General features: G+C 33.4%; 5 protein-coding genes, 2 long non-coding RNA genes and 1 pseudogene across 13 annotated transcripts; 4 read left to right on the top strand and 4 right to left on the bottom strand.

The window, feature by feature from the left end:
- Positions 1 to 1,618: 1,618 nt before the first annotated feature.
- On the bottom strand, positions 1,619 to 4,395 carry LOC142539013 (uncharacterized). 2 transcript variants are annotated; one of them, XR_012818775.1, is made up of 3 exons: positions 4,254 to 4,395; positions 1,943 to 2,014; positions 1,619 to 1,818 (listed from the first exon to the last, which is right to left on the bottom strand). It is a non-coding gene; the product is annotated as an uncharacterized LOC142539013 (long non-coding RNA). The 2 variants fall into 2 exon arrangements; XR_012818774.1 differs by lacking the exon at positions 4,254 to 4,395 and having other exon boundaries at positions 1,943 to 3,846.
- A 2,667-nt stretch (positions 4,396 to 7,062) lies between these two features.
- Positions 7,063 to 15,610, bottom strand: LOC142540701 (putative bifunctional methylthioribulose-1-phosphate dehydratase/enolase-phosphatase E1 1). Its single transcript, XM_075647044.1, has 12 exons — positions 15,291 to 15,610; positions 15,007 to 15,143; positions 14,402 to 14,497; positions 14,191 to 14,310; positions 12,228 to 12,317; positions 11,678 to 11,860; positions 11,438 to 11,593; positions 9,789 to 9,935; positions 9,572 to 9,673; positions 8,060 to 8,169; positions 7,849 to 7,967; positions 7,063 to 7,326 (listed from the first exon to the last, which is right to left on the bottom strand). The coding sequence occupies exons 1-12, from the start codon at positions 15,526 to 15,528 to the stop codon at positions 7,235 to 7,237; spliced, it is 1,590 nt and encodes a 529-aa protein (XP_075503159.1). The 5' UTR covers positions 15,529 to 15,610; the 3' UTR covers positions 7,063 to 7,234.
- Positions 15,611 to 17,700: 2,090 nt separating this feature from the next.
- Positions 17,701 to 23,260, top strand: LOC142540699 (putative alpha,alpha-trehalose-phosphate synthase [UDP-forming] 7). Of its 4 annotated transcripts, none has more exons than XR_012819143.1 (4): positions 17,701 to 17,872; positions 18,160 to 20,260; positions 20,655 to 20,817; positions 21,052 to 21,255. XR_012819143.1 is itself a non-coding variant. In XM_075647043.1 (4 exons), the coding sequence occupies exons 2-4, from the start codon at positions 18,273 to 18,275 to the stop codon at positions 22,317 to 22,319; spliced, it is 2,601 nt and encodes an 866-aa protein (XP_075503158.1). In that variant the 5' UTR covers positions 17,702 to 17,848; positions 18,160 to 18,272; the 3' UTR covers positions 22,320 to 23,260. The 4 variants fall into 4 exon arrangements, 2 of the variants coding, with proteins under 2 accessions (XP_075503158.1, XP_075503157.1); XR_012819144.1 differs by lacking the exon at positions 21,052 to 21,255 and adding an exon at positions 20,875 to 21,039; XM_075647043.1 differs by lacking the exon at positions 20,655 to 20,817 and adding an exon at positions 21,981 to 23,260 and having other exon boundaries at positions 17,702 to 17,848; positions 21,052 to 21,325.
- Positions 23,261 to 25,861: 2,601 nt separating this feature from the next.
- LOC142540698 (nifU-like protein 3, chloroplastic) lies at positions 25,862 to 28,171 on the top strand. Its single transcript, XM_075647041.1, has 4 exons — positions 25,862 to 26,143; positions 26,235 to 26,352; positions 27,048 to 27,346; positions 27,902 to 28,171. Exons 1-4 carry the CDS (start codon positions 26,081 to 26,083, stop codon positions 28,091 to 28,093), a joined length of 672 nt encoding a protein of 223 aa, XP_075503156.1. The 5' UTR covers positions 25,862 to 26,080; the 3' UTR covers positions 28,094 to 28,171.
- A 7,113-nt stretch (positions 28,172 to 35,284) lies between these two features.
- On the top strand, positions 35,285 to 35,869 carry LOC142538474 (uncharacterized). The gene has a single exon (XM_075643790.1). It carries the CDS (start codon positions 35,285 to 35,287, stop codon positions 35,867 to 35,869), a length of 585 nt encoding a protein of 194 aa, XP_075499905.1.
- A 437-nt stretch (positions 35,870 to 36,306) lies between these two features.
- Positions 36,307 to 37,794, top strand: LOC142540697 (uncharacterized). Its single transcript, XR_012819142.1, has 2 exons — positions 36,307 to 37,054; positions 37,453 to 37,794. It is a non-coding gene; the product is annotated as an uncharacterized LOC142540697 (long non-coding RNA).
- LOC142540696 (cytochrome P450 CYP72A219-like) lies at positions 37,289 to 42,001 on the bottom strand (annotated as a pseudogene).
- Positions 42,002 to 49,573: 7,572 nt separating this feature from the next.
- On the bottom strand, positions 49,574 to 52,322 carry LOC142540695 (cytochrome P450 CYP72A219-like). 3 transcript variants are annotated; one of them, XR_012819141.1, is made up of 6 exons: positions 51,977 to 52,322; positions 51,441 to 51,661; positions 50,989 to 51,233; positions 50,384 to 50,768; positions 49,725 to 50,284; positions 49,574 to 49,611 (listed from the first exon to the last, which is right to left on the bottom strand). XR_012819141.1 is itself a non-coding variant. In XM_075647039.1 (5 exons), the coding sequence occupies exons 1-5, from the start codon at positions 52,245 to 52,247 to the stop codon at positions 49,850 to 49,852; spliced, it is 1,557 nt and encodes a 518-aa protein (XP_075503154.1). In that variant the 5' UTR covers positions 52,248 to 52,322; the 3' UTR covers positions 49,678 to 49,849. The 3 variants fall into 3 exon arrangements, 2 of the variants coding, with proteins under 2 accessions (XP_075503154.1, XP_075503155.1); XM_075647039.1 differs by lacking the exon at positions 49,574 to 49,611 and having other exon boundaries at positions 49,678 to 50,284; XM_075647040.1 differs by lacking the exon at positions 49,574 to 49,611 and having other exon boundaries at positions 49,678 to 50,284; positions 51,441 to 51,677; positions 51,977 to 52,271.
- Positions 52,323 to 54,097: the final 1,775 nt, after the last annotated feature.

The following is a 54,097-nucleotide window of genomic DNA, read 5'->3' as shown; positions in this document are numbered from 1 at the left end:
TTGTAAAATTTTGGGAATATAAAATTTTTCTAGTTAAATAACTCAGGGAATGAAGAATAAACTCATTATTATGATAATAATATTAAATATTCTAAATTTGGGGCTTGAAAATGAAAACTTTACTGACTTTCTTATAAAAAATAAATATTACTGATTTTTTGTATATCATTGTAAAGTTATTTCATAATCACCATTATTTAATCACATTAAATTCCACGTTGAATTCAATGTTTTGAATTTAATTATCTTACACAATGAAGCAGGGTAAATTGGTTGAGCTGAGTGAGCAATTTTCAAGTCGGGTCGTATTGCTACTGGGCAAAGGATCTCGGGCTGAGTGATTTGCGTACTTGGAAATAAAAAACGTTAGCGGGATGCTGGAAGGGTTTCTAGCGCAACCACTCCGACGTTCAAGTCAGTCGAGTATTCACAAAAAAAAATAAAAAATAAGAGTGTTATATATGGAATATGCAGTGAGTGTTCGTGAAATGTCAAATGAATGTCTGATGCGATCAAGGAAGACCAAACTCCAAGGAAGGCGTGGAAGGCATGTGACCCTTTAGAGTTGCCCGAGGGTCCAATCACAAGGGGGCGAATGAAGAGATTCAAGGAATCATTGCATGGACTCATGAGCAATCGAAAAGAACTTGAAAGCAAGATTCCAAGCCTCGAGGGAGTCGTGATGTATGAGAGTGATTTTGTAAACAATATTTGGACGAATTTTGCACTCTTGTTCTTTAGTTTTCTCTCAAACAACAAAAAAGCTTCTTGCTTTGTATCAAAAATCAAACTTATCAAAGTTTATGCTTTGTGGCGATTGTCGATCGTTCTTATGTGGATTGTCAAAGGCAAGTTCTTTGAAGGTTCGTTCGAGTGTCGATTGTTTTCTTGTGATTATTTGTTGCTAAGATTTTCGTAGTTTAGAGGTGAATATCACGCAATAGTTTGTTAAAAGGTCGGGACAACACAACACGGATCCTTTAAATGTTATTGAATTGAGGACGAGATTCCAATTAATCGTGTTTGCATTTCTTTCGTACAAGGATTCATATCAATGTCTCAAATGATCAAACAAACCTGATTATTTATAGGGAGAAATATAATGCATTTTTTTCAGTGTCCGACTACTCCTCATTATCAAACACCTGCCCATGCTCTGCCCACCAGATACTGTCACTATTGACAACTCATACTGCTTACAGTTTTGTTACATCGTTCCTACGTACGCTGATTAACATACTAATGATTTCGAGAGATTGTGTCTCATGCATGTGGGTTCATAGTCGATAACTACCCCGGAAGCTCGACCACTGGTTATGATGAGAACACAAGGGGGACTCGACCCCTGGACTTAGGGGTGGGCGTCGGGTCGGGTTTCACGGGTTCGGGTAATTCGGGTCGGGTACCCGAAATTTTCGGGTAATTTATTCCGAACCCGAATTTTAAAAGGTGCTACCCGACGGTTCGGGTACCCGAAAATTTCAACTGTAGTCGGGTACCCGATTTCGGATACCCGAAATTTTTGACAAAAAATTTATCGTCTTTCTCAATGTATATGTAAATACCTACTCTACACAAAATAGCACAACAATAAAAAATTGTAGGAAACCCATCAATCTAAATAAAACATATGTCAATCAAAGGCAAAACCACTTGAATTCACCATAGACAAAAAATCCATCACATAGTAACCAATCCAATCATCTTGGAAAGTAAAACATCAACTTCTTCAAATCATCAACAATAGATTAAAAAAAGTGGTAAATCATCTTCCAACTTCCAAGCTAAATCATCATCTGTCCAATCAAATCAAAGTACCTGAAATGTTATAATTCTATTAGTTATATAAGACAATCATTATTAAAGTAGATAAATATAAAGAATTTAAAATTTAAAAATTTACAGTCATCGAATATAATGAATTTAAACTTTAAAAACTTACAATAATCGATTGTTGATGTTTTTCATAATTATATATCAATTATGGTTGAATCATTCCCCGAGTTTGTTAATTCTATGCCAAAAATAAAAAAAAAAACAAATAGATTAGTCATTAGAGAATAAAACATAACCATTAAGAATAAATATAGAAAAGTAAAGAGACAAAAAATATGTCTTTCTCAAGTATTTCAATTTCAGCCAAATCTTCCTCCACGCATATAGGCTTAGAATCCAATCTTAGCCAATCTTGGGTACATACCAAAGCTTGAACTATTCTAGGAGACAATGAACTTCTAAACGCATCCAAAACACGACCACCTGTACTAAATGCTGCTTCCGAAGCAACAATGGAGACAGGAATAGCTAAGATATCACGTGCCAATCGAGAAAGAATAGGAAATCTGTGAGAATTGACTTTCCACCACTGAAGGATGTCAAAATTTTCATCATAATCCTCAGGATCCTCACTTAGATATTTCTCCAATCATATTCCGACGGAATCCCATCATACGGGGGTTTCAAGAGATCATTCACGTAGGCAAGATCTATATCGGCATATGAATCAAATCCTCTTTTCAAAGATATTGCTGACTCTAACATTAGATATGTTGAGTTCCATCTTGTTGGTACATCAAGGCTTAACAATTCTTTGTATCTATCTTTTCGATCTCAACACATTCACAAAATCTTTTATACCTTGCTGGGGAGTTTCGGACATACCTCACTGCTCCTCTAATTCGAGAGATAGCTAAATGTTCGTCTTTCCCTTTCAGACCATCCTGCACAATAAGGTTGACAATATGTGCAATACATCGCATATGTAAATATTTCCCCCCTAAAATATTTGTTTTCCAATTGTCAAACCTTTTTTGCAAATATGTTATTGCACCATCATTTGATGAGGCATTATCAACTGTGATGGTAAAGATTTTATCAACTCTCCAATCAAGTAAACATTTTTCAACTGCTTTACCCACATCTTCACTCTTATGTCTAGAAATCGGACAAAAATTCAAAATTCTCTTTTGCAAAGTCCATTCATCATCGATGAAATGAGCAGTTAGACACATATAATTCACTTTTTGTATTGATGTCCATGTGTCTGTAGTTATAGAAATTCTTGGACCATGTTGTTTCATAAAAGACATCAACTGCACTTTTTCATTCATGTACAAATTATAAACATCCTTGGTTGTTGTCCTTCGAGATGGAATGCTAAACATTGGACATGCAATTGACATGAAGTGTCTAAAACCTTTGTTCTCAACTGTTTTGAAAGGAAGTTCATCCACAATCAACCAATAAGTTAGTGCCTCTCTTAATTTGTTCTGATCAAATTTCCAAGTACCAATTTGCGCTTCTTTCGGATCATCTTTTGATGGTTGAAAAGAAATCCGGGCTTGACTAGTTGCAACTTCATGAGGTTTTTTTTTACAAGAAGCGAAGTGATTCTGTAAAGGTCAAGTCCCATGTATTCTTGGATCTGCCTTAATCTCTCTACAACAATATTTGCACCTACCTTTTTGCACCTTGTCACTTTCACAATAGAATTTTTCTGAGTGTTCCCAATATTGTGATCTAGAGGTCATATCTTTCCTAGCTCTCTTTTTAGACTCGGGTTTCACTTCATCTTTATCACCATCATGATCTAAATTTTCCACACAATCAGCATCATTGTTCTTGTTCTCATCAGCATTATCAGCTTCTTCCATTAGATGATCTATTACACTCTCCATTTACACAATAAATTTCTGAAATCCAAAATATTCAATAAGGTAACCCGAATAATCACAAAACAAAATCTTGCACGTTGACAGTCCACTGGCTGAATAATCACAAAACAAAATCTTCTTGCACATTGACAGTGAAACACAATTTCGGCATTTTAAAGAGGAAACAAATCCAGTGAAACTAAACCATTCATCATTCATACAGTGAACAAAAGCCTAAGATTCATCTAGTGGGAACAAATCCAGTGATACCACCAGTGAACAAATTGTATACACACACATTAAAGAGGGAACAAATCCATTTATTTACTCAATGCACGATCACCTTCATCATTCATACAATCATAGCAGTGATCAATTCATACAATTCATAAATTTATTTTGTAATAGATATACCAGTGAACAATTCATACAATCGTGCACGAGCACCTTCATTATTCTTGCACGAGCACCTTTTCCAATTTGTATGAACAAATATTAAAAATCATTCTATTATTTATTTCCTCCAAGAAAAAGCCTAAGATTTACCGTAATGATATATTTTCAATAATGCAAGTTAAAAGAAAAATTACCAATTCATACCTGAGAAGAGGCGGCTGACTGGCTGAGGGCTGAGCCGCTTGGTGCAGAAAAAAGTCGGGAGCTTGGTGAAGAAGGAAGAGGCGAAGAGCGAACTCAGCGAAGAGCCGCAGCTGTGGCCTGTGAAGAGTCGAAGACAGTAGAGAATAAAGAATTAGGGATTTAGTTTTTTTTTTCTTTAACTTAAAATATATATATATATATATATAAAATATTTCGGGTACCCGTTTTTTTGATTCGGGTAGTAAATTACTACCCGACACCAACCCGACACCAACCCGAAATTTGTAAATTGGGTTCGGGTAGAAACCCGAACATGATTTTGTGATAAAAAACCGACTCGATCGGGTAATAACCGATCAGGTCGGGTCGAGTATCCGATAATCGAACGCAAACGCCCACCCCTACCTGGACTATCTGTTGACAGGGTCCTTGATCTATTATCTTGGTTTTCTTATGCTGCTCGGGTTAAGCAAGGAGCCCGACTTTCTATGAGCATACAGTAATCCAACCAGTTTCTCTGGTTATTGTATATCAATGGATGGTTTTTTTTCGGAACACTTCTCTCACCGAGACTAATGTTCACCTTGGTGTCTCCTGGCTTCCCAATCTCTCACCCTGCCCTAGTCCAAGGATGACACGCACTCTTTCCGGGGCATCAATATATATTCTTAATTATTCCCTTCATCCCATATATTTAAGATTATCTTTTTTCTTTCGTTCATTCCAAATATATAGTCAAGTTTTCATATCTATTATTGTTTTCTCTATTTTTTTTATCAATCTACTCCTATTTAATTTGCTTCTTTAATTACTAATTTTTTCATTTAATTACATAATACGTAAAATGATAAATTTCTTTGTAAAATTTTCTTTTCAATATCTTTCCACACACAATTCTAGTATATGAGATGCAAGGGCGGAGCCACCTTATGGCCCACCCGTGCTGTAGCTCGGACATATTTCTCTATTTTTAATTTTTATATATTGAGATTTTGGTCTAAACTTGTGTTTAGTATTGGGGCAAAAACTTGTGTGAGACGATCTCACGGATCGTATTTTGTGAGACGGATATCTTATTTGGTTCATCCATGAAAAAATATTACTTTTTATGTTAAGAATATTACTTTTTATTGTGAATATCGGTAGGGTTGACATGTCTCATAGATAAAAATTCGTGAGACCGTCTCACAAGAGACCTAATGTAATATGGGTAGCTCAAATACAAAAATAAAGATAGAAGATACAAAAATAAAGATAGAAAACAGAAAAATAAAAAAATTGTATTTAGCCCAGATAGTCCAAGCAAAAAAGAAAGACAATAATCCAATAAAATTAAGATTTTAGTCCAAAAAATATAATTGATATAAAGTTAATTAACATGTATTATTTTGTATTTTTTAAAATTAGCTCGAATAATATTGGATTCCTTGCCCCGCAACTAATTAAACGGATGGAGTATATTAATACAACTAATCTAGTTCTTATATTTCTCGATAGTGGGGGAACAACTAGAAATCAATCGATTTATCACTAAATAGTTTTGTATACCAATAATCTAATTAAATACAAATCCCAACTCCGAGATTCATTAATAAATCGTCGCTAATTAACGACAATGGATCTACTCATAACCGTCGCTAATTAGCGACGATTTTTGTTAAACCGTCGCAATATATTTGCGACGGTGACTTTAGCGACGTAATTATTTTCCGTGATTAAAACCGTCGCTAATCATAATTTTTTTTGTAGTGAAACGCAATCTACATTTATCCACACTCTTTTGGTAAGATTGTTTAATTTGATGAAATGATAAATAGAAATTGTTTTAAATATGATATTTTCACTTGATAAAACGTACATCGAAAAATAAATAAAAATGAAACAAGATATTTCAGTACCTTGTATATACTTTTAACATCAATGAAAATTCAGAACATAAATGCTTACAATATATGTTCTAACAACATGTATCCATTTGCATCTTGTATTTCAATATCTTATTTGAGATACATAACAAATGTTCTTCGATGCGCAAAGATTAAGTTTGTGTTTAGATTGAAGGATTTGAATTCGAGAAAATATTTGAAGAAAGAGTTTGAAATGATTCCACATATATCGAGATTAATTTGATATTAACATCGATTATTTAAAAAAAAAAAAAAACTGGTTCAAATTTGAAATCTATTGCTAAATTCGTGGATCCAAACGCTTGCATACCCGCACACACCATAGTCACATGTAATACCACCCGAGCACTTCCAGTTGCATTTTCCGCGATTGTTCGTGTTCATCATCACGTCGGTGCAAGCTCCACCGCTCCCACTGCTGGCATTTTCGGCCACATGCCCCACAAATATTCCAGTCCTTGATTTGACCCGAGTCTTTACTTGAGTCAAGATTTAATTGTAGTTAACGAACTATTTGAATAATTATATAAACCATTTTTATTTAGAGAATATAAAATTTGTCAACATAAACTTTTTTGTCGATATGTTGGAAAAATTTCGAGTTTTTCAGACACAAGATCGAGTAACTCAACATATACGAGTTGAGCTCTTGCTTAGACCTGATCACTTGATCGAGTACAACTCTACTAGTATAAAACTCGACTTGACTCATTTATATGCTACGTTAATCCAAATCTAGCCCAAAAAAATTCAATGGTCGACAATTATCAAGCTTAGGCTTGAAAAAGACTAATCAACAAGAATAACCAAGAACCATGGCGACGCTTCGAAAATTATTATAATATTTGTAACTTCTTGACGAAAATTCTACATAAGTTTGGCCAATTTGAGGCGCAGAAGGATAGAGAAAATGAGTGAACATCCATTTATATACTTCGACAATTAGATCACATGAAGAATTAAAGTGAAAACCAAAAATCCCAAGAAACCGATTTTTAAACTCTCTGGAAATATCTGAGCTTTATTTTCGTTTTATGATATGTTACAGGTCTACGTGACACACTATACTCTCTCTTATATTTCTGAAAATGACTGGATGGTCTTGAAACCATGATTCTCTGGTAAAGGTCCGTTTCCGGGTCGAACCGAAATGATCACTTCCAAACCTGCAAAACGAGTAAATCGAAAGATAAACTTGGATGAATATTGTATGTTCACAATATTCCAGTGAAAACAATATGATGGAGGGGGATCGAAAGAGAGGCTGTAGGGATTTTGGGAACCCGAGGACTATAAATCTTTCAAGGTCATAAAACGTGTTTGGATTTGGATTCTTATGGTTCATGAGGTTGTTTGAAGATCTTGTTTGACATTAAACATATAATCTAATAAAGAAAAAACAAACAAACAAACTTCCAATTGAACTTCATAGAAATATTATTTGAAATTTCAAATTTATCTGATTTCTGTCACATCCCAGGTCCACCCTGAACTCTGCTACCAATTATCATGTACAGACCCTCAATTTATAAAAATGATTGACCCAAATTGCTACAAAAATAAATTGGCTAATCTCATAAAATCATTCATAACTCTCACACAATCCCATGTAGTACGGGATATTACAATCTCAAGTTTGTAGTTTCACGGAAGATGCAAGGACATGGAAAGATACAGCGAAAGCGTACCTGCTGCATTTGCTGCGGTAGCTTCTTGATAGACATCAGTAATGAATAATATCTCTGATGGATTATCAACCCCCAAAGATTGAGTGATTTCAATATAGCTTTTAGTTTCTTTCTTGTTACTGCAAACAATACAGAGAAAAATTTCATTTATTAGAAAAGTGAAACACAAACATTTCCGGTAAAGAGCATTCTTTTCAAGTACGAAGCTCACCCCACTGTAGTATCGAAAAATCCAGACAAGTACTTTCTGAGATCACCAAAAGTTGTGTTACCAAACAGGAGCCTTTGTGCCAGTCTGCTTCCACTGGAATATATATATACCTAATGGACGAAAGAAAAAAAAAAGAGAAACAATAAAAATTTGTAGGTCAGAAATGCAAGCAAGCAGTCGTAAAGACAAGCAATAGTGAATAATCTGAAGTATGATCTGAGGTCAGAAGACTATTCAAATTGATAAAATGTGAGAAGACAATCGGAAACACGGAAGTTAGACCGAACTGAGAATCAAGGCATCTGGTACAAAGAAGAATATCGGCAAAGGCGTATAAAAGGACACGAGTGTCATGACCGACAAATGCACAAAACACAGGAATCAAATTCTTATCAGAAAAAAAATTCAGATTTAATGAGAATTATATTGATAACAAAATTCTTGGTTACAATAAATTCCATTACCTAACATAGAAGATTTTTATTCCAAAATGACATGGTACTCTGCGTCTATAAATAGAGGCAAGGATTACCAATATGATACAAAGTAAGCATGTGGTAATGGCATTCTATCTAAACCTGTGGCACAAACTTGTTTCCATCCCTATGGGCTATATGACATGTCCCCGGCTGAGAGAAAAATAAGCATACATGATTCGTAGTGAATGAGTCGAATTCGCTAATACACCATTACAGCACACATTATATCTATACCAGATTACAATAGTTGACTTGAGCCTATTAGAGTAACAACTTTCGGTATGATATGGGACACCAAATTTATTTCCAATTATAACCCAATATTAATTTTAAATTTAAATTTCATTCCATATTCTTATTATTAATTTTAGCATATTTCAAAAAAGAAAATTCAACATTTTTTTCTCAACTAACTCCTATAAACAAGACAAATAAAATTTCAATTTGTTTATCTATCATTCTAGATATAAAAATGCATAATTAAACTAATTATTTAAAAATAAAAATATATTATTCATAAAAAAATATTAATATATTGTAAACTTGCAACTTGTATACCTTAATGCTAGTTCTCTTTGTGTTTCACTTCATCAGATAAACAACTCAATAAAAGAATCAAGATAAATTATTTATGAAAGTATTGATAAATTTCAGACCATTTTCAAGCTCCTTCACAAAATTTCCCGTCAATTTATCACAAATATAAAGGGAAAGTATGCTGAGAAAATTTAGAAATTAGGTGTAAGCATTTTGGTACTTTTGCAGGAGAGAAGGCAGAAGTCAATGTTCTGTAGTTTTATTATACAATATTTTAAACCTCACATGGAAGCAAAACTACACATGATTTTTGGCTTGGCAATTTTTGTGTCATTTGGATATACCTCAGGTGAGCTAGATGTTATTTCCCAACATTTTATGTACATTCATACAAAAAGGTGTTCGATATATTTGTTGACTAGAAGAGGCAACATTCAGCTATTCTACTGAAAATAGAAATGCAATGCATTAGAAGTAGGCTGGAATGGAGAATAACCTTAATTCCAAGAGCATGCCATTTTTCCAGAGCCTCAGGTACATCATCAAAAACGATTCCCTCTATCTCATTATTTTGAAATCCAGTTTGCCATATATGACCCTTAACGAGGATAAATCAAACCATTGGTATCAAAAGACTCAACACCATTCTTTCTGAAAGACTTAGAGAAATGCCAATAAAAAAGATCATATGAAAGAGATCATATTTATCTTACTTGTAATTGTTTCAAGGAAGTTATTTTCCTGTCAGCTTTGATCATTGCCTCAACATTAGCAACCAAAGCCCCAATTACATCCTCTTTTTCACCATCTGATGGGATGGGAATTGCACCAAGCACACCATTTTCTAGATCTTCACTTACCTGATTGAAAAAATTCCATAAAAAAAGCAACATATCAGAATAAGAAAGAATTTCTCAAGGAATTATATTACTATACAAAAACTTCTAAATGCATTTCATTAGTCCTTGAGAACAAGCTCAGTCAGCAGTAAAAAAATTCATAGGTCAACTGAGAGTACGGACAGGAATCACCAACAGACATTCGCAAGGACTGGGATTTTAAGATGCACGTGCAATAACTTCTACTTATCATGGCTGTTCAGCCTCAAAAATATTTGGGCCAGAGTTGGCATCTGACACGACTAGCTGTTGATGAAAAACTTCATATTTCCTTCAAGCATATTTACCACACTTTTCTTGTATTTTTATATTTCGTGTGTTTTTCTGTTTCTTCTGTTTTTAATAAATGATAACAATAATATAGTGAATAGATATGAGACAAAACAATTATCGAGCGGTTCTATCATATAACCTACACCCGTGGGAAAATGACAAGACTCAAGAGGGCTAAACGATAGAAGAAATTATCCTGGACAAACATGGTGGGGGAGCTCTTTCCAACAATAACATAACAAAATCATTATCACATATTTGTTTCAATCTCAATCATATCTAATAAAATTCTACTTTTTTCGTCATAAATGTATCATAATCTCGACTCTACCAAATGTGATTTTATTTTTCTAATATGTAAATCCAATTATACGTATCATTACTCACAAAAGTAATGCACCAAAATACCATTAAGTTGAAAGAGTTGTGTTCCAAAATGTTTTATATTTCTCTTCTTGATTGACTAGGAAGTCAAAGCAAACTGTTTTTGTGGAATGGAAAAATTACTAGAAAACCCATTAAACTTTGTTCTAAAATTCGGCCTACCGCCTAGGTGCAAGACATCAGCCGACCGTAGGCGTCGATTAATTGGCCTATGCGTCCTAAGCGCTGGGGATGTCCTTCTTGCAAAAGATACTTCAAATGCACAAGGTTGAATTGGGGATGGAGGGAAAAAAGATGAAATTGAACCAGGTTCAAAGCTTACTTGGAAAATAGTTGATGAAGCAACTGGAGCAGATAAAAATCTACAACCTCGAAGAAACTCTAGAGTGAGATACCTTCATGAGTATATTTTGCATCCGAAGAAGAAAAAGAAGATCACAACGATGATATTGAATTTGTGGCTGATGAAGAACATGTTGAAAATTATGGAGAAGAAGAAGTGGAGTAAATTGGTGATAATATTTCTCATCGCAAAATCGAAGAAGCCATAGAGAGTATTCTATTAGTTGTGTAATTTTGAACTCATTTTAAACTTGAGGTTATTGTGTTGTATTTATAATATGTGATTTATTATATTGATACCGTGGAATCAGACTAGCCTAGTCTCCGCCTAGACGCTGGTTTGACGTCCGACTAGCACCTAGCGAATTTTAAAACCTCACCATTAAATATGTTACCATCAGACATCAAAAGCACAACCCAGTCAATATGCTTACACATAAAGACTCTCAAAATGGTTGACTTACTTGAGCTTGTAACAGCCTAATATCGTCTTGAGTTTCAGCAGTGTCGTATGTCAGTTCCAAATGCCTCCCCACATTATCACGAGCATATGGAAAGAGAACATCTGTGACGAATGATATGGGAGTAGTGGTTCCTTCTATGTCAAGTACAATGCAACGCTGCAAACAATTGAATTAAGCTGTTGAAACATATACAAAGCTAAAAACAAATTTTGGCACAATAAACGATGACTTTAAACTTACTCTTGACGGCTCAATCCCTTTATTTAAAGAAAGGGTACCAGCCTTTGCAGATATTTTTGCATTTGGATGGTTTCCCATGACTCCATTCAAATGGCGAATGGGGCCATGAGATGGAGTAGACCAGTCCAATCCTAACTGATGGAGTTTAATGGCAGCATCAAAGAGGTAATGGTAGCATTCAGCCTGGAAGATTAAGTTGCCAATTAAGAAGAAGACAGCAAAACTAACTTTCACGATATTAGTTTAAAACATTAATAGTCAAATCATGAAAATAACTACGATCACTAATCTCAGAGTATAGTGAAACAAAAGACACTATTAGCAGTTAAATCATGAAAATAATTATGATCACTTATCTCAGAGTATAGTGAAACAAAGAAAAACTAACTAGAAACAGAAATACAAGTATAGAACCTTTTCTTCTTGCGAGATGCAAGAACATAGAATGACCAATTGCCAGTCAAGAACCATATGTCATGTATTATTCCACATAACACATGGTGTAGCTTTCATTATTCTATGCACCATGTTTATTCAATTTAACACTCGCCTGTGTTTTAGCACTGATCCAAGAATCCCCCCATATGTATATTCCATGGTTCCGAACAAGCACAGCAGTGGTTTTTGGATATGCTTTGATCTGCAAAACAAGGAAATGTGTTCAATGTTTGCAAAAGAATGCAACTTCACCATAACTTGACACTTGTAAGGACTTTATTCAGACCAACTACAGATGCATTGTGATAAATATGCTCAATCACGTTCACCTTCATTTCTCTCAATATCACTACATTTAAATACTCGAGTTCTTTATATTTTCAAATTATAGTAACACAGTACATTGAAAAATCAGATCTTAAATATTGCTTTAATTTAGATATGGCCATTGACCCCTTCTTTCACAATGATTTTAGACAATTACCAAACTACTTCAGTACACCCCCCAAGTGGAGATTTCACTATGATGCATAGATGGCTCACTTGTATTCCAAATTAAAGTAAGACTCTAATCTCTATTCCAAGTTTATATTGGGCTATGCGTCTATAAATAAGGATCTTACATTGAACTAAAATCATATCAATCATATAACGCGCTTACAAGAAGTTCGTAAGCTAGGATGAACAAGTGCCAAGACAGTATCCAGCTGAGAAATGAAGAAGCTTTTAGTTCAAGAATAATAAGTTGAAGAGTGTGCACTTGTACTAAATTTGGCACCTTTTCACAAAATATTTTTAAGCAGATGATTACAAGTCGTAGCAGTAAAAAAAAAATCCGAATTTTTATGATGGACAACCATGAAAACTTTGATACAGCAGATAAACTTTCTAGAGTTCTAGTTATAATTGAAATCATATTTTGAGCAAAACGTGTGATTGAGGAGATTCTCAGTCCCAATTGTGAGTTAATGCTTATTTTGAATCCAAGACGGCATGGTTAGTTCTGTTATATGTGACTCATTGGCAGTATTATGATCTGTGGCAAGAGAGTCGTTATTCGCTTTTAGATACTTCCAATGAGTGTAAACTGAGATGACTACTCACGATTCAATCACTTGTAAGAGAAGAAAAGTATTCGATTTGCCATTGTATGAGTTGTTGTTTGCATCATATGTACTCTTTTCTGATTTGGATTAACTAGTGTTTTCGTTTAAAGCTTAGTTAAATTTTTTATAGTTCTGTTATGGATTATGTTCCCTTCAAAAATATATTATGTATGTCTATTTTCAAATTAAATTATTGTTATTTGATACTTGTGATCACTAGGGTGGCAAATCCAACATATAATGAGTGTTTCAAATAAGTATTGGGGAGGCCACCATTAAGTAAAAGTTCGGGAAGTGAGAGCTCAAAAGGTATAAAATCGAGCAAGACTTGGAAAACTTTACGTTCAACATTTTCAGATTTAAGATAGTTATGTGTTGTTAAAGTTATTGTGTTGTAAAAGGATTTCCGTATTTTTTAGAACTATTCAGATACTAAGTCTCACCCGACTCCTCGGTAGGGAGAACAAAGTAAAGTAAAATTTTTGTCCTGCTCTTTGGCCAAGTGTTCAAGCTCGGCTGTTCAACCAGTTGAGAGCTCTATTCTGCAAATTATGAGAGTCTACTGATTGAAAACAATGTTTCTTTCGTTGTGGGTTCCGGTAATTACAGGGCACCACATGATTCACATCTCTGACATATGATATGATAATATTGTTCAAAATGTGCACTCATACGACTATTGTCATCCAATAACTATAAAAACCATCTAGAGAGACAAGCTTTGACTATTAATATCTGCCCAATGGTAGCTAGCATACTTATTTTCACATACGTAAAGAACTAGATTTTGTATTGAGACACCGAACCAATGTCCATGGTGTGATAGTGTTAAAAAGGACACTCTATTGTGCTTTGTTCTTCAAATATTCATGCAATTGTGTAATGATTTACACACCTTACACACTATATCATGCAAGCAATCGAGGGCAGTATGCAGTAGCATGGAAAAGATTCAGGATGAAACCTTACAGCTTCAGCAAGAGAATCTGTAAGTTCTCTTTCATGGGCAGTGTTCTCAATAATTGGAACAACAAGTTCATCGTAGTAACCATGACCTTGAATTCCCTTTATCATTTCCATATGAGTAATCTGTAAATTGACAAAATCCACCACAAGCTGATAAAAATCATAATTGGAATTTCTTTATATAAATTTTTTTGACAGAATTCAATATATGTACCCGAAATTCTTTTGACAATGGATTGATCATCGTTACAAGGCAAGACTCCATCCCATGACTGTGGATAACAGCACCAGCATCACGCATTTCATGTGCCTGCAAAAATATATTAGTGTTATCATAATGTAGTTCCCAAAAAAAATAGACAGAACGATCAGAGGCCTTCAGAGAAAAGAAAGTGAAAGCATAGATCTTAATTTACATTTCGTATACCCAGACATGAGATAGAAACTCAATATGGTGATCAAATTTCACGCCTAATTATATGTCAATTCACATAGTAATGAAGCCCTGATTCTCTCCCAACAAGATTCAGAGCACAAGTGACACAGTTAACTCAGAAAATTAAGATCACCCCAAAAGACTATTTCAAGAACATTAATCGAAGACCACTTACGAACTCAGTTAAGACAATTTTAGCAATATAAATTCATCTATAATGGCATAATCATCCTTCTAGTCTCTCGATTTTTATATGAGAGCAAATACATCCATGTGAAACAACATAACAGGAATGACCGAATTAAAACTAGGCCCAATCCAGTTCCATATGTTCCCCTAACACATATAATTTAACAGCTACCACTAATTTTCATAAAGCGTACCTTCAAAAACACGGGACTGCTGTCAGAGCATTTGGGAGGCTTATAAGGCCAAGGCTTTGTCAATGGTTCAGACAACACTGACCCACTCGAAGACAACACATACATATCATCGACTTCCATTCTTTCCTTCTGCACCCCTACAAAACACCCACCCAATATTCACTCAATTAGACTTCCACTTAAACCAAAAAAAAAAAACTAAAAAATCCAGCGAAAAAACTACATCCATTCGAGCTGCAAAATAATCAAGAAAAGATACGCACACACACAAAATACAGCTGTACCTGAAGGAGACATGACAATAAGTTGCTGTTTCCTGGGAATGGACTCATCGTGGACTTTAACGGCGATGCTTCCGCCGGTGCCAGAAACCCAACCCAGGTGATAGAATTGGCGGCATAGCTCAGAAATCAGGGTCTTCGTCCCTTTGACCTTGCTGCTCTCCAAATACGCCAGTGATGTAGAAGCCATTTTCTCAGCTCCGTTAATGGCGGCGAGTGGGGCTGCTGAAACTGCAGCCATGCTTTGTATGTAGTGTGTATATATCGGTGTGGACAGGTGAATTATTCTCTGGGTGGGGAATTCTGATTGGAGGAGAGTTGGATTAAATGTATCAAATCTTGGTTATAAAAATTCAGTCTTTATTATTGTTTTATTAATTAATGATTTCACTTTTCATTGAATTAGAATATATACAAAGGCGACCAACAACCATTTTTTTTTATAAAAAGGTTCATATTCCCTTATTATTATATTCTTACATTGCATTTAGATTAAAGAATTTACCTTTTTTCAATATGACGATATAATCTAGTATCGTTATCTTTCAATATGTACTGAGTAAATTTTCAAAATAATGTAAACTATGAAAAACTCGGTTTGATAATATTTGGGTTGCTTTTTCGTAATATTTTAGTTTTTCATAAAACACCAATATATATTTTTAGGTATATAAAAAATGATTTAGATCGTGCTGTATAGACCGTTTTTTAGATCGAATACATACACGTATCTAAACTTATTGTATGATATCTCCTCTCCAAAATATATGTTTATTTAACCTCAATAATTTTTACTTTAGTACCTTTATTGACATGGAAGATAAAAAAATGTTAGAAATTAAATATGCTAATAAAAATAGTATCGAAACCAAGCACCAGCTAATTATGTTAATTTATTTTCTGGTGCTCCTCGGGGGATACAACCCCATTAAAGATGTTTTTATGACTATAAAGGCATAAAATATTTTTTAAAGTAAAAAATAACTATTTGATTTTTTTTATCGAATAACGTCATAATTAAAGCTCTGAAAAATCGAGATGAACATGATATATATCCCAAATTAGTGAACCTTCTCTCATATGATTGTGTTGATAGGAAAATTTGGTCTCAACATAAAAATAGTTATTGCAAGATCCAACGTCTCATGTTTGGTCAACATTCAGATATGAAAACGGGGTGAGAATAGGAATGAGTTTGCCCAAACTTCATATCCGTCCCGTGAACCCTTCATGATCCAAATTTTAACATTTCAAAAATATTGAAAAAATAGTTTCATGACCTCTGGTAACCGAAATTTGCAAGATTTTAACAAGTGTCTGCTGTTTTTTCGTCAAATGATCTCAAAAGAAATATTGATGATGATATTTCTCATATCTTGAGATATTATTTTTTAAACGATAAACATACATATGTTTTTTTTTGCGCGCTATTATTAGTATTGTTTTCTTTGTCGAATACCAAGGAATTATTTACAAAAAATAACTAAATTGTATTATGATGTGATACATGTCTTTGAACGGATGCATTGCTTGGCATGAATGTCATGTCACGTAAAATTTTGGTGGGCTAGTGAGATCACATATGATAATCAATTATCTATAACGCATTGTTAGATAGCAAATATATATATACTATATTATAATTTTGATATATAAATTTAAAAATAAATTGAAAATTAAAAGAATAAAAAAGTGACCACAATAAGAATTGAACATATAACATAAACTTTAAAAAACAATGATTTTATCAGCCGAACTACATATAATTTGCATTAAAATTTTAACATTTTATTAATATATAATTATTAAAACAGACCATGACACCAAAGTTAGCTTTTTTAAGTGTCTCAAATTTAATAAAATAGTAGAAAAATAGTATAGATTATTATTATTATATATATATAATATTTATAAAATAAACAATATTGAATTTTTACGGAGAGAAATGAAAAAGAGAAAACTATTTTTTAAATCTTACATCATAGAACATAATTAACATGTAATTTAATTACGAAAGAATAAATATCCTTTTTGTAAAAACTTGTGTGAGATGGTCTCACGGGTCGACGAATCTCTTATTTGGATCATTCATGAAAAAATATTATTTTTTATAATAAGAGTATTGCTTTTTATTGTGAGTATCGATAGGGTTGACCTGTCTCACCGATAAAGATTCGTGAGACCGTCTCACAAGAGATAATGATTCGTAAGACCGTCTCACAAGACACCTACTCATATTTTTTTTTAATTTACAGGCATGTTTGCCAAATAATATTCTTTTCACTTTACCTAATATAAAATATAATTAAAAAGTTGGAAATTATTCGCTTGAATATTCATATCCATTACTTACTTTTTCCTTTTACATTTTATTATTATTATTATTATTTCTTTTATCAAATGATCGCGTTTGATTCATTTTATATATCCATATCCGCAAATTATTCTACTCCTGCATTTCTTTCTCCCTGTTCACGTGAAACCCTAACTCCCATTTCGCTGAAGATTCGGGCCTTGAACATCTCAAGAAAAGAAGATTTCAATCCAATTTCATGCCGGAGGTGATCTTTGATCCTCAATTTCAGGTACTTTTTCCGGGTTGCTTCTTCAGCTTAGATGTTTTTGGAAATTAGGGTTTTAAGATTTGGGTTCTTTCACATATGTGTCTACGATTTACTTTATGCTAGAAGCTCCAATGAGTTATTGGTTGGAGTGTGCTTGTTATGTTAAACCTCTTTTTGATTAATTTGTTTAAATATTACTTTATTGGGTCGTGTGATTCACTCTCTGTTCTGGTATTGATTTGGAATTTATTGGTGTTCGTTTACGGTGTGTTGATATGAATAAGTCCCTTTCCCGATTTCTCGTTCAGGTTATTTGATTTTGAACAGAGACGAGATTGTGATTTTTAGCATTGTGCGGGATTTGAAGAAAAAAGTTTGTATATTTTTGTTTGGAGGTTGTTGAAAGGAAAAATTTGGCAAGATGATGTCAAGATCGTATACTAATCTTTTGGAGTTGGCGTCTGGGAATCTCCCGGTTATGGGTATGGAGAAGGATCGAAAGCGATTCCCAAGGGTAATGACTCTCCCTGGGAATATAGCCGAGCTAGATGATGATTCCGCCGTTAGTGTTTCATCTGAAAATCAGTCTTCTGTTGCGGGTGATAGAATAATTATTGTGTCTAATCTTTTACCGCTGAAAGCAAAGAGAAGGCCGGACAATAAAGGGTGGAGTTTCAGTTGGAACGAGGACTCTGTGCTTTTGCGAGTCAAGGACGGCTTTCCGGATGACATGGAAGTGCTGTATGTTGGGTCATTAGCTGTTGATGTTGATCCAATTGAACAGGATGATGTTGCCAACTATCTTCTTGAGAAATTTAAATGTGTTGCTGCCTTCTTACCACCGAATATCTTGACAAAGTATTATGATGGCTTTTGCAAGAAGCAGTTGTGGCCACTTTTTCACTACATGTTGCCTTATTCGGTCGATCACGGATATCGTTTTGATCGATCTATGTGGGAAGCGTACGTGTCTGCAAATAAAATGTTCTCGCAAAAAGTTATTGAGGTGCTAAATCCAGAGGATGATTTTGTGTGGATTCATGATTATCATTTGATGGTTCTACCCACATTTTTGAGGAGGCGCTTCCTCCGATTAAGAATGGGCTTTTTCCTCCACAGCCCATTTCCTTCTTCTGAAATATACAGGTCACTTCCGGTTAGAGAAGAAATACTCAAGGCTCTTCTCAACTCTGACCTCATTGGTTTTCACACCTTTGACTATGCTCGTCATTTCCTCTCCTGTTGCAGCCGGATGATGGGTTTGGAATATCAGTCCAAAAGGGGTTATATAGGATTGGATTACTATGGAAGGACTGTTGGGATAAAGATCATGCCAGTTGGAATACACATGGGCCATATCGAATCTGTAATGAGACATGCAGATAAAAAAATGAAGTTCAAGGAGCTAAAGCAGCAGTTCGAAGGTAAAACAGTGTTGCTTGGAGTAGATGATATGGATATATTCAAAGGTATCAATTTGAAACTTTTAGCGATGGAGCAGATGCTCAAGCTACATCCAAATTTGCAAGGACGAGCTGTTCTGGTCCAGATTGCAAATCCTAGCAGAGGGAAAGGAATAGATGTGGATGAAATTCAAGCTGAAATAGAGGAGAGTTGCAAGAGAATTAACAGGGAACTCGGGAAGCCTGGATATGAACCCATAGTTTTAATTCACCGTCCTTCATCAATCAGTGAGAGAATGGCTTATTATAGCATTGCTGAATGTGTTGTAGTGACAGCTGTGAGGGATGGGATGAACCTGACTCCTTATGAATATATTGTCTGCAGACAAGGAGTATCTGGTGCAGAACCAGGGTCTGATTTGAGTGGGCCTAAGAAGAGCATGCTAGTGGTGTCTGAATTCATTGGCTGTTCTCCCTCCTTAAGTGGTGCGATTCGTGTCAATCCATGGAATGTTGAATCAACTGCTGAGGCAATAAATGAGGCTTTATCAATGGCTGATCCAGAGAAGGAGTTGCGACACGAGAAACACTATCGTTATGTTAGCACCCATGATGTAGCTTTTTGGTCAAGAAGCTTCTTGCAAGACATGGAGAGAACTTGCGCCGAACACTTCAGGAAAAGATGCTGGGGCATTGGACTTGGTTTTGGTTTCCGAGTAGTGGCCCTGGATCCTAATTTTAGAAAGCTTTCTATGGATGATATTGTAGATGCTTACTGTCAGGCTAAAAGCAGGGCTATATTGTTGGACTATGATGGTACATTAATGCCACAGAATTCAATTGTTAAGACTCCAAGTGCACAAGTTATCTCTCTGTTGAATAGACTCTCCGCTGATCCGAGGAATATAGTTTTTATGGTAAGTGGAAGAGGAAGGGACAGCCTAAGCAGGTGGTTTCTTCCATGCAAGAAATTGGGACTTGCTGCAGAACATGGCTACTTTTTAAGGTATATCCCTATTTTTCTGCCTTGTCGTATTTTTGAGTTCTTGTTGTTCCATTTAATATCAGTTGCTTTTACTGTAAGGAGTATCAGCGAAAAATTTTAATAATTTTTTGCTATTGAGTGGGGTTTCTGCCTGGATAAGACTTTATGTATGAAGTAACCATGGAAACTGTATGAAACTATCGTGTAGAATAAACATACATTCCTCATGTCATATCTATTAAAATTAGAAAGATACTGTGCATGGTTAACCTTTTCTGCATCTTATTATGGAGGAAATGTTTGCCTGAGAGTATCTAACCTTTTTTCCTTCTTTCAATATTTCTTGACCGAGTATCTTACTTTTTCTTTATGTTACTTGGTCTGTTGTATACACATCTGATTTTTGTATGATCAGTGTTTATGAGGAGATGCCTGTAGGTCAAATGCACATGCGGAACTGCAGTGTGCAATTTAGTGTGAAGGCTATGTTCAGTGTTCTGGTCCTCATTTCATAAGATCGTGATGGACTTTATTATTTATTGTACTGGATGATTCTTTTTCTTGTGTTTGTCTTACAAGTAAGTTTTAACTCAATGTTGTCCTTGCAGATGATCTTACTTTTGTTGTCCTCGCAGATGATCATACTTTTCTTTAGTCGTTTCCCCTTCCGTTGTTTTCATTATTGGGGGGTTGTGGGTGAGAAAGGGTATGCAAACACCATTAGTAATTTCAGTAAATTGTAAATGACCCCTTTGAATTTTCTATTGTCCTTTTTAGTTTACATTATGGAATATGGGCCTTAAACTTTGCAGATGGCCACAACTTGAAGAATGGGAAACATCTGCCCAGAGTTCTGATTTTGGTTGGATGCACCTCGCAGAACCAGTTATGAAATCATACACTGAAGCTACTGATGGTTCTGGAATAGAAAGAAAGGAAAGTGCGTTGGTCTGGCATTATCAGGATGCGGATCCTGTATTTGGATTTTCACAGGCGAAAGAAATATTGGATCATCTAGAGAGTGTTTTAGCTAATGAACCAGTCGCTGTCAAGAGTGGGCAATTTATTGTAGAAATCAAGCCTCAGGCATGAATTAATAACTCTGGCTTTCTGCCCTTATATTTCCTTTTCAGCTTTCTTTTTCCACTAGTTCTATATCTTTTGATATTTTTCCAATGCGTAGTCTCATTTAGTATTGTCCAGCATCTCAACCTTGGTTTCATAGCCTTTTACGGGGGTCCATCTCTTGAGCTTAAAGTTTTCACAATCTTCCCACTGACTTTCAATAAAATTCCATTCTATTTGATAAATGAGGATTTGTGCCAAAGGCAACTTGTTTCAGAATTGAGATATTGAATATCGTACTAGTAGTGTACAACTTAAAACATCTGAAATGGGAAGTTTTCTTGTTCAGAAAAATAAAATGAGCAGGTAAATTCCTCTTCGTATAGCCAGAAACGAAAATTTTGGAGAGTTGACCAAAATAAACATTGAATATAGTTTTTAGTTCACATAATTTTCTTTAGAAATATTTTTAATAGAGGCTGGCAATCATATACATTCACTGTCTGTATTTCGCTCCCACGTTATGTGACCTGCATCTAAACTCGCGCTCTTTTCTCGTTTACCTTTTCCTTTTCATGTGTAGGCAGGGATTTATCTACTTTGACACTTTTGGGCTTGTGTTTCTGTATTATAATTTGAAGTTGAGTATTAACAATGTGAATCCTCTTTGATTCAGGGTGTAACCAAAGGCATAGTCGCTGAAAAGGTTTTTGCATCAATGGCAGAGAATGGGAAAAAGGTTGATTTTGTACTCTGTGTGGGTGACGATAGATCTGATGAAGACATGTTTGAAATAATTGGTAATGCAGTGTCGAGGCGACTTCTTCATCACAACACTGAAGTTTTTGCCTGCACAGTAGGGCAAAAACCAAGCAAAGCCAAATATTATCTGGATGACTCATCTGAAGTGATAGAAATGTTAGAATCTCTAGCCACAGCTACTGGTTCTCCTCCTTCATCTGACGAGGAATCTGATAGCTCCCCGAGAAAAGTCAGTCACGTTTCATTTGTTTGAATCTATCTAGTTCTCCAATTGGAAATTCTCCCTAGAATCAGTTCATGCTGTCAGTTCTCGTGTCAGGTTTTAGGTACTTAAGAATGTAGATGTTGTAATCTTCTGGTTTATCGCTTGTCATCTCCTTGCTATCCTTTACTTTTAGCCGCGTCTAAAGGTGCAATTCATTGTGATCATGTCACATGAGAGGCTTTGGGTGATTCTAGGTAGAAGTCTGGAACTAGTTGAGAGATCAGTTTCCTAGGCTATTCTTATGATGCTCTTTTAAATAGTAAGCCAATGACTTTGACTGATCTTTTGGCATCACAATGATTCTTGCTACAATAAAAGAGTAGCAGAATATCTTCTTTAAACTAGCATGAAGTCTACTGAGAGAGATATATTGAGGTTGGTTTCGCCTCTGTTTCATTGTAATCAGATCTCAAGGTGAAATTTCAAGTTCTTAGAAGTCTTGTTCGTTGACTAAAGGAAACTAAGTGTTACTTGGCCAATGGTGTACTCGAAGTGATCAATTGCGGCGGCCTATCCATGCAGATTGGCTTTATTGACTTCAGCAAAGTGCTATATATACAGGTTAGTATGGCTGCCTGTTTTCTGTTCCGTGAAGGGAATCCAGACAGATAATATGTGCATATGGGTTGGATAATCGCAATAAAGTCTTGCAGAATGTCAAGTGACAACTGATAAAATATTCATCATTCTTTTGGTTTTTGTCTTTGTTCTTTCTTTTTATGAACTTTTGGATGCTTCGATTGTTACATTGTTTCTTTTTGCAATATCAGTGTTGGCATTGTGGCTTTAATTCTCATTTACAAAATGTATCAAGAAATTGCTAGTTGGTGTTTGATGTGCAAGACCCATTCGTAGAACTTTGAATATTTTTGGATTCCTCTTCCGGTTGCTTTTACCCATCATCAAAAAAAATCTAAATATTCTGCTCACATTTTTTCATCTTCATCCTTCGATGCACTTTTTACATCACCTAATATATGATAATTGCTTTAGTTTAAGGCAAAAACTTGTGGGAGACGGTTCACAGGTCGTATTTTGTGAGACGGATATATTATTTGGATCATTCATGAAAGATTATTATTTTTTTTGCTAAGATTATTATTTTTTATTGTAAATATCGGTAGGGTTGACTTGTCTCACAGATAAAGATTTGTGAGACCGTCTCAAAAGAGACCTATTCTTAGTTTAATGTCACTTATTTTGTTATTATATTGTACATCAATAATATTGTATTTTAGACTTCCAAAATAATCTATATGCTATGATGTGATATTACCAAGGAGATGCGTTTTCAAATGATATGAAAACTCTAGAACGTCGGATACATCACTCCTGGAGGTAGTTGTAGGACTGCTCAAATCCAAGCCAAGAAAAATCGTAATTTCTTGATAAAATTTTGTAACTGGAAGACAGTAATGTTGTTAGATTATTAGTTGAATATTTGTACCATTTATTTCCTTTTTTTTTTGTTTTGATTACAACACACTCGGGGGATTCGACTTCGGAGAGCCAGCTAATCTGGCTGGAGGTGAGAACACTGCGCTATAAGCTCGGTCTCTCATTTATTTCCAATTTTACCATTTCAGTGGCGAAGAATTTACAAAAGAGTAGTATTTTTATAAAGTTATGAATAGGAGCTTTGAGCTAAAGAGACTAAAAGACGGATCGAAACTTTGAAAGCTTATTTCTATTGATGTAAAAATAAAACGGGTTGGGATCAAATCCATGAGATTGTTTGTATGAATTTCAATTTCATCTTTTCTTAATTTATGTAATCTTGTGAATGCCTCAAGATTTCATGTCAAAACTTCAAATCTCTTCCTCCAAATCGAATTTGAAAGGGTTGTTGTTCACGAACCAACAAGAAATAAATTATTATGTGTGTATCAGAAATTAGTGTTGTGCTCGAGTGTTGTCAACATCGGCTCACAACATGCAGCGAAAATTAATTATTGACACACAAATATAACTTTAATAAATAGAATGTCAGATTTAAATTATGCACAAGTATGCAATGTTTCATGGCAAAAACTTCACTAGAAAAATATATAAATCGTTATACCAATACAATACTAGTGAATATAACAAAATCAAATTCATCGGCACTCCAAATAATTAAAATGCATCAAAATAAACCAAACAAAAAACTAGATCCATAAACCGAAGTTGCTTAATACAAATAATAGAACAACATTATTCGACCAACACTCTGCGTAAGCGTTGTTCTTCACGCGTAAAAGTCTCTCACGGTTCTTCTCTCCATATTTCGCATATATAAATATTCATATCTTGACTTAATTATCTTTCTATAAATCAAATCCTACAATAATGGAAACAAAAGTTTTTTAAGAATAAAACTCTATTCAAATCTATGATATTATATCTTATGGATAAATACTAAAAACTAATCATGTACGATAAATGTCAAGATTAAATTATCTAGAAATAAATCTAATTACTAGATCAAATCAAACTCTTATTTTTCAATTTAAATAAAAGACAAAATTATTAGAAATAAAATATTTTTTCAGAATTGTTGCGTCAAAGCACAACTATCTTTAATGTTGTATTTGAATTGAAATATTTGAGTTGATTTGATTTCAAATCAACAATTCAAATTCATTGTTCTCGTTTGGTTTAAAATTAAAATGAATGATTTGAAATATCTTATGCAGCTAAGTGCATTTTTTTGTTTCAATTCTCAAATTCACACTTCAAGCTCCATGGATGCATAAATCCAAACTCAAATCAAGTTTTTTTTTTTTTTTTAAAAAAAGAAAAATTCAAAGCCTTCAACGCTATATTTTGAAATTTTGAGACGACACTGAAGAATATGTACGACAATAATTGAGTGCATTTATGCGTAAAATTATCATATAATTCGTTAGTGTTGATGATTAAGCAGATACATATAAACGGTAATGTTATTATACATCTTAAAATTATCTAAGAAAAATATTTGCTTCACTAAATCTCGAGATACAATGTTAGCATTTTGTTTATGTTTAGTTTTACATTTTTTTAGTTGGGTCTTAATTTAATATTATTATATATTTTCGTTGTTTTACATTGAAAAGATACGTTAAAACGACTTCACTGATATAGATTCGTGAAATTAACTTATTTAGTCTATATTTATATGAAAAGTAATTATTTTGATATAAAAATAATATTTTTCAAACATCGAATACAAAATCCAGATCACAAATTCATTAGTTAGAAAATTTTATAAAAAATTTTTGTGTGAGAAAAAATAACCATTCAACTTGCAAGTAATCTATTACTATTATTAAATATTTTTGTAATAAATACAAAAATGATGTCTTGGTCTATTTTTGGCTCTTATAATTTTGTCTTATGTGATATCAATATTATAATTTTATTTTTATTTTTTTAAATTTCAAAAAATATATTTTTTAATTATAATCATTTAAATAACACTTTAATTTGACAAATTTCGTTTTATTTCCTCGATCGAATGGTAGCTAGTTATTATTATCGGGCAAAAGATTAATGACGTGGCCTCATTTCAGCTCACTGCAAGAACTCCGATTCTATCCACGAACTCCAACCCGTTTGTCTTCTTCCTTCAAAAAAATGGTATCTTTCAACTACATTTCTGCTATTCATTTCAATATCTCCCGCAAAATCTTGTATATTTTACTTCTGTTCTACGTACGAACTATTCGAGTAATCTTTGATTGGATATTGGGTCTCTCATGATTCCTTGAAAACAAACAAGGTGCGTAATGGGTTCGCTCTCAGCTCAAATGAATCGTTCTTTTCAGCAATTTGTTCCTTCTTTTCGGAAGGTACTGAACTAAGATTTTCATATTTTTTTTGGAAATTTCCACGTTTTAACGTGTGATTAATCTTTTTATTTCCTTTTTTTTTTCTTGGCAGAAACCCATTTCAGAGTGGAGCCAGTTTTCATCTAAATGGAGTTCCTTTCTTGGAGGTCGATTTCATAGCAAACACATTATTGGATTTACAGTCGGTCGGCCAAGGAAACATAATGCAGGTAATTTGACGAAATACGTTTATTTTCTATGTTTGTTTTGGCAGATTGTTGTATTATTTTATACATGTATGGATCTTTTGTGTTGCAGCAACAAGTTATTCTTATTCCTTAGAATTGGTTACTGAGATTGAATAATTTGGTATTTTCTGCAATTCAACTTTGTAAACTTAACGATATGATCCATGGGCTATGTCCAGAATCTGTGGTGACTTCATAGTTGCAGACTGAAATCAATGTAGTTTAGTGCACTTTGAAGGTTTCAAAGTTACATTTTATAGGAAAATGACATCTAAATTGGAATATTTTTCATATGAGGCGAAAAAGGTTTCAAGTTCCAGGCCCTTGGGCGCAGGCTATGGCAAAAATCTGTGTAATAGACTCCAGATACTTGGCTATATTGGTTAATTCAAGTTGTTAGAAAAGTCTATTGTATAATCATATAAATACTTTCACATTGATCTCATAAGTCGAAGTGGGACACGGCATTGATCTTCAATGATCATGGAAATTTTTTTCATTCTTTTTGGTTTTCTAAATTTATTAAGTTTCTATAGTTGATTCGTTTACACAAGAATCACTCTTTTTCAAAGGGGGATAGGAGTGTCTCTCCATTTTCTAGTGAATTCGATCCAAGTTCTTGATTCTTGAAATTTTTGGTCTTATAAATTGTGATTTAAGTTGTTTGATGATTGAAGGACTTGTGGTTTCACCAATTTGTGTGTTGCCATTAACTGAGGATAATGTTGAGAAAGTGTTGGATGAAGTGAGGCCAGGTCTTATGGCTGATGGAGGAAATGTTGTCCTACATGAAATTGATGGTCTTGTTGTGGTACTTAAGCTCCAAGGTGCTTGTGGATCGTGCCCGAGTTCCACCATGACCCTCAAAATGGGGATCGAGACTCGCCTTAGGGACAAGATCCCCGAGATTGAATCAGTTGAGCAGATACTTGATACTGAAACCGGGCTCGAATTGAATGAGGAAAACGTGGAGAAGGTAACACCAGCATTTCTTTCATACTATATTTTGAGAATTTCAATGTTCCATTAAGACGCCAAAAATGCCCTAAATAACTTCCTTTTATAAAATGGAATGTAACCAAGCTTTAAAGTGGCATTTGGCACCATAGCTCAATACTACTACTTTTTAAAGCATTAAATGTTCATGATCTAAAAGTTCATAACTATGCGATAACTCGATATGACACTTTCAGATAGAGTTAGAGGGAGGAGGTTTGTTACATCTAGTTTGTTCATGGGTCGGAGTTTGACGAGGAAATACAACACTGCACTCATTTTTCTTAATAAATTTATCAATAATTGAAAATGAATTGAGCTTGCGAATTCTAGCCATGATTCAAACATTTGCTTGATGGAACCTGATTCTAAAAGATTGTTTATGATGAATGGAAGTCTTGAACTCCAACTTGAGCTGAGCTTAAGTGAAAAAGAGTTTCTATTGGAGCTTGGAATCAGTTCGAGTAAATCGCAGGCTCGAGATGTAAAATGTAATTGGAGAGCGACCAAGATTTGAGCTTTGATTCTTTTCCAGATTCTATCAGAGATCAGGCCATATCTGTCTGGAACGGGAGGGGGTATACTCGAGCTTATTCAAATAGACGACTATGTTGTAAAAGTTCGACTGAACGGACCTGCAGCTGGAGTGATGACAGTTCGTGTAGCTCTAACACAAAAGTTGAGAGAGAAAATACCAGTTATTGCTGCTGTCCAGTTGATGGAATGAAATATATATTTTGTAAGAATTAAAATTAAGGTTGATTTCACATTTTTCAAAATATTTTTATGCAAAGAAGTTCTGATATTTAGAGGTATTATTTGCTAATCCTTGGGAGAGAATGAATCTTGGACTGTATCCCAAAGACTGGAGAAGCTTAACTCAGAAAAGGAAAAAAAAAGGTAAATAGTAATAATAAATGAAGAGTGTTTTGGGATATTTGAGGATTTTTGTCTCTCCTCTTTTCTTATTTTAAGAAAAGAGGCCTTCCAAATTTCGAAAATTAAGATTTTAAATTAAAAGTTTTAAAACCATTTTTTTTAAAATAAAAATATACTGTGTTTTCTGTGTATGACTCTCTTTTTCAACCCTCCAAACCAATTTTCCAATTTTCCAATTTTCCTAGCTAATCTATCGAAGTCACAATCAACTTAATTGTACTTGGCCTTAATTTTTTTTAGTGATATTGTATTATATTATAGGTAAAATCTTGTGTGAGACGATTTTACATATCGTATTTTGTGATACAGATATCTTATTTGAGTCATCCATTAAAAATTATTAATTTTTATGCTAAGGAGATTACTTTTTATTGTGAATATCGGCATAGTTGACTCATCTCACAGATAAAGATTCGTGAGACCGTATCACAAGAGACAGATTCAACATTATATTACATATATATAGTATTTGTTAAAAAAATTAATACAAAAAATCAATTTTTTAAAATCTCATGATATATTGAATATAAAATCTTACGATATAATTGTTGTAAACACGACTAAATTAGATATATCTTTAGCATTATCTAATTTTTTTTAACCAAAGGTTGCATATATATTTCGATTTCTCCACAATAATTATTATTTCTACCAAATTACCCCAGTTTTATTACGCAAATTCAATATTACTCATATTCTACAAGTCAATTATAAAGTTACCCATGTTTCAGAAAATTAATCACAAAAATTGACAAAATTGTAAAAATTGTTGAAAAATAATATTTAAAATATGTGTATTGAATATTTGAATGTTGAATATTTGAATGTTGAAAATAAGAGTTGTAAATATTGAAAATTAGTGTGTGATAATGTAGGTAATGATGAATTTATTTTTGGATTATTTGTAAAGATTTTCTATAAATAGATCTCTCATTTGTAAAAGAAAATCACAATTGAGTTGAGAGAGAAAAATATTATAAAGTATGTAGTTTAGTAAATTTTGAGAGTGAGATTTTTACTTTTTACCGTAAATTTTTACTTTTTCACAACACGTTATCAGCACGAAGCTCTAAAGGTCCTCCATATTTTTCCAAGCTCCAAAACAGAAGAAAAATGTAACAAAAGTAATAATATTTATTTTATTGTTTATTTATTGTGTATATATTTAATATATAATATAATGTTATAAATTTTTTAAAAACTTGTCATAAATCTTGGGAGGATGTTAAGACGACATCCCACACTCCCGGTAAGGGATACGACAAGTATAAAAGCCTATAAGATTTTTAAACAAAATAACTTATGACATCTCATTATAATAATGCGATATGATATACATATTTATTTAAACATGACTAATATTATATACATCATATTATTACCATAAAAGTATACAAATATATACATTTATTTTTTTGTACACCAACGGTCATAAACAGTAACAAAACGGCTAGTTTTTGCCCTATAAATATGATCTCATAAACACATTCAATCACTCCAACTTTCTATTCTTCTCTAAACAATTATTCTTCATCAGATTTTCGAAGAAAAAAGAAGATGACTTTCTCAAGGTTATTTTTAATTATTTTGGTTATCATACTCACGAGTCTTGTATTTATCGGAGAATATCCTCCTCGTGTGTTTTTTTTATTTTTACGAATGCTTATACTTGTTGTTTATCCATTACTTTGTATTGCAATATTTATTAACTAATAAAATGCATCGTAATTTTTTTAGTACCACCATGTCAAACTTGACAAAGCTCGAATTCATTGCTCTTGATATTACGGGGAAAAATTATATGACATGGACTCTCGATGTAGAAATGCATTTTGAGTCATTGGGTCTAAGTGAGACCATAAAAGAAAATGGCATATCGACATCACGAGAAAAGCCAAAAGCCATGATATTTTTGTGTCGACATCTCAACGATGGATTGAAATGTGAATATCTAATTGAAAAAGATCCCATGGCTTTGTGGAAGAGATTAAAAGAAAGATTCGAACATATAAGGGAAGTTATACTTGCGACCGCCCGAGATGAATGGAATACGCTGTGATTCCAAGATTTTAAAAAAGTCGGTGATTACAACTCGGCGATGTATAGAATAATCTCGCAATTGAAATTTTGTGGGCACGAGATTACTGAATTGGAAATGCTTGAAAAAATATTTTTCACTTTTCACGCATCGAATATAACTCTACAACAACAATATAGAGTGCGTGGATTTTCGAAATATTCTGAACTTATCGCATGTCTCCTTGTGGCGGAAAAGAATAATGAGCTAATGAGAAATCATCAGGTACGACCCACTGGTTCAACGGCATTTCCTGAAGTAAATGTCGTAAACAAAAATGAATTTAAATATGGAAACCAACATCAAAGTTATAGACAAGATTTTGGTCGATGACGAAATCGAGGTCGTGGTCGTGGACGTGGAAGTGGTCGTGGTCGTGGACGCGGCCGTGGTTTTGAAAATAATCGAGATAGTTACTTCCATAACTCATCTCAAAAGAGTGTCCCAAACCATCCACAGAAAAAGCATCATGAAAATATGAGTGTTAATGAGAATCACTCAAAAAGATTTGAAAGTTCTTGTTTCAGATGTGGTACTCCAGGACATTGGTCCCGTATTTGTCGAGCCTCTGAGCACCTTTGTAAAATTTATAAAAAATCAATAAAGGGGAAAGAAAAGGAGACCAACTTAATTGAACAGAGTGAACCTTTGACTGATTCAACTCATTTTGATGCCGGAGATTTTCTGATTGATTTCTCAGACAATGATCAATTTGCTGGTGAAATAAATATGTAAAATATTTTATGTACCCGTATGATAATGTTTTATCGTGTGCTATATTTTTTTACATATATATTGTATTGTATTTTATTTTTATAAATGTATTGTCAGTAATTTTATTTCATTGCATAATTTTTTGAAGTTCAAACATGGAAAATGCTATGAACAAAGCTGAAGTTTGCATACCCGATAGTGGTACAACGCACACTATCCCCCGAGATAAAAGATATTTTTTGGAACTAAAACCAACAAAAACAATGGTGAATACAATATCAGGTCCTGTAGACTTGATTAAAGGATGTGGTAAAGCACAATTTTTGTTACCTAATGGTACAAAATTTTTGATCAATGATGCTTTATATTCACCACAATCGAAAAGAAATTTGTTGAGTTTTAATGATATATATTCTCATGGGTATGATACTCAAACAATGAATGAAGGGAATGAGAAATATATGTGTCTTATCACTTATAAATTAGGAAAGAAATATGTGATTGAAAAAATACCAATGCTCCCTACTGGATTGCATTATACACCTATAAGTCTCATTGAATCAAACATGGTAGTTGATAATTCTTCAATATTAACAAATTGACATGATCGATTGGGACATCCTGGTTCAACAATGATGCGAAGAATTATAGAAAATACACATGGTTATCCACTGAAAGACCAGAAGATATTTCAGAATAATAAGTTTCAATGTAAAGCATGTTCTCTTGGAAAGCTTATTATAAGACCATCACCAGCCAAATTCCAAACTGAATTACCAATGTTTCTTGAACGTATTCAGGGTGATATTTGTGTACCAATTCATCCACCATGTGGACCATTCAGATACTTTATGGTATTGATTGATGCCTCCAGCAGATGGTCACATGTATGTTTATTGTCAACTCGAAATGTTACATTTGCAAGATTACTTGCTCAAATAATAAAATTGAAGAATCAATTTCCCGATTATACAATCAAGAAAATTAGACTTGATAATGCTGGTGAATTTACTTCCTAGACTTTCAATGATTATTGTATGTCTATGGGAATCATTGTTGAGCATCATGTTGCTCATGTACATACACAGAATGGATTGGCTGAATCATTGATTAAACATCTGCAAATGATTGCTAGACCAATGATTATGAAAACAAAGCTCCCTATTTCTATATGGAGACATGCAATTTTACATGCTACTTCATTAATTCACATCAGACCAAGTGCATATCATAAATACTCCCCATTGCAGCTTGCATTTGGTAAAGAACCAGACATTTCTCATCTGAAAATTTTTGGATGTATGTTGTATGTGCCTATTGCACCACCACAACGAAAGAAAATAGGACCTCAAAGAAAGATTGGAATTTATATCGGTTATGATAGTCCATCAATCATTCGATATCTTGAACCTCAGACATGTGACGTGTTCACAACACGTTTTGCTGATTGTCATTTTAATGAGGAAATCTTCACAATGTTAGGGGAGATAAGAAACATACCGAAAAGGAAATTACATGGTATGTATCATCATTGTTACATCTGGATCCAAGAACAAAACAATGTGAAAAAGATGTACAACAAATTGTGCACTTGCAAAGAATAGCAAATCAAATACCAGATGCATTTAAAGATGCAAAAAGGGTAACTAAATCATATATACATGCTGTAAATGCTCCTGCTCGAATTGAAATTCCGAAGAAACAAATTGAAGATACTCATGATGTCATTAAACGCCTAAAGCGTGGAAGGCCAGTCGGTTCCAAGGATAAAAATCCTCGAAAAAAAAAATTCATAGAGAAACACGATGATCACAAAATAGAGAATGATGTTCCTGAAGAAACACATGATGATGAAAATGTTCTGTCAGAACCACAAACTGACGAGAATCGTGAAATCTCTATCAATTATATTAATACTGGAAAAATATGGAACCGAAAAGATATAGAAGAAATTGATGATATATTTTCTTATAATGTGGCAATTGACATCATAAATGATAATGAAGATCATGAACCAAAATCTTTTGGTGAATGTAAAAATCGGCAGGATTGGATAAAATGGAAAGATGTCATCCAGGTTGAATTAGATTCGCTAAACAAACGTAATGTTTTTGGACCTATAGTCCTTACACCTGAAGGTGTAAAACCTGTTGGATACAAATGAGTTTTTATTCGAAAATGAAATGAGAAAAATGAAATTGTAAGATATAAAGCTCGACTTGTTGCACAAGGTTTTTCTCAAAGGTCTGGAATTGATTATGAAGAAACGTATTCTCCCGTGATGGATGCAATTACATTTCGGTATTTGATTAGCTTGGCGGTATCTGAAAATTTAGAAATGCGTCTTATGGATGTTGTTACAGCTTACTTATATGGATCACTTGATAGTAATATATATATATATGAAAATCCCTGAAGGATTTAAGATGCCTGAAGCACAAAGTTCAAAACCCAGAGAATGTTATTCTGTGAAATTACAAAGATCATTATATGGGTTAAAACAATCCGGCCGAATGTGGTATAATCGGCTAAGTGATCACTTGATGAAAAAGGGATATGTAAATAATTCAATATGCCCTTGTGTTTTCATTAAGAAAACAACATCCGGATGCGTAATTATTGCTGTATATGTTGATGATTTAAACATCATTGGAACGAATAAGGAAATTCAAGAAGTTGTGTCATAATTGAAGGAAGAATTTGAAATGAAGGATCTTGGAAAAAACAAGTATTGTCTGGGTTTACAAATTGAACAAAAAGAATGTGGAATGTTTGTTTACCAGAAAAATTATACAGAAAAGATCCTTAAACGTTTTAATATGGATAAATCAAATCCTTTAAGTACTCCAATGGTTGTTAGATCATTAAACATAGAAAAGAATCCATTCCGTCCATGTGAAGATGATGAAGATATTCTTGGTCCAGAAATACCATATCTAAGTGCTATCGGTGCCCTTATGTATCTTACAAATTGTACAAGGCCTGATATATCTTTTGCCGTAAATTTATTGGCAAGATTTAGCACATATCCAACAAAGAGACACTGGAACGGAATTAAACATATATTCTATTATCTACGATGAACGACAGACTTGGGACTTTTGTATTCAAAAGATGCTAATCCAAGTATAATTGGTTATGTTGATGCTGGATACTTATCTGATCCACACAAGGCACGTTCTCAAATTGGATATGTATTTACTCGTGGAGGCACTGCAATTTCTTGGCGTTCACAGAAACAAACACTCGTAACAACTTCATCAAATCATGCCGAGATTATTGCACTACATGAAGCAAGCCGTGAATGTGTGTGGTTAAAATCTATGACAGCATATCCAAATCTCATGCGGATTATCATTCGACGAGAAGCCTGTGATACTATATGAAGATAATGCTGCATGTGTTACTCAAATGAAAGAAGGATACATAAAAAGCGACAGAACTAAACATATTCTTCCTAAGTTCTTCGCATTCACCAAGGAGCTTGAGAAGAATAAATATATTGATGTTCGTCACATTCAATCAAGTGAAAACTCATCAGATCTCTTCACAAAGGCACTTCCTACGACAATATTCAGAAAACACATATATAATATTGGGATGCGCAATCTACGAAATTTGTGAAGAATTGTTCGTGTCAACATGAGGGGGAGTTTACGTGACTGCACTTTTTTTTCCTTACTATGGTTTTTATCCCAATGGGTTTTTCCTAGTAAGGTTTTTAACGAGGCAATATAAAAACACGAAATGAAGACAATCATTATGATCATCATCACAAGGGGGAGTGTTGAAAAATATTATTTAAAATATGTGTATTAAATATTTGAATGTTGAAAATAAGAGTTGTAAATATTGAAAATTAGTGTGTGATGATGTAGGTAACGATGAATTTATTTTTGGATTATTTGTAAAGATTTTCTATAAATAGATATCTCATTTGTGAAGAAAATCACAATTGAGTTGAGGGAGAAAAATATTATAAAGTGTGTAGTTTGATAAATTTTGAGAGTTTGAGATTTTTACTTTTTATCGTAAATTTTTACTTTTTCACAACAAAAATAAAAATAATTTTATAAATATATTAATATACAGAGTTTCTTGATGTTTACCAGAAAAAAAATATATAGTTTCTTGATTCTTTGCCAGGTCACATCTGCCATTTTCTTCGTTCACCTGAGAGCTATGAAAATGGTCAAGTGCGTACCCTCTATCCTCCTCCTCTGCCTCCTCGCATCCGCCGCAGCCGTCTCCGCCCGCCCCTGCAAAACCCTGTTCTTCATCACCACCACCACCACTACCTATTACCCCCGTAACCCTAACCCAGATCCCCTTCTTCAGAACCCCCAGTATCTCTCTCTCATATTCACCACCACCACCGCTCGATTCCCACACCGCCAGCCTTCCCTTAGTTTCCACTCGAACTCCTTCGATGACGAGTCCCACTCGTCATCGATGGCGTCATCCAAAGCTCCCGTCAGATTCTACTCCTCCGTCTCGAGCTCTATTCGTGATCGCAGCAAAGATATCATGGGAGTTGTTGGGGCTCTTCTCGTTGGTGTCGGTTTCGGGGTCCTCACCGGCGTCGCGATATTCTTTGTTTGGGCACTCTTCTCCCCCCGACATTTTGACTTTTCCGATGGTTCTGATAGCGAAGACGATGACGTCAGCGCCGCCAAGAAATTCGGGTACGTTAAGATTCCTGCAGACACTAAGGTGATTGACCGTGGTGATGACCTCAAGAAGGATTCGCAGCCTGCCAAGGAAGTGGTTTGATCCATCATAGAATTATCTTCGTACAATTGTTGTTAAGAATAAAAAAAAACACTCCTGTGTAAGGATCTGTATTGATATGTATCACTTCATGTTATGGAATTGTGTTTTGTTCGAAATTTGTCACAAACTTCAATTTGCATCTAATTTCCTCTTGCTTCTTTGTATATATTTCTGGTAATAGAAATTCAAAGTCTTTAACTGTATCTTTCTGATTGAAGTTCATAAATTTGGGTCCATGTATTTGAACTTGGAGATTTGTGGATTACATGAACTTGGAGATTACTGCAGAGATGGCCTAACAATGATTTGCATTTGAAAAGTGAATTTTAAATTTCCAATTTTTGAAGTCAAATTTACGCGAGGAAATTTTTTGGAGACGGACTATGAATCCAAGAAGCTCAAACCTATGCATCCAAACGTAGTTTAAAAGTTTGAAATTCAGACCACCACTGAATTTTAATCATCTACTTCTACCTTGTAATAGAACTTACTTTACAATTGACGCGGTGAGATATCGAATGTATTCTGATCTTCGTTGCATTTGTTAGACTTGTCCACTACTTTCAGTATGGAAATGATACTGGAATTCGGTTAGCACTTTCTCGAGTTGAATCCAAACTCTAGTTTCCCTGCAAAGTATTTTCCTGTTATATATGAAGCATGCTTGGGAGTTGGGGAGTTGGAAAGTATCAATCTTGGAGAAGACTCATTTGCTCGGAAAGCTTGCTTACTATAATGGGTAGGGTGAGATTAGGGCCCTGGAGACAGGGTGTGGTTTTCCTTGAAGTTTCAGGTTCTTTATTTATTTTTATTTTTAAAAAATATCTTGAATGTTTGGAAGAGATTACCTGAAATCATTAAATCTTATTGTCTAATAACTCAACTAGAAGAAGTGCTGTGTGTTAGGCTTACTTGTTTTTTTAAAAATTACGTATAAAAATTCAAACAAGTATGATTAGCAAATCCGGTCTGCATATTGGATCATGTTCTGTTGAGCATCAAACAAGATTTGTATATGGAATATATGAAATCCTGAAACCTATTCGAGGTGTGAAGTTTCTTGGCCAGGGTGCTCTACTTATCTTAAAATGGTATTACGTTGTAACTTGAAATCCTTTTATGGCTAGGAGGAAGCCACGGGATACCAATCTGCTCCTGTAAAGCTGCCATTGTAGCAAATCTCTGGTAAGGCTGTTACTGCCGAGTGTCTACTTTTTGTATTCAGTTTCCATGTTGCTTAATTCTTGGTCTATCTTAGATCCTATTTATCATATTTTCTGTCGTTAAATTATTTAGCTGCCATTGACGCAAATCTTTTTGAAGGCATGCCTTATGAATGTGCTCTTTTATCAAACCAAACTTTTTTATCACTTCATATGTACATCATACTGAACACACAATAATTTATCACATCATATCTATTGCCCAAATAAAACACAATATATTTTATAATATCATACCAATTATCCATATACTATATCACACCCTTGCCACATCACATTAGTCACGCGGTACAGGGTTTTGAACACATGGTATACTTCCATTTTAGCTAATTATTTTACTCGATAATACGCTTTTTCAAGATCAAGTGGGCACCATGTTGAGGCTGAAGAATCACAAATCCTTGGGGAGCGTGCATGTAGGATGCTGAAAGCTCGAAAGAGAATCGTTGCAGAATCATTGCCATTGCCATTTTTGCCTCTAACATTGCAAAAGTTTGTCCAATGCAAATTCGGGGTCCCCAACCGAATGGGAAGAATATGTCTTGGCCTTTTTGTGCGTTGGACACTCCGTCGCTGAATCTTTCAGGATTGAACTCCAATGCATCGTCTCTCCAAATCTTGGGCTCGTGATGCATTAACATTATTGGCATGAACAAATGCATCTCTTCCGGAAATGTAAATTCCCCCAGTTTCATTTCTTCAGCAGGCCTTCGAGTAAGAGCTACTACCGGTGGGTAAAGCCTCAAGACCTCGTACAAAATCATGGTAACCTGGGAAAAAATAGTACAAGAATTACAAACAAGAGATGCTTGCACAAACATGTCTCAAACGTTAGACTTGTATGATAAGCTAAATGCAAATGTCGAGTTGTGAGAACTACACACAATTTTCAGGTGATTCAACCCATCAAATCACGGAGATTGGTTCCCGAAGACTCGCAAGACCTCTTCCCGAGCTTTCGTTTGCCACTCAGGATGTCTACTCAATAAAATCATTGTCCACGCGAGTAAAACAGAAGTAGTTTCCTGTCCAGCAAAGTAAAATAGTTGGCACTCTTTTACTACTTCATCAATGGTCATTCCACAACTCTTGTCTCCGCTTTGTTCGATTTCTTGGAAATTGGATTCCAACAAAATGCTTAATAAGTCGTCGTGTCGTGCTTCCCCTGCTTTCATTTCCTCAAACCCTTTTACATAGAATACTCCTTATTGAAGACTGGATTTCTTTTTCAATCTCTTTCATTCTTCTGTGCCTCCTAGTAGGCACAAATATGAGAGACGAAAAATAATAAGATTAGAAATGAGAAAGTTACAACGCGCCTCACAACTCATCAGACTCAAGAAGATGGTTCAATTCTCGAGAACAGTTTCTTGCCAAATATTCTTTATGCTGTACTTAGAATCTACATGCTGCATCAACTTCAATAATTTCAAGTCCAAAGAAATGATTACACAGAGACGTAGAGTTTACTGCTCATTATCTTGTTTTGTTACCTCCATCCAGGTATGTATATGGATTGGGCAACCTTAGAAAAGTGCTGCATCTGTTCTTTTTGAAGTTCGAATATTCTCCTCCCGTCTCGATAGCTACTACCAAACGCCGTTCTTGATGTTGCATCGCTCGTTAAATTTTGTAGATGCGGCCACACATCCACCTCACAAGATCCTTCTGGGGGGGACATGCTTTTATCCCATTCGCTCAAAACGTCATCACAACTCAAATAGAAGGCAGGAATCATCAGCTGCTCAAAAACAAAAGAATCATCAACATATACATGCATACATGAGTCCTAACTGGTCAGGACAAAACTTCATCGACCGAGCTACAATTAGAGTTCCCGATTCTCAATTTAAAATCATATACAGATTATTTGCCTATGTTTTCTATTGTGATCTCGGAATGGAATAAGCATGTAAAGGGTATGATCCAAGAAATAAAACCTTCAACTTCTCGAGATGGAAAGCAGGATTGATGATTTTTCTGTGTCTCGCCCATTTATCTGTCTCGTAGCTCACTAATCCTGGCGCAAGTAGCCCGGCCAGAGGATTCGCGGGTTTGGGCTTCTGGTATAGATTACTCTTCGACATCACCTCTTTTAGGGTCAATAAAAAATATACGATCCATTTAAAATTTAATTAAATAAAAGGGATTTTGACTTTTTAAAATCGAGAAAAGAGAGTTGAGTAGGTTAGTTAGATAAGATCATTAATTAGCTCGTTAAAAAAAATGAAGAGTGAGCCACTCTTCTTCTTCTAATTTTTTTTATTTTTTAAAAATAATTTTTTTAAAAATAAAAATAAAAAAAATGGAAGAGTGGGTCGAGAAGAGCACGACCCACTCTTCTACTTTTATTTTTTTAAAAAAAACTTCTAATTTTTTTTTATTTTTTTTAAATAAAAAAAATGACTCTTCTAAATTTTTTTTACTTTTTTATGTTTTTTAAATAAAAAAATAAAAAGAGTGGGTCGAGTGATAGTGTTAGAGGTTTGGTTTTGGGTATTGTTTAGGGTTTAGGGTTTGGGTCGAGTTTGGGTCGAGATGGGTCGAGTGGATAGAAATTTTTGATATTTTTGAGTTTTGAACATTTTATAATATATAATTCACTTTATATATGATTAGAACGTAAATATATATAAAAAATTTATTTGTGTAAACATTAGTTATATGTTATAATTTAAGTATGTTAGTTAAAAAATTCATAACAAGTAGAAGAAAGTATATCTTATTTTAACAATGTGTGTTGAATTTATACTCGACTAAAAATCTTAACAAATTTTATAATTGCACTAAAATTCATAACAAATTTTATAATAATAGAACTAAAAAAATTCATAACAAATTTCATTACATATTCACTTTAATGAATGTATATCGAAGCATATGAAATTAATGTTTATTGTATATAAACATTAACAAATTTTATAATTCTACTAAAATTCTTAACAAATTTTATAATAATAGAATTAAAAAAATTCATAAAAAATTTCATTACATATTCACTTTAATGTAATGAATGTATATCAAAGCATATGAAATTAATGTTTATTGTATGTAAACATTAACAAATTTTATAAATTTTATAATTATTCTAAAAATTTTAACAAATTTTATAATAATATGATTCTCGACCTATCTGTTGCAATATATTAAAATCTATACATATATATATATACCTAGCTTTATGGGTCAAGAAGCTAAAATTATGCTTCTCGACCCATCTCGACCCAATTTTTGTACTCAACAAAAAATTGATTCCTTCCAAGTTTAGCGGAAAATAAACATATAAAAAGAAACAAACATAAGATTATTAGTTATATAAATTTAAAACAAAGCAAAGATTATTAATTATAAAAATTTAAAATTAATGGATCGTGTCACAACCCATGGATCGTGAAATCTTCACGTCACGACCCGGGGTCGTGAAGTCAAGACCCTGGGTCTTGTGCTTCACGACCCATCTTTGGGTCGTGAAGCACAAGTGCTTCACGTGAAGTCGTGAAGACTTGTGCTTCACGACACAGGGTCATGAAGCCGTGGGTCGTGACACGACTCTTGGCTTCACGACTCATGGCTTCACGACTCAGGGTGAATCTCTTCATTCTGGGTCATGAACACTGACGAAACCCAATAAATTTTATATCTTAAAATACATTTCTTTTCAATATATGGTTTTTTTTTTTGGATTTGTTGCTCGTGGTTAATTGTTAGCCAAAAAATGAGAGGATGAAAGATTGAGAAGAAAAGTATTTTTTGTGAGATAAAGAATGAAATAAAATCTAGGATTGAGTCGGGAAAGATAGAAAAATTGAGTCGAGTAAATTTTTTTATTTAATTAAATTATAAATTTTATTATATATAAAATTAAAATACACTAATAAAAAAATTAATTTTTAAACAAATTTTAAACAAAGGATAAAAAAGTAAATTACATTCACTCCCTTTTTCTTAATAAACTCTTCCGTGACTCCCTTTTTCCTCGTTTTCTCCCCTCTTTTACAAGTACGGGATCTGTGAGAATAACTACAGACGTTGGCCCAAGCCAAAAAACGATGCATTTCCTGCGAGGCATGAATACTAAAATGAAATTTACTTTAAGAATATGACATGCTTACAGAAAAATCTGCATGTTCGTGCCAAACGAATATCTTTTTCTTAAGCATTATGATCGTTACATTTTTTTGGTGAAAACTATCCATTTAGGCCAAAATTTCTTAGGATTGAGAGCTTGTGGCTTTATCAAAGGTTACAAATCACGCAATCGTTTTACTTTAATTTTTTAAAACCCTACAACAATATAAGCATCACATTTCGATCATTCTCACGAGCAAATATTTATCCTCAAATCACTTCTTCCCAATAATCCCACCACCTTGTAACTCATCGAAATCAAAGATCATCTCACCTCCTCACTTATGTTAGTTGTTAGATTGAATGATCGTCATTTTATAAAAAATTATAGTAAAATAATAATTGATATGAAATTGTAACATGTGAAACAAAAGCTGGGCTGGTATACCATATTTCTTGATGATTTGAAGGGGAAATGGGATGACGCTTGGCTTGATATCATCATCGAGACTGATGGGCTTTGATTTTACTTCTTTAGCTATCTTCCACAATTCTTTATAGTCCCCGTTGAGGAATCTGTATGGATTCCCACAAAAACCCTGCTTCCTCAGCAGTTTCTCCAGCTTCTTCGGCCTGAACCACACCCAATTCGCCGCTCTCCATACGAAAACGAGCAGTGCCAGGGCACCAAAAGCTGCAATCGTGGCGTACAGTTCTTGTGCTCCCTTCACCATTACTATGTTGTTTATGCGTTGAAAGCTAGCTGTTTTTATTGTCAAGTGGAAAGAAGAATAAGGAGTGTGCATTTAATGAATGATGACAAAATGCTTCTCTTCACATCAACTAACTCATTTCAGGCAATTCACACGAGAATTGTCAAAGCTAGCTACAGATGGAAGGAACGAAAAAAATACAATATATGTAGCATTTTCAAACTTAAGAGAGTGGTTGTTTTTCTCTTTGGAAAAGAGATATAGGGATGGCAATGGGGCAGGACAGGCGTGGGTTTACCATCTCCATAAATTCTCGCCCCATTTCCCGGTTCTTTCTAATCCGGGAATCCCCATCTTCGACGGGGGGAGTCGAACTCCTCGTCAAATATCCATTGAGCTAACCAAAAAGTCTAAATCGGTAAATTCTAAGCGAGTTTCAAAGAGTAAAAAAAGATAGGATTTATATAGAAATAAGAAGTTTCCTCTCTACTTTGTAAAAAGCATGAGCGTTTTCGGTTATAGTTGATTTTCCTTCAGTACGGTATTGAGAGGGATGATGTTTTATTTGTTCAGATTTTTTTTCTTTTTTTATGTTTCTTTTTGTTAGAACTTCCCCAACCCACGACAAAAAAAAAAATGAACCTACTCTAATTTTTATGAGATTTGTGAAAATAAAAAAAATCTCACTAATATTTATTAGTATTAAAATATTTTTATTAAAATACCCAATTAATATTTGGGACTTCAAATTATTAGTAGTAGATTTATTATTATTATTATTATTATCGAGGTGGACTCAAGACAAGCGACACAATCACACAAAATTCAAGTGATTTTCGTTTCAAATGCACAAGGTGTCGCATTTCGAATCATTCTCGAAGAGATTGTTGGTTTCAAAAGAACAAATCTGCTCAGGAGGCTAAGAATCATTTATCTAAACACTCAGACTTGCATGCTCGGCTCGATGCTAATATTTTGTGTCAGTGCAAGTGCAAGTGCGAGTGCTTGGGTTATTTAGTATCAAATGACTTAAATAAGAGATCAAGGTTGGACGCTGAAGGTCTATCCTAAGAGTAAAAACACTCTAAAAAGAAGACCCTCAAGCAAGCTCAGGAGTTCAGGTGCTACAGATTAGATTAGTTGCTTGAAGCCAGACGTAAAGAGTCCAACCTCCATCAACACACGGAGGGTTGAGTGGAGTTTTTTTTCTTGACCTTGTGATCGGGCCGAAGCCAAGGTAAAAAACCATGGCCACGAGGGAACAGTTTCCTCTTTTCCCTGAAAAGGAGCAAGCGATTGTCTCAAAGGAGGAAACTGAAAATTTGATGTTTTACAAATGCATGAAGGCAGAAAGTGAATCTGAGGATGTTTGGTATATCGATCATGGTTGTAGTAACTACATGACGAGCAATCTTAGCATTTTTGAGGAGATCGACATAAATTTCTCCACCGAATTAAAACTTGCCGATGAAAATATGCAAATGGTTGAAGGAAAAGACATTGTCAAAGTTTGCGCCAAACAAGGTACCAAAAAGCTTATTCCCTACGTTCTTTATTTGCCTAATCTTACACAATTTGCTATGTGTCGGGCAACTTATTCCCAAAGGTTATTCAGTTCATTTTGATGATAACGCATGAATGATTGTTGACAAGAAAAATAATTTGACTGTGGCAAGAATTCAAATGGGAAAAAATAAAGTTTTTAGTCTCATTATGCTGGTTGAGAATAATGACATGCCAAAATTTGAAAGTTTTGTGGAAGCATCATTCAGATACGATAGGCGGTCTAGCGCCTAGGTAGGGACTAAGTGCCGCTTGAAGGATTTCATAGTATCATCGTAATAATTCACATGTTATGACTTTAACACGATAACATCAAATTTAAAATGAGTTCAAAATTAAAAATAATAAAATATCACAAATTTACTCTGCTTCTTATTATCTATAATTTTCAGCAATTTGTTCGTCATCGGACACAGACTCAATATCATCATTGTGATCATCATCTTCATCTTCGGATGCAAAATCATTCTCGTGAATTTCTCTCGTTTTAGATCGTATAGGAAGATGAAGTTTGGCATGTCAGAGTAAACCAATAAATCATATTTTTTGTTGGACCTTGGGGGTTTTAATTTAAATTAAAAGTTCATAAAACTTTAAAAAAATCCAAAAAAAAAACTAAAAGCCATAATCGTCAGCGACATGTAGGATGCAGAGGTCGATTAGTCGGCTCCTAGGGCCGCCTAGGCATCCTTGTTGCATAGATTGGTCTGCCAGTGCCTGTCGCCTAGGCGTCACCTAGGTCAAATTTAGAACACTGCTCCTAGCCTTAAGCCACAATCAACTCTCCATCTTTGAAAAATATTTTTGACACTAATAGTGTTGCCTTGTTCAATTGTGAACCTCAAATTTTATTTATTTTTTAATTCAATTTAATTCAAAAAAAGAAATAAAATATCTTTGTTGTAAATAAGAAAGAGAAATGCATTGAAGAAAGTTTTACAAGACAAAGTGTGAAGACGATGTATCAATCAAAACAAAGAAAAATCAGCAAGTTGCAAAGGAAGATGCTCAACAATCTGAAGTTGATGACAATGGATATTTGACTCAATGGTTCGAATAAGTCAAATCCAAGTAGTCTTAAAAGACATTGTTTTCCAATTGTGCGATGACAAAATTAACCTTCTATACACACTTCAAGAATATAATGTAACTCCTATATTAATTTTATCAAATAACTCATCTTTATACTACATTTAAATATTTTGTCCTTTTAATTTTCTCTATACATTTTTTTCCCAATGATTTTATTATAATTTTGTAATTATATTTTTATTGTAATTTCTAATTAAGTAATAAATTATAGTATCACAAAAATATATATGAAAGTTTATTTCTTTTGTTATATTTCAAATTTTGATTGTTAAAATCATACCAATAGTTTAAAATCTATGTTTAATAATTGTTATATGAATTTATTTGATATTTACCATATAATCTTATTTGAATGTGCATTTTTTTACATATGTTGATTTATTTATTATTTTAAAACTTATTTAACAAGAAATTAAGAGTCATCAAAGTTAGTCTACGAAAGATCGATATATAGAATTTATTATCCATGATATAGAATTGTAAAAATAAAAAATAAAAAAATTTTTAGGAGGTTAAATTAAATATTATGGGTTATATTTTACTATCAATATTACTATTTCATTTGTTTTAATATTTTTTTTATGAGTTAGTCACAGTGATTTTAAATTGATAATTATTTGTCTTTAATATGCTTCGCTTTTGTAGATTATGATTTATACATTGATAAAATCCATATTTTGATTGATTTTTAGGTTATTATGTTTTATACGTAGTGTTTGAATACATAATACTTTTAAAAATTTGTTTCAGTTCATTTTGTTCTATATATTATGTTCATTATCATGTATTATATAACATAAAATCAACTGATTGAATTTTAATTTGAGAAACAATTTTGAAAGTAAGTTATATAAGTTCTTATAAACCGTCTAATATGATAAGAAATTAAGCCCATATAAATAACAAAATGATTCAAATTGTTTTTCAGAAAATCAAATTTTTTTAATTTTTATAATATATTTGATATTACGTGCAACGCACGTGCATCATGCTAGTTCCTCGAAATATGTCGATTAAAAATCACAAATTAAGGAGAGTGCTAGATATACTTTTTAATCTCTAGAGTCATTTTCTAGAAATATTTACGAGTACTTTAAAAGTAATTTAGGAAGTTTGAATAACTAGTCAAAAAGTGGAGTTGATACGCCTTGGAAAATGCTAGATTTAATTTATAAATATCCATATTAAATATGCGATGAGTTAACCGAAAATTACAGAAAAAACAATAAAATAAAGTGTATTCCATCACTCAAAATCTCTCATGCAATATTTAAACTTGCCAATAAATAGTTGGAAAAATAAATTGTGAAATCAATTAAAATCTGAAATTAAGATTAAGTCTTCTATTTTTTATATTATATCAGCAAAATATATACTATGTATCATCTAGTGATTAAATTCATATTTTGTAAAAGTAAAAATACTATTGACTCTATTTATTTTATGTTGGTACACACACAATATTAATATTTTAAATGAATAGTTTTTAAAAATATTTAAATGAAAATTTTGATAAATAATATAATATTGTATTTTAATGATATTGTTACTCTTCATAAATTTTTTTTATGAAAACTATGTTGGTTGAAAAAGATATATTTACATGATCATGCATGAGTGTCAACAGCTTGACACAACTTATAGCAATAATGTAACTTTCGCAAAAGATTGCTCATCTCTACACTTCTCTCAAACAAGCACACTCAATTCAACACACATTTACTATATCTTGATCAAATGAGCACATAAAACAAATATAATAAAGAGCAACAAGAATATTAAATCTAGTAAATGAAATTGCACAATTATTTGTAGAGATATGTTTATTTAATCCTCTTATTTCTCTACTCTTTCTATTGAGAAGAATCTATTAATGATTTTCAACATTATCAATTGCTACTACACAAGTTTTTATACCAGGCCTTAAGCCAGCTCCCAACTTCGATATTTATACGATATTATCTCTCAATATATACTAGAAAATTGCATGTACGTTACATATGATAGCTAACTGCAGAAAATTTTTCTGAAATTTAGATAATATTTAAAGACGTTCAAATAACGACATGTTTATGAATATTCATCAATTGAAACAAATCAAACCACAAAAAAATCATGACTATAAACGGTATACGAATCAGAGACGTTCTCTTATCCACGTGACACTTCACAATCTAGTTCTTGCTTGATTTGACAGCTAGCAACTTCTTGTGTAATTTGTTATAATATACACCTTCACCCTTTTGGTAAAATCGCAAAGGTTCTGTTTGAACAAAAAATTTATAGAAAATTTTTATTATTAAAGTGTTTTTTATACACAAAAGTTATAGAAAGTTTTAAAAGTTTTTTTTAAAAAATAATATATGTTTGGACAACTATTTTATAAAAATATTTTTCAGTTAAAAAGATATTTGAACAACTATTTAAAAAAAATGATTTTATAGTTAACAATAATTAAGAAGTTGTTGGGAGAACAACTTTATATGACCCACATTTTTTATTCTAAAAACATAAAAAGTACCTCTAAATTATTCTTAAAAATTATACTTGGAAAACTCTTTTAAATTTTTTTTTTTAGAAAATCTTGTCCAAACATATTCTTTAAGGTTTTTTCACTTATAAACACTAAAAACGTTTTTGTACTTGTCTAAACAAATATCAAGTATCTCATCGTCTTCAATATCTATTCTGACGTTCTTTTTACTCCTCTTCTGGGAGACATGTTTATGTGACATGGTCGTAGTTCGCTTCTCTAACACCACATTTATTTTGCGTTGTTATTCGATGATCTTTCTTTTCCAACTATATATTTTAATGTCGAATGGTTTGTTGGTTTCTCACGACCGTAGCGAAGAACATGTGTTTAATATTCCGTAGATTATACCCTCAGATATAAATCAGTATATGTTATACCCACAGAGGACCAGATTATCTAATTTATTCATAAGTTTAAATTTTTTTATTGCATGTTAATTGCTGCTACATCTTCATTTGTGGACTGCATCTATACATCCACAACGGGATTATATTCGTTAATTATTTTTTATATATAAATTGTGACGATTTGAATATTTTGAATTATTCATGTGTAGAGTAGATTTCCAAAAATCCAAATGTATACAATAAAACAACAGTATGTTAGTGATACTTGTTAAGATTAAAACTTGGACTAACTCAACCCCAAAAGCTAGCTCAAGGGAGGAGGATTGTCCAAGCCCATATATACAACTCCCATGTTATTTATCCAACTGTGGGACAATTAACATACTCCTCTAACGCCTAGGAATGAATATCTGGAAGGTAGAGTTTACAAATGACCCAACTATGGGCAGAACGGATGGCCTAACTATAAGCAGTCCAACACATAACGATGGAACATGAGCTCTGATACCATGTTAAACGGATAACCGCTTTCGGGAGAAGGAATCAATTCATTCAAGTACTAAACTGGAATGTTCTGTACATGCTTTATAATACGAGAGAGAAAAACGTAAGTCCACAAATGCTAAAGACGTAAAACAAAATAGTACATGGGTTGACAATCAACTTGGGTTGGTTGGGCTGGTTTCTGACTTGAGTGTATGGGCTGCCCAACATATACTAACAATACTGATAGAATCTAACTAATTAGATTCAGTATTTTAAACCTTCTTTGAGTGAGGTTCACTTACTTTCAAGAATCAAATGAAGAATTAACAGAAGTACGTAGAATAGGAATGTAGAAGACAAAATGAGAGACGAAAAGAGAGGGTTAGAGAATGCAAATAATTTTTTGTATTCCTCCTTTTTCCCATCACAAACTCCTGTTCATGTAACTTTCTAAGTAGTCATTAACAACTCTTAAAGTTACGTTCTGTGATATCTTAACATGCTACTTGGAAACGTAATCTTTCATCCAACATGGAGCTTTACGAGTCCTTACCGTTTCATCTCCCCACTGACTGCCTTTCTTTGTTTCTTTTTCCGTGCTTCTGGTACTTTCTCAATTTCATCAGTATTTCTAAGTTCTTGAGAATAATCGGCAATAATTTCTTCAGAGTGACCCTCTTTATTTTCAGCCCACTTTCTTAGTACTCCTCGGGACACGGTGTTGTCAATAGGTATGTTCAATAGACTATCAGATACCTTTGATTTATTATCAATTTTTATGATTTATACAATGATTTATTTCAATTAACAATTGATTTCATTCAATGTAGTGGGCTCTAACACCTAAACAAATTATGAATACTTGCTCAATTTCATCACGTAACTTTTCAATCCACATGTCTCGAAAAGAACTTCACTCTAGTACGGAGTGTTTGTCACTTTTTCAAAATCTATAGCTGATGGTAATGGTGCAACTCAAAATTATAATTGCTAGGATCATGCACTTACCACTAGGCCAAAATCTATAGTTGTTAGTTAAAACACAATTTTATTTCCTTGTACTTGTGGCAGCGTAGTGCACAGAATTGAGTACTAATAGGTTGGGCTCTTAGGCTCATGAGTATGGGGAGATGAGATGCGAGTCTATCTACTACTGATGTTTCATATCACTTGGAGATTAGTTTTACCGTTTCTCTACCGTCGGTCACGTTCTAACAGAGACAATATTACCAGTTAAAATCCGACGTCACTTTTTTACGGCCCATCTAGCCAACCAGATCAAGCAGCACAACGTCAACATCTTAACACACAAGAACTTCTCATGATATCATTCATCCAAGTACTATTCTCTCTCATACACGCTTAACCAAACAATATATAATATTCCATTAACTACATGTAGTCATTATGTAATTTTAAATTTGCCTAAAATATCTTTCATTTTATCAAACTAACTACGTAATTTTACTATATTTACTATCATTTTTCTTCATAAATTATCTTATCCCCTAGCATCTCAAAAATTTAAAATTTTTAATTGAAATTTAAAAAACTATTCTTTTGTTTTTTTTACGAAACAGACGCATCTAATTAAATATACAAAATGAATGTCTATGTCTAACCGTTTGCTTTCTGGAAACTACTTTTTTTTTTGGGATGATAGAAATACTAATGTCACAGTACCAAAAATACACTTTAATAAATATTTTCACAGCTTGATAATGTAATATCACCTGTTGAGAATTTTTTTTTTTAAAAAAAAATTATTTGTTTGAGGTCCTTCTGCTAAATCTTAATATATAATACGATTTTTAGCTTATAATTTACATTGATTACATCTTTGTACCATATTTATTTATATTAGCCATACATAGTAGCTTGTCCCTGTCACATTAGCCACACGGTACAGGGTTTTGTTAATACATGGTACAGTATCATTCTGGTTAATTATTTTACTCGATGATTCGCTTTTTCAGAACCAAATGCGCACCATGTTGAGGCTGAAGAATTACATATGCCTGCGGAGCGTGCGTATAGGATGCTGAAAGCTCGAAAGAGAATCGTTGCAGGATCAAAGCCATTGCCATTTTTGCTTCTAACATTGCAAAAGTTTGTCCAAGGCAAATTCGGGGTCCCCAACCGAATGGGAAGAATATGCCTTGGCCTTTTTGTGCCTTAGACACTCCATCGTTGAATCTTTCAGGATTGAACTCCAACGCATCGTCCCCCCAGATCTCGGGCTCGTGATGCAGCAACATTATTGGCATCCACAAATGCGTCCCTTCCGGAAACGTAAATTCCCCTAGCTTCATTTCTTCAGTAGCCCTTCGAGTAAGAGCAACTATAGGTGGGTAAAGCCTCAAGACCTCGTACAAAATCATGGTAACCTGGGAAAAAATACTGCAAGAATTACAAACAAGAGATGCTTGGACAGACATGTATCAAACATTTAGGTAAATGCAAATGTTGTATTGAGAACAACGCACGATTTTCAGGCGATTCAACCCATCAAATCCCGGAGATTGGTTCCAAAAGACTTGCAAAACCTCTTCTCGAGCTCTCGTTTGCCACTCGGGATGTTTACTCAATAAGATCATTGTCCACACGAGTAAAACAGAAGTAGTCTCCTGTCCAGCAAAATAAAACAGTTTGCACTCTTCTACTACTTCGTCAATGGTCATTCCATAACTCTTGTCACCACTTTGTTCGATTTCTTGGAAATTTGATTCCAACAATATGCTTAATAAGTCGTCGTGTCGTGCTTGCCCCGCTTTCATTGCCTTCACCCTTTTACTCAAAATACTCCTTATTGAAGACTGAACTTCTTTTTCAATCTCTTTCATTCTTCTGTGCCTTCTAGTGGGCACAAATCTGAGAAAATTGAAAGCAACAAGATAAGAAATGAGAAGATACAACACGCCCTCACATCTTATCAAACTAAAGAAGATGGTTCAATTCTTGAGAACAGTTTCTTGTCGAATTTCACATATGCTTTGCTTAATGCTGCATCAACTTCGATAATTTGAAGTCTAAAGAAATTATAGTACAGAGATTTAGCGGTGAGGTCACCGAACATTATCTTAGTTGTTACCTCCACCCAGGTATGTATACGGACCGTATAACCTTAGAGAAGTGCTGCATCTGTTCTTTTTGAAGTTCGAATATTCTTCTCCCTTCTTGATAGTTACTACCAAATGCCGTTCTTGATATTGCATCACTCGTTAAATTTTGTAGATGCGGCCACACATCCACCTCACAAGATCCTTCTGGGGACATGCTTTTATCCCATTTGCTCAAAACTTCATCACAACTCGAATAGAAGGCCGGAATCATTAGCTGCTCAAAAACAAAAGAAGCATCAACATATACAGTCCTAGAATTCAGGACAAAATTGCATCGGCCAGCCTATAGCAAGGCTTCCTCCCAATTCTCAACTTGAAATGATAGTATACAGACCATTTTCCTTAATTTTTTTTATCATGATCTGGGAATGGAATCAGTATATAAAGAGTGTGATCCAATAAAAAATAAAAAATAAAAAACCTTCAACTTCTCGAGATGGAAAGCAGGATTGATAAGTTTTCTGTGTTTCGCCCATTTATCTCCCTCATAACTTACTAATCCTTGCGCAAGAAGCTTGGCCAGAGGATTCTCATTTTTGGGCTTCTGGTATATATCACTCTTGGACATAACCTCTTTTACAAGTACAGGATCTGTGATAATAACTATAGGCCTTGACCCAAGCCAAAAAAACGACGCATTTCCTGAAAGGCATGAATACTGATGAATCATGTTATGTTTGAATCCAACTATTACGTTTGAATCAACTTTTTAAACCCGATAACAATCCAAACATATACAGGGAATAATTAATTAAATGTAACATGTGAATATTTTTTTAAAACATGTCATGCTCCACCCTAAAACTTGTAGGGATTTATCCAGTATTTTCGTTTAGGACTAAAACCAACCATTTATCCAGTGTATATATATGTATAAACAAAGCCCAGCATAATAGAGCTTTAAAACTAACTCAGAACACAACAACAAATTCAAGAAAAAGAAATGGCTGGCAATACCATATTTTTGGATGGTTTTGAGGGGAAACGGGATGACCCTTGGCTTGATATCAACATCGACACTGATGGGTTTTGATTTTACTTCTTCAACTATCTTCCGCAGCTCTTTCAAGTCCCCGTAGAGGAATCTGTACGGGTTCCCATGGAAGCCCTGCTTCCTCAACAGTTTCTCCAGCTTCTTCGGCCTCAACCACACCCAATTCGCCACCAGAAGTGCAAAGGCAACAAAAGCTGCGATCATGGAGCACACCAGTTCTTGTGAAATTCCCATCACTGTTGCTCTTGCTTTACTGTGTTTCTCTGGGGGGAGATTAATACAGACTTTTTATGGTTGGAAAAGATTATTGAACACCATTAAAAAAATCATTTTATAAAACTTCTTTTATACGTCAATTATGATTTAAATATATTTTATTGCTTTCACAAACAATATCATAAACTATTTAAAATTTATTAAATAAATTAATTATTTCATTTAAAATTCATTCTATTTTGTGTTCAAACTCATCTCCACGATTACAGCACAAAAGATTTGAACTTTCTTGTATTCCACTAAAACAATGATAATTTATGTGGTGTATATGAATAAAAATATAATTCAGCTAAAATGTTGAACACGTACTAATGTGTGCATGCGTGCCAAAAATTGAACAGTAGATTGAAAATTCAATAAGATACAGGATTGAGCATTTATTGATTTGCCAAAAGTTATACTCGGTGATAACGATGCAATACAATTATTACACTAAACAATATCTCTCAATAATTGCATTAATTGAAATCCAAAAGAATCGAACATGTTGACTTTGGTTCTGATACAAATTATATGAAGTAGGTATCTTGTGAGACGGTCTCACGAATCTTTATCTGTGAGACGTGTCATCCCTACAAATATTCACAATAGAAAGTAATACTCTTAGCATAAAAAGTAATATTTTTTCATGGATGACCTAAATAAGTGATTCATCTTACAAAATACGATCCGTGAGACCGTCTGACACAAGTTTTTGTCAATTGTATGACCGATCGTTTGTCGTTTTACCACAATCTATAGCTAGTGGTAATGATACAACTCAAATATTTTAAATCATAGAACATCTCAAACATCACGTTTCGATTACTCTACTCAGCAAACATGTTTCGATTATTCTACCAAACAAAGATTATTATTTTATTAAACGACTAAAAATAAAACCAAATTTAATGGTTTGAGTTTGGTTAGATCGAATTTTCAAACTCATAGTAAATGTCAGGGTCCTGTGAAACCAACATTTCCCAAAGAAAAGTCCAAGAATAGTGACTTAAGCAATGGCGGATTAGAAGCTCCATTGTTATTTATTTATTTAAATAAATAAAAATATGCGGCCGGTCAGAGCAACTCTCTTTGGCAACATATCTTTAATTATTTTAATATTAGGTTTGTGATGTGTACATATATAAAAGATAATTTAAAAATTAATCAAAATAAAAATTATATATATTATTTGTATATGATTTTGGTCTTTTTAATAATAATAATATGTTAATAAATTTTGATAATAGATTTTTTTTTTCGTGAATAAAAATTGTTAAATCAAATAAGAATAAATCTGATATTGATAAAAAGACAATCAGGATGTCAGACTTTGTTAATAATAAAGTATAAACTAATTACTGAATAAAAAAAATTCCATGAATTCCTTATTTTAATATAATTAATTTGTTTAATACCATAACAAATGATAAAATTCCTTATTTTAATATGATTAATTTGTTTGCAGGAATATTATTCATTGAATACATGGATATCTAATATATTTCACGTAGAATTCAAATATATGAATTTCATTCAACGATATATATTATAAAGAAAATGTTGTTCAACCAGCCCTACGTATATTTTTTCTTCCGGAATACAAAGTTTATACAACCGTTTCAGGATACAATCCATGCTATATATGTATTCTGATTATATGTATTTTGATGTATCTTTAACCACAAAATCTATTTTGATGAAAATTTTATATTAAAATAGTGCGATTTATGCACCAAATACAATATTTATCTCCAACTCATTTACTTAAAATCTTACACTAAAAAGAATATTCTCTAAATACTCTTTTTATTTTACATATATTAGTT

Source organism: Primulina tabacum, chromosome 3 (genome assembly GCF_025594145.1).
Source record: "Primulina tabacum isolate GXHZ01 chromosome 3, ASM2559414v2, whole genome shotgun sequence".
Taxonomy (NCBI): domain Eukaryota; kingdom Viridiplantae; phylum Streptophyta; class Magnoliopsida; order Lamiales; family Gesneriaceae; genus Primulina; species Primulina tabacum.
The sequence above is the reverse complement of the archived record's forward strand: the minus strand, read 5'-3'. Positions and strand labels throughout refer to the sequence as shown.

Bases quoted from the DNA above. Each gene is read 5' to 3' on its own strand.
- LOC142540698 (XM_075647041.1), top strand. From the start codon at position 26,081: ATGGGTTCGCTCTCAGCTCAAATGAATCGTTCTTTTCAGCAATTTGTT. The intron at 26,144-26,234 runs GTACTGAACTAA...TTTTCTTGGCAG, and splicing joins TTGTTCCTTCTTTTCGGAAG to AAACCCATTTCAGAGTGGAG. The intron at 27,347-27,901 runs GTAACACCAGCA...ATTCTTTTCCAG, and splicing joins ATGAGGAAAACGTGGAGAAG to ATTCTATCAGAGATCAGGCC.
- LOC142538474 (XM_075643790.1), top strand. From the start codon at position 35,285: ATGGTCAAGTGCGTACCCTCTATCCTCCTCCTCTGCCTCCTCGCATCC.
- LOC142540695 (XM_075647039.1), bottom strand. From the start codon at position 52,247: ATGGGAATTTCACAAGAACTGGTGTGCTCCATGATCGCAGCTTTTGTT. The intron at 51,234-51,440 runs GTTTTTTATTTT...GTTTTTGAGCAG, and splicing joins TCCATCTCGAGAAGTTGAAG to CTAATGATTCCGGCCTTCTA. The intron at 50,769-50,988 runs GTAACAACTAAG...CAATTTTCTCAG, and splicing joins GTATACATACCTGGGTGGAG to ATTTGTGCCCACTAGAAGGC.
- LOC142540699 (XM_075647043.1), top strand. From the start codon at position 18,273: ATGATGTCAAGATCGTATACTAATCTTTTGGAGTTGGCGTCTGGGAAT. The intron at 20,261-21,051 runs GTATATCCCTAT...TAAACTTTGCAG, and splicing joins GAACATGGCTACTTTTTAAG to ATGGCCACAACTTGAAGAAT. The intron at 21,326-21,980 runs GCATGAATTAAT...TCTTTGATTCAG, and splicing joins TTGTAGAAATCAAGCCTCAG to GGTGTAACCAAAGGCATAGT.
- LOC142540701 (XM_075647044.1), bottom strand. From the start codon at position 15,528: ATGGCTGCAGTTTCAGCAGCCCCACTCGCCGCCATTAACGGAGCTGAG. The intron at 8,170-9,571 runs GTTATTCTCCAT...TTCGTCCATTAG, and splicing joins GGCATGCTCTTGGAATTAAG to GTATATATATATTCCAGTGG. The intron at 7,327-7,848 runs GTACGCTTTCGC...CTCGTTTTGCAG, and splicing joins TACCGCAGCAAATGCAGCAG to GTTTGGAAGTGATCATTTCG.